Consider the following 72,089-nt stretch of genomic DNA (forward strand, 5'->3'; position numbering starts at 1 on the left):
GCATGACACCTCAAATACCTCTTGTTGGCATGCGTACGCATGTTAGATGAATACGCATGACATGCCTACATCCCACATTGATGTCTTCATGTCCTATGACTATGCTTCTACGTCTCATGTTGAAGTGGGGGTCATGCGCATGAATGTAGCATACGTACGCATGACTGAGCATATTTTGCAACTTGTGAGTACGCATGGGATATGTGTACGCACGGCTTCCATTTTGGCGTTGGATGCCAATGTTCTCACGTCCCACATTGAAATGGTCTTGCATCCCTAGGAGTGCATAGTTGGTTTGGCGTGGCTGATGAGCGGATAATTTATACGCTTTTTGACATTATTTTTAGTATGTTTTTAGTAGGATCTAGTTACTTTTAGGGATGTTTTCATTAGTTTTTATGTTAAATTCACATTTCTGGACTTTACTATGAGTTTGTGTGTTTTTCTATGATTTTAGGTATTTTCTGGCTGAAATTGAGGGACTTGAGCAAAAATCAGATTCAGAGGTTGAAGAAGGACTGCTGATGCTGTTGGATTCTGACTCCCTGCACTCAAAGTGGATTTTCTGGAGCTACAGAACTCGAAATGGAACGCTTCCAATTGCGTTGGAAAGTAGACATCCAGGGCTTTCCAGCAATATATAATAGTCCATACTTTGGCCAATAATAGACAATGTAAACTGGCGTTCAACGCCAGACTTCTACCCAAACCTGGCGTCCAGCGCCAGAAAAGGAGCCAAAACCAGAGTTGAACGCCCAAACTGGCACAAAAGCTAGCGTTCAACTCCAAGAAAGACCTCTACACGTGAAACACTCAGGCTCAGCCCAAACACACACCAAGTGGGCCCAGGAAGTGGATTTATGCATCAATTACTTACTCATGTAAACCCTAGTAGCTAGTTTATTATAAATAGGACCTTTTACTATTGTATTAGGTATCTTTTGATCAGTTGTATGCTATCTTAGATCACAATAGGGGGCTGGCCATCTCGGCCATGCCTGGACCTTCACTTATGTACTTTTAACGGTAGAGTTTCTACACTCCATAGATTAAGGTGTGGAGCTCTGCTGTTCCTCAAAGATTAATGTAAAGTACTACTGTTTTCTATTCAATTCATCTTATTTCGCTTCTAAGATATCCATTCGCACCCAAGAACGTGATGAAGGTGATGATTATGTGTGACGCTCATCATCCTTCTCCCTTATGAACGCGTGCCTGACAAACACTTCTGTTCTACATGAAAACAAGCTAGAATGAGTATCTCTTAGATCTCTTAACCGGAATCTTCGTGGCGTAAGCTAGAATGATGGCGGCATTCAAGAGAATCCGGAAAGTCTAAACCTTGTCTGTGGTATTCCGAGTAGGATTCAATGATTGAATGACTGTGACGAGCTCCTAACTCACGATTGCAGGGCGTTAGTGACAGACGCAAAAGGATAGTAAATCCTATTCCAGCATGATCGAGAACTGACAGATGAATAGCCGTGCCGTGACAGGGTGCGTGAGCATATTATTCACTGAGAGGATAAGATGAAGCCATTGGCAAGGGTGATGCCTCCAGACGATTAGCCGTGCCGTGACAGGGCATTGGATCATTTTCCCGAGAGATGACCGAAAGTAGCCATTGACAGTGGTGATGTATCACATAAAGCCAACCATGGAAAGGAGTGAGACTGATTGGATGAAGATAGCAGGAAAGCAGAGGTTCAGAGGAACGAAAAGCATCTCCATTCGCTTATCTGAAATTCCTACCAATGATTTACATAAGTATCTCTATCCCTATTTTATTATATAATATTCGAAAACACCATTATCACTTTATATCTGCCTGACTGAGATTTACAAGGTGACCGTAGCTTGCTTCATACCAACAATCTCCGTGGGATTCGACCCTTACTCACGTAAGGTATTACTTGGACAACCCAGTGCACTTGCTGGTTAGTTGTATCGAAGTTGTGAACCATGGTATTGGCACCATGTTCTTGGCGCCATTGCCAGGGAAAGAAAGAGCCAAGAATTTTACATCATTAAAGTGTAATCACGATTACGCGTACCAAGTTACTCCGTTGCCAGGGATTGTTTGAGCCTGGACATCACAATTTCGTGCACCAGTGGCACGCTTGCTCTCCCATATAGCACGTAAAACTTGATTTCAGTACTTTGGGCCCGTTTGGATAGGTTCATAAGTTACTTTTTTCAACTTTTAACTGATGAAAAGTTATAGTATTAAGGTCTGGTACAATTTTCAAAACTAAATTGCAGCTTCTAAAAAGCTATTTTAGTACTTATGAAGAAGTTAAAAAAATAACTTCTCTCATAATAAAAAGCTTTTTATCACTCTTCTCTTAAAATAAGCACTTTTAGAACTAAAAAGCCAAACACAAAATAACTTATTTATAAATTACTTTTAATATAAGCATTTATTATTTAAGCTATTTTTTCAAAAGTAACTTAATTAAGCTATTTATCCAAACTGGACTTTTGTGTCCAGGGAGCTTTTTATTTAGTCCAGAGAGCTCTCTGAGTTACTTCTCCATCTTGATCTTCTTTCTCAAAGTGATTCTTGGCCTCCTTTTCATGTTTAATTTTTGCCAATTCTCTTCCAAATTCTCCTGTAATCAATGAATGCACACTAACTCAAAGTATTGCTCAATTAACCATGAAATTACTACTTATCTTGCAAAAGCTCTTAGTTTATTGAATGAAATTCTAAGAGAAAAATACTAAAGATGCAAACGTATCAAATATCTTAGAAGTTGTTCGAGAGGTGAATTTAGGATTACTTAGTGGAACATAGATTTGTAGGATCAGGATACGAGACTACAACGGATCTCCTTGTTTTGATATAGGATCTTTATTTTGGCATCTCCACAGAGGTGGGTTACTTGAAAATGGACTCTAATACTCAAGTCAGAAGAGTCTTCGAGGTAAAATAATAAGATGAATGTCTGTGAGTGTGAGAATTGTACCTTGGAAAGTTAATAGATCCCAATTTATATTGTTTGCTTGTTAGATAAGGTGATGAATTTAGTTAATCATTCTTCATATTTTTAGGAAATTTTAGATAAGATAAAATATGATTGAAATATAAAAATATGATTTCATATGATTTGAAATATAAGAAGTCATTATTCAAGGTCCCGAAATCATGTTTGGTTTGGGCCACAGTTAAGTGATTTTATTAGGTCCAAGGGGAATGTCATGAGTAGATTCCCAAATATCGGAGATTGGATACTAAATTCTCATGTTTTCTAAGCTCTAGCTTTCTCTTTTAAGTTGTTTTACCAAAGTTACATTGTGTGTTTGGACGATTCTGACTTTACACGATGAAGTTATATATTTTTGCTCGCTTCAAGGTAGTGCTATGCATCTATAAATGCTGGTTATCTGAGATAAAACTGTATATTGTAAATGATGGCTCTTTGAGATAAAGTTGTGTATTGTAAATTATGGCCTTCTAAGGGAGAGCAATGTATTATAAATGAGGACATTTTGAGGTAAAGTCATGTAAGTGTTGGCTCTCCAAAGTAGAGCTGCATATTGTAAATGTTAACTCTTTGGGTTATATTCATACAAAGTAGATGTTGGCTCTAAGGTAGTGTCATGCAGTGTGATGACTCTTTGAGATAGAGCCCTGCATTGTAGTTGATGGCTCTCTAAGATAGATTCATGTGTTGTTGGTGATGGCTCTCCGATGTAAAGTCGTTCATTTTAGATGATGGCTCTCTGAGGTAGAGTCGTGTATTTTAAATGATGGCCCTTCGAGGTAAAGACGTGCATTGTAGGCGATAGATTTTTAAGGTAGAGTCGTTCATTTAGATGATGGCTCTTCGAGGTAGAGCCATATATTTGGCTCTCTGAGATAGAGTCATGTAATTTAGATGATGGCTCTCTGAGATAGAATCATGCATGATCGTTGGTGGCTCTTTGACATAGAGCTGTGCAATATAGTTAATGGCTCTTCGAGGTAGAATCATGTATGTGACGCTCATTTTCGATATTTTTGAGTCTGTCCTTCCATGGTGGAAGTTAGCTTTCTGTGTGTTGGAAGCTAGCTTTCTATGATAGAAGCCCCCAAAACTAAATTTCACACTTAAAGTCCTTTATTGTGGATGATGAAAGATTTCCTACATTCATACAAGGGATATTTGTAACGGCCCAACTTCTAGTACGTCATGATCGTACCAAAAGTAAGGCGTTACTAACCTGTTTTCTTTTATTATTTATTTAATATTGAGCCGTTACGTCGTTATTTCGTTTTAGTTTTTAAGAAAATTCTAGAAAATTTTGTTTTTTATTAACGAAAACCACATATAAAAGATCTTCAAGTAATAATAATCACATAATTACAAATAATAATAAATGCTATATGAATACATTCAGTATAAAACTCGTATACAATACCTATCCCTCTGGATAAATAAAAACTTAAACAACAAGGGCGAGGGAACTCTATAAAGGCAACAGAAATCATAAGTAAATCTACTAATCATCCACAGCTTTATACTGAGTCTTCGAACCTGTGTCACTAAAAGAGTGGAAGATTTTGGGGTGAGAACAAACCACACATTCTCAGTAGGGAATGGGAATGCCATAAAAGTAATGGATATAATACAAATAGTTAACTTAATAAAACTATTTTGTTAAACCTTTGAAAATATTTTTCTTTATTTTTACTTTATTAATTAGTTACCTTCTTTAAATTTCTAAACTTAAAGCAAATCTCACAGTTCCTAATCACAGAGAAATAATAGCACAAGAAACAGATCAAGACACAAACAAATTGCAATAAGACAAACAGCACAATCACAAAGAAACAAGATAAGCAAACACAATCAAATGTAAATGCACAAATAAGGATGATGCATGTCTAGTCCTAGTGCAGGCCATGAGCTCATGTGTTGGTTGCCTACCCGCTCCCGACATTACCCGGGCACAAGTCCCAGATATGGCTTTCCAGATGCATACAGTGTGCTTATAAGTCTTACAGCTAGGCCACATACAGTGTGACTTTCAAATCAATGAGCTTACATCTGGAAAACAGTTATCAGTGTGTGGGCATCCCCACTATACATTTGGCACTAAGGCCCAAACAAAGTCGCATCTGCTCCTGTGGCAGACATTCCTTTAATTAATATATCCCTTTAATCTTTGTTCTCTGCTTTCCTGTGGCAGAGATTCCTTTAATTAATATATTCCTTTAATCTTTATTCTCTACTCTCCTGTGGCAGAGGTTCCTTTAATTATCTCTCTTTCCTTTACTTTTTCTTCTTCTTTTCTTTCTTATCATACCGAACTCAAAACATAACTTAAAGCAAAATTCCTTCTCAAAAGATTGAGTTTAAAACATTATACTTTTCTTAATAAATCGAATTGAAAGCAAAACTCTTTTCGTAATAAATAGAAATCAAATAATATTCTTAAATTAGATTTGCTTTTAAATAACACTTTAAATAAAGTCTTAGAGTTTTATAAAAATTTTGGTAGCATTTCCTCTAAAATTCAGACTATACCACCCTTCCAGAGTCCCAACCAAATTATTTTCAATTCTCAAAGATCATCCTTTATAAATCAGACATTCCAAATCCAATGCCAAATCATTTACAAATCTAAAAGCTAACTAGGTTCAATGTCAAAATCATTTCTCAAAATAAGCTTGTAAATCAGATTTTTAATACAAAGTTCGCTTCTTAATGTCAATACATATTTAAATCAGGTTTTCAAAACAAAATCATTTTTTCGTATGCTTTTACAAAAATTCGGACAAATTATTCTCTTAAAAATTAGACTTCAACACCCCTCTGAGCTCCCTCATTTTCTCAACAATTCATTAGTCTGATTCCACAAACATCAATACAGTATATTTCTCAATAATCAACCTACTTTATTTCAGTTTAGTAACCAACCGTTCACGTTAACATTCAATACAACAATATCCAATCAAGCTAGCATATTCAATTAACAACAATTTCCAAACTCTAATCTTTTCATCATTCAACAGACTTCCATTTCATTAATTACTCATTAGAATTTGATTCAATAACCAATTACAACGTTATTAAGTAGAATGCAAAACTTCCGACAAGCAATCAATCTCAAATAACCTTATAAGCAATAAACGAATTTTCAATTCACAGGCCCATAATCATCATCATACTAACACCAAAATCAATTATCGTTCACTTTCACAACCAAAAACTCAATTAGAACCATAGCCAACCATTCACAACCAAGAATCCAAATTCAATAACATTAAAATTGTTAACATATTTGCAATTATCTACTATATTTTTGGCATTCTTAAATTAAAAATTTTAATTTTAGAAATGAACCCCCTACCTTGATTGTCAAAACCCAAAAGCTATGAAACATGCAAAACACCTTTTTACTGGCCCACAGTAGCTCCGACAACTTCCATCGTATGCAAGCTCAATAAATTAACCAGTCATGAATAAGAATGACGAAATGGACATGCATCTCTGACAGCAACCTCCGGCAACCATTGGCACCGACAACGCTGTTATTCGACAGCTAGAGGCTCAACAACCACATCCCCAACAGCAGCGGCGGAGCATGCAAACGGTGGCAATGCATAAAGCGGCAGTGACTCAATAGTGGATCGACGGCTACAGGCTTCCTCGCAGCTCCCAGATGTGGCAGCTCCCTAGACGACAGCGGTGAAGAAGGTGCGATGACAACGTGCGACTTCCTCCTCCCTCGCGGTTCGGTCTCCTCTTGACGGAACAGTGGCGACGACGGCGTTTGGCGATGGTGGTGGCGACAGGCTCCGCGACAGTTCCCTCTCTCTTTTCCCTCCTTCCCTGCTTCTGATTTTCCCTTCGTTTCTTTCTTTCTTTGATAGGTAAGGGTTCTTGAAGGGGTGAATAGCAGCTATTAGGGTTAAATTAGGGTTAGGATTTCAATTTGGGATTTTTGAATAGTTTAAGTAATTTTTAATAAAATTAGGAATAATAGAGTAATTAAAAATCTATCTTAATTCAATAATAATATCTATAAAAGTACTATTTAATTATCAACTTTACTTTCAAATAAATACTCTAATTCAGTTATTAAAAATAATAAAGACCAATTTCCTTTATAATCATAAAATAAAGTTAAAAATCTAATTATTTAACTTAAAGTATATAAAATCCTTATTATTATTCAATTATTAAAGCTTTAAATCATAAATAAAAAATTAGTTAATTTATATGTAAAATCTCTTAAATATATAATTTTAATTAAATATAATAAATTACAAATAAATTTATTATTTAATTTTTTTTAGAAAAACGGGGTCTTACAATATTAGCATGTCTAGTCTATATGGAGGATATGAATGTTAGCAAAGAGAAGTCCTTATTTGATTCTCACAAAAGATTTTTAAAAATCTTCCATATAGATCCAATAGAAATACATTTATGAGAAACATTAAGAAGTATAAGGATTCTTCTATTAAATTGACTAATTAGAAAGTATGATCCAAGATGATGAGTGGTTAACCAAGAATAGTCGATCACTACAAGAAAATTACCTATTCAGCAATACTTTTTTAAGCTACATTTAAAAATTACGCTTTTCTCTGTGTTACCTTTTTATAGGATAAAAGGAAACACAGTTTATGACATCACTTAAAAAGTGTCTCCTTAGATATTAAAGATATCACTTATAAAACGTAGCCTTATCTTAATATCTATTGATACAATTTTCTTACCAAAGATAGCGCTTTTGAAGAGTAGTCTAATTGTTAAGTGTTAGGTGCGCTTCATAAGCGTTTCTTAATAAACACATTCACTTAATGAAACTTTTTTTTCCTTTTCAGAAACCCGCACCTCCTTCTCCTTCAGAAACCTTAATCCATGCCTCATTTTCCTTCATAAAGCTTCACGCCGTTTTCGCTCATTACCACCACTCATCATCGCCTTTCTCCTTTATCTTCACCTTCCCACACCACTCATCGTTGCTCACCACTCACCGTGCCACTCCTCATCTTCTTCATCTTCACTCAAGACTCACTGTCGCTGCTCCACATCCTCTTCACCTTCGCTCACTACTCACCGAGACATTGAAATTCTTCCCTCTCTCAAAGAAAAATCCTAGCCTCCATGGCTGCTCTCTTCTTTAAGATGTGCCGCCATTGTCAAATCTAGTCCAACCACCGTCCCCTAGCCCACTGCTCCAGTGTTATCGCAGCTCATCTTTGTCGTCGCGTTATGTTGCCACTGTTCCCCGGCCGTCGTCTATTCTAGTTTCGTCGTCTGTGCTTCACTACTCCCTCTCCCTCATCTCGGTTTGAGTTTTGACCCACATATGAGTTAAAATTCCATATGTTAATTTTGTTGTTGTTTTATCGTGTTATTATGATTTAATTGTTAGTGTTGTTGCTGTGTAACTTTTAATTGTTCCTGTTGTTGCTATGAAGCTAAATAACAGAAAGTGATTAAGAGAAAAGCAATAATTAGAGGACATGTATTGAAAAAATTATGTTAAATCTAAATGGTATTTATTCTAAATCTGAATAGTATTGATTCTAAATTTATGTAAATTTAGTCTAATTGAGTGCAAAATGTGAAGCTAGATATAACTTTCCTTTTATGTGTATATAACTATGTTACATTACTGAATATTTTTTGTTACTTGCTTACTTATGTCACACTCATGCTTATTTTAGTTTGCGTTTTGTAGCTTATATTTGCCAGTACGTCTTTTATTTTCTCTATTCTTGTAGGTCAATATTCATTATTTTCTCTATGCTAGCCCCACTTCTTGGTGTTCTGATTTGAGGTAATGCTCATTTTAGTCCTTGAAATTGGTTAGATGAGTAAATTTGATCTCGAACTTGTTTAAATGACCTACTACGTCATTAGCAAATGTTGCAAAGCTTCTTAATTCTTGACTATAAGTTATTATTGAAACTATGTAAGAGTAGCAGAGAGATAATATTATCTGCATTTATTCCAGTTTTAATTTTTATATGCTTGCTTGAATTTAATATTTTTGGTTTCAGTATTTAAGTATTAGACTTTGATATCATTTTGAAAAAAATTATATGTTTTGTTTCTAAATAAGTTTTAGATTCTGTCATTGTTTGTGTGCGTACTAAGGATGCCTGCTACCAAGGGCTTCTTCCAAACACGGAAGCTTATTGTTCAGTGCCTTTGTGCTTCTATCTTCAATGCCAAGCTAGACATTGTTTTTATATGTCTCTTCAAAATCTTTCAAATCTTACATTTTGTTTGTGATTTGTTAGTTGGCATTGATGCTTATATTTGCAAGTTACTCCAAAAAAGAAGGGTTAAGTTAACTATGAGGAGCATATCTATATTGTTATCAACAATTACTTTAACAAATAAAACTATATAATTGAGATTGGATTATTCAAAATTTACTTGTATTTGTATATCATCATTTTAAGGTGAGTGAGTTTTTTGCAAATGTCCACAAAAATCTTTTATATAAACTTCTATGCAATATTTTGATCCAATTAAGCATGTTCTAAAGCACACTACAGCTGAAGATATTGAGCTTACATATTAAAAAAAATAGGTATAGTTCATGTTTTCCAATCTTGTTATTGTGGGGTATGTTTTAACTCTTTCTTATCCTTAAGGGGGGAATAATTTTATGGGTTCTGTGCTAAGTCATTCTTTTGCTCAACAAAAAGTCAAGGCATCCATCATATAATTATCAACTCTGATGTATGAACATCTTATGTACTTTTTTTGGGTGTTTCTTAGGTGAAATTAATGACTTTTTGCTTGATAACTATGTGCTTTTATATGATATTCTATTAGTACTTTGATTGCTTGAATTTATTGTTAATTGTAGGTAAATGATAGTAAACAAAGAGAAAAGCATAAGAAAAGGAACACAACTAGAAAAGTACTCCCAAGAAAGCAAAGGAGAGGGCTTACAACACGCCAAAAGGGAGGCATGCCACATGCCCCAAGGAGCCAAAGCAGAGCCTTGACGTGCCACACGCCAATATGTGGGCGTGGCACGGTGGGTCAAAGGTTCATGGGTGATTTTTGTGCACAATTAAAGTACAACCTTGACCTCTTCATACTCTAATAAGGATAACTTGGGCTACAGAGGCAAATGAAGTGCTTCTGGAAGCATTGAAAAGCTAACATTCAGAGCTTTCCAACGATATATAATAGTTCATGGTGTTTGTGTAAAACAGTGGGCGTGCAACACGCCAAAGGGAGGGCGTGTCACACGCTAAAAAAGTGGGATCCAAGAGGCCAACAAATGTTGCAGTTTACATGCTAAGGTGAATGGGCATGTGAAAGTGGCACGCCGTTGAAAGGGCTATCATGCGTACGCATCACCCATGCATATGCACAACACTTGAAGAATTGCTGAATCCTGTGTATGCATCCCCCATGCGTACGCACAAAACCTGCAAAATTGAGGAATCGTGCATACGCATGCCCTAAGTGTACGCACAAATGGAGATTTTTTCACGTCATACGTACGCATGACCCCACCCCCAGAATAGTTTTCGTTTTAGATGCCAAAGATTATGGGCGTGCAAAGTTTACATGCCTCCGAGACTTCATTTTAGTTCATTTCAATGGCATTTTACACGCCACATATGTGATTTGTGTAACACCCTAATATTCAAATCCTTATGCTCGAGTCATAAGTCAATGATATTATGGTGGTACGACCCTCAAGGTGGATTTTTATTACATAATTATAGTATAATTGAAAGGAGTATTAGTCAAGAAGCCAGAAAAGAGTAAAAATAAAATCCCAAAGTTGTATCGCTCACGTATCGATAACTAAAAGATAAAGCGTGAAGTCAAAAGTGATATAAGGAATAAGCCATAAAGGAGAACAAGAGAAGGACAGTATATATATATATATAACATAAGTAAATAGCCACTAGTCGCGACCCACGAAGTTTAGGCCGGCTAAGTTACGATATAATAGTAGTTGGCAACAGTATCTCCAAATCTCTCCCAAAAGAAACATAAGAGCCTCTATAGGCAAGTTTAAAAGAGTTCAATACATAATATAAGCTTTTCAAAATAAAGGTGGAGAGAATTCTAAGCAAAATATAAAGTAGAGAATATGAAGATCTTCGCCATCTCTCAGATGAACCACAGCTCACTTCTGAGCACCTGGACCTGTATCTGAAAAGCAAGAGATATATACGGAATGAGAACCCCCAACCCATAGGTTCCCAGTGCGGTAAAAGTGCCAAATAAATACAATGCATTGCAATAAAAACTCACTAAGTATCCTAAACTTCCTTTCACCAAATATTCACCCTATGTTCTCGCTAATCCATAAACAGGCAACTGTCATAAGGGAATGCTAAATCTAATTAATATTCCTCATGCTTCCCAACTTTCTGACTCTCCAACAAAATAGGATCAGAATCATAAGCCAAAACATCACCAGTTATTTTTGTCTCAACAATTCTATATCAACATTTCATACTCTCATCTTGAGCAAGTGAAATCACTTCACTGCGTCTACCCAGGGAACCCATATGATCTCATTATCAACCTGGAGCAAATGAAATCACTTGACTACATCTACCCAGGGAACTCAATTTATCTCATTCAATAACCATCATTTTAAATTAATCATATCATTATTCTATTTCAACAAGAACAACCCTCAGCATCCACCGACACCAGCATGAGGGACCTCTCAATTGTACAAACACAATCAATACAGACAAGTAATACACAATTAAGGTACAAGTAGACTAGATAGCATATAGTCAGGTAACATAGCATATATGATATAGCAATCTAAACAAATAGGCAAACCCAAACAATTCAAATATATGCAAATGATGTATGTCTGCCCTATGGCTGATGAGTCTCATCTGTCGGTTATAAAGCCAACCCGACAAGTCTTGGTAGCTAACCATTGGACTGTCCCTCTGTCGTGCATCTGCGACTCGAGTTATTCACAATCATAATCATAATCACACAACACCCGCACTGGTGTTTATTCACGGGGGCGAGCTCATCCGGAACTTTCATAGTGTCCGGCCACACTTACGATATAGGATCAACAGAATCTCGAATCTCAACTTGGAGCAAGTGGAGCCGACCTAATGCATCTACCCAAGGAAATTGGAGACTTAGATAGTTTCAATCTCAAATCATACTCGACTGGGAGCAAGTGGGGGCCAACCACTGCATTTACCCCAGGAGTCTCAAAACCAAACCCAGAGCAAGTGGAATCACTCGACTGCATCTACCCAGGCAGGTATGTCTCACCACATCCCAGAGCAAGTGGATCAATGCCACTGCATCTACCCAGGCAGGTATATTTTACCACATCCCGGAGCAAGTGGGGCGAAACCACAACCCTTGCGTCTACCCGGGGAGCCGCTATACTAACCAACTTGGAGCAAGTGGGGCGCAACCACAACCCTTGTATCTACCCAGGAGGTACGTTCTCATATGCCCACGAGGAACCAAGGAGGGGATCCTAACCTCCCACCATCTCGCTGGGAGCGATTTTACAATACCAGGAGGAACAGGGAAGGGGATCTTCACCTTCCTTCGTCTCTCTGGGGTTTCACTTTCGAGAAAGAGAGCTCAAGATAAAACAATCATTCAAAGCCATATTTTCATTTCCAGCCATAACTCAATATTTATCATAGCCATCTGGCTCATAACATAACCTATAACCAGCCAATAATCATTATTAAATACAGCCCTTCGGCTCACGGCATACGCCGCACTTCCATCATCACCCTTAGTAACTCATACAATCATCATTACTCATCATTCATCATTGATTCTCACTTTACTTCATCCACAAGTTACCACATATCCTAGCTTCTTTTTATTACTAGGCATACTATAAAGATTTAAGACTTAGAGGATGAGAATGGAGGGTTAAAAGTCTGAAATTCGGCTTTAAAGACTCAAAAATCAACCTTTGCTGGAAACAGGGTCACGCGTGCGCGTCGCCCACGCGCACGCGTGGAAGGCTGAAAAGTAGAGTGACGTGTGAGAGCCGCCCATGTGCATGTGTGTGAGGCAGAAAAGCAGAGTGACGCGTGTGCGTCAGCCATGCGTACGGGTGGGTGCGTTTTGTGCGTCTCGCACAAAACCAGCACAATACCCACACAACTCTCTGGATTTTCTATGAGGCATTCGCATCTATGCAGTGATGTGTACGCGTCAGCCAGGCGCACACGTGGGTGATTAAAAATCGAGACTGACGCGTGCGCGTCGGCCACGCGTGCCCGTGGAAGCATAATTTTCCAAAATTTTTACTAAGTTAAAGAGCTGCAGAATTATATTTTCAAACCCCAAACTTCCAACACACATAACTTCTAAAATTCCTTTTTCAACCATTTCTGAACCGTTGGAAAGATTGTTGAATAAAATTCCATAAAAATCTAATTTTGAAGAATTCTAGACTCCGTGGACCGAGTTACGGACCGCCAAAGTTGGTCAAAAATTAGTTTTTACCCAAAACTAGAAATCACCAATTTTTCCAATTTTCTCAAGCCAAATTCGTTTCCACTCATCCAAATAACCACGACCCAACCACATTCATATAATTACACTCAACTAAAACCAAACCTACCTCATCTACACAATTTCATCAAAAACTATCAAATTCTTCAAACCCTATTATTCAATAATTAAACCAATTATTCACACATTCAATATCTAAAATCTATCCAATCTCTTATATCATCACACAATACACACATCAACTTACCTTACTTACCTCTTTCCAGCCTCCGTCCTAAAATCCACGGCCTCCGGCCCAAATTCACAATTTAATCGCATATTCCACAACCAATATTCATTATCTAATTCATCGAATTCTCAACACACCAAACATACAAATCCACACAATTCTCAACTCAATCATTAATTCACATTACATATCAACTATGCATATTAGCACTAACCATTTACACAATCCAAACTTAATCATAGGGGCATCTAGCCTAGAAATTCTCATCACACCACACGGTACTTACATGAAACTTAAACCGTACCTCTTGTAGCCAAAATAATTGAGTTTCTTCTTGAGAGTCTCCACCAACCTTTAGCTCCAAGTCTCACCAAGGCTCCACAAGCAACACCAACCTCCCAATTGTGCACCAAAATCACCAAATACACTAACATAATTAATTTCACATACATACATCAACCTAGGGTTCATAAAAATGATAAATCACAAGGGTTAGAGGGTTTCTTACCTTAACCCACAAAATTTTGTGATGAATATCACCAATGGCTCATACTAGAGCACTCCTAAACAAGCAAAATCACAAGATTTCCTCAAAACCCAAACCAAATTTGAAATATAAGAAGAAAATCGAAACTAGGAAGAGTGGAATTTGATACTCACCATAAAACTTAGATGGACTCGAAGAGGAAGAGAAGAGCGACGCGTGGCCGTAAACAGCTCGTCAATCGGAGCTCCAGAGAGAAAGTTATGATGATTTGAAGATCTAAGAGAGTTAGGGTTTCTCTCTTTTCATTTCAGCAACAATCACACTAAATGAGGGTTGTGGTGGCTGAATGGCTTTAAGTTAAGGCTTATATATGCTGGGCTTTGATCCACTTGGGCCCCATTCACTTGGTTTAGTCCGTTGGCCCAACTTTGGGCCAAAACATTTAAGATTAGCGCTTTAAATCGCATTTTAAATATTTTTACCTTTCCTAATTATAAATCCTAACTTCTTAAACTTATTTACTTATAATCATTTTTCTCAGCTGCAGTACCAGACAGATCTTAGCCGGTACTGTCGGTTAAAATTCCAGTGCACATTTTTACGCAGAAAACTATCTTTTCGGACTCCGAAAAATTCACTGAATCCAAATATCACATTTAAATTATTCCAATTGCTAAATTTTCTAACCATATTCGCTCCTATTTAATTTATTATCTAATTAATTATGATTTGATTGGGTTTTACAATTTGGGGGCAAGTATTAATTTGATGTTTTTCTCTGTGATGAGAAAACTTAAAATTTAAGAGATGAAGCCCACACAAATAGCTCTACAAATGACAGACAAATCAATCAAGCATGCACATGGAATGGTTGAAAATGTCTTTATCAAAATGGAAAAGTTTTTCATCCCAATGAATTTTGTTATTCTTGACATGGAGAAAGATGAGAATGCCTCTATCATTCTTAAAAGACCTTTCCTAGCCACTGGGAGGGCCCTTATTGATGTGAAAAGAGTGAATTAATGTTGAGGGTGCATGATGAGCACTTGGTTTTTCATGTTTTTAAGACCCTGCATCATTAAAGTGATCAAGAAGTTTGTAAGAAGGTTCAAGCCAGGGATCCAAGCTTGAAGGAAGCACCTAATAAAGCACCTCCAGAAACTCCACCTCCGTGCTTGGAAAGAAAATAAGAGAAAGAGAAGATGCAGCAAGTTGAAAACACAAATGAGGCATACAAGAGTTTGCAACTAAAGTCCCCCTTTGTGATCAATGAAGAACCTCCTGATATCAAACCTAAGTTTGGTATTGGGTGTACAACATCAAATAAGAAGGAGGCTTCCAAGAAGAAAGTGCCTAGAGGGTGGAGAAACAAAAAAAAAATCCTTACTAAAGACTTTTCTCCGGGGAAGAAAGTGGTGTTATCTCACCTTCATTGTTGCCGTATACAGTGAACAAAATTCTCGCTCTTGAGTATATTGAGCTAATATATGAAGACACAGGGAGGAGAGTCACAGTGAGAGAGGAGGAGTTGAAGTATTATGATCAACCTCCACCGTAGTAAGAAACAACCGTTAAGCTAATGATGTTAAAGAAGTGCTTGTTGGAAGGCAACCCAACGTTCGGTATTCTCTTTTCATTCTTGTTTTTGCTTTATTTAAAGTTGTGTATGTGTTTTATGGATTAACTTTGGTATTTCTACACCAACAGGATACTTGTATTTCAGTATGTACTTGGCCCAGTTTCACATTGATTGTGTCACATTAAGTTTGAGGTATCCACACCTCACCCATGCAAGATCCAACCCCTATGCAAATACATTAGCAACTCATTTATGTTATATTATTTTGGCTTTATTTTCGTTTAGTTCTTAATTTGTTTGTTTTACTTGGATAAGCTTTCTCATTACTCAATTGCTTTTTCAAGATAATCATGATTATTCCTTAGTCCATCACCACTATTTTTCTTTGTTGCTTAAGGACAAGTAACCATTCTAAGTTTGGTGTTGGAGGCTATGATCTACAAAGCCTAAAAGGTGATGAAGAGAACGATGAGGAAGATAAGGAAGAGGATAGAAATGATAACTACGGTTGTTGAATTCTATTTGCCTCCTTTCTTTTTAATTATGTGCATGTATGTTATCTTGTTCTATCTTATATAATGCATTTGTGATTCCTTGAAGGTGCCTATCATAACTTTTTCATCAAAATCCACAATTAAAATTGTGCTTGCTTCATAAAGCAAGAAAGGATCATGTGCTAAGAAAGAAACAAAAAGAAACAAGGTGTTGAATATAGGGAGTATGACAGCGTGAGTTTGGAAGGCCAAACTAACTAAGAATGTTCAACACTTACTGAGCCAAATTGCTTAAGGCCTTAATCTAGAGGACTATTATGGGATCCTTATCATTGAGAAAGCCTTGGAGAAGCAAAATATAATCAATATAATTAACAAAAAGGGGGTTGAAAGAGAAGCCAAAGGCTCTGAGTACCTCTAACTAAGAAAATTGAAAAAAAAGTAAGCTCAAAGAGCCCTCCCAAGTCAAGTGCTTGTGGTGCTTATGTATCAAGCAAAAGCTTGAAAACAAAGCATTTAGCATCACAAATAAGCTCAAAGGTGCAAAGCACCCCCTAAAGAAAGAGAAGTTAGAGGCTCTGAGCACCAATGATGGGTGATGTCAAAAGAATATTGTAAGCTCAAAGAACTCCCCAATCAAGTGCTTGTGGTGTTTCAGTTTCGAGCAAAGTTTGAGACAATACATTTAGAGTCACAGCTAGGCTCAAGGTACGAAGCACCCAACAAAAATAATATTTGAAAAGAAAGTAAATTAGCTTGCTTCAAGGTGATGAATCAAGGAAGCGTTCCATAATCTATTCTGGATAGAGGCTTTGAAAGATTATAACCATTTGTGTTGAATTGTGCATAAGTGAAACAGCTAACCAAGACCACATGAATTTTTACCATTCACCCTTGCATTTTAAGCTTTAATATTTTGATGAGTAAGGCATGATTCTTTGCTTGCTTGAGGATAAGTAAGAGCTTAAGTTTGGTGTTGAGATTCATGAGCATCTTATGTACATTTCTTGGGTGTTTCTTAGGTGAAATTGATGACTTTTTTCTTGATAACTATGTACTTTTATATTATATTCTATTAGTACTTTGAGTGCTTGGATTATCTTGTTAATTGTAGGTAAATGATAGCAAAAGAAGAGCAAAGCATAAGCAAAGGATCACAACTAGGAAAGCACTCCCAAGGAAGCAGAGGAGAGGGCGTGCAACACACCAAAAGGGAGGCATGCCACACGTCCCAAGGAGCTAAAGCAGAGCCTTGGCATGCCACACGCCAATATGTGGGCGTGGCACGCTGGACTAAAAGTCGAAGCGTGATTTTTATGCATAATTGACGTGCCACCTGACCTCTTCATTCTCCAATAAAAATAACTTGAGCTACGGATGTAACACCCTAATTTTTAGCACCTCATGATCGTACTAAAAGCCTAGGTGTAACGTACCTCTAAACCTTTTTATTCTATACTATCTTCATTTAATATTGAGCCTTCATAAATACGACTGATACTTTAATTAAGAAATCCAAAGGAGACTTTATTTTAAATTACTTAACCACAAAAGTATAAATTCAGATAGCTTCTTATACATAGACTTATTTCAAGATTTTCAAAAATAAATCCTACCCCTCTAAAAACTAAAAACAATAAACGATGAGGGAAAAATAAATTCGAACAACTCAAATCATGAATATAATCTTCTATGCTTCTGTAGCTCCGCACTAAACCTTCGTACCTGTAGCTGAAAGGGGTGAAATAGGGGTAAGAATTGGGGAGTTCTTAGTAGGATCGAGGTTAGAAGTTTAGTTCATTTTAGATATACTTGCTTAGCAATAACAGTCAACAAGGGACAATCCAATTCAACAATTATAGAACACAGAATTTGAATAGCCATTTAGCACACCCACAATCACAGGAAACACACCCACAAATAAATATGCACAAACAAGCATGATGCATGTCTATTCCTATTGCAAGCCATGAGCTCATGTGTCGGTTGGCTACCCGCTGCCAACATTACCCTGGTAAAAGTCCCAGATATAGCTTTCCAAATACATACAGTGTGCATATAAGTCTTATGGCCAAGCCGCATACAGTGTGACTTTTAAGTGTATTTCAATATGCTTACATCTGGAAAACAGTTCTCAGTGTGTGGGCGTCCCTACTATACATTTGGCACTAAGGCCCAAACAAGGTTGCATATGCTCTCCCGTGGCAGACAGTCTTTTAAAGCTTTTTCTTTATCTTTGCCTTCTGCTCTCCTGTGGCAGATATCCCTTTAGTTAATACATTCTTTTACTCCCGTTTTCTTCTTTCTTATGGCAGAGGTTCTTTAGATTCTTTTAATATTTGCTCTCTGTTCTCCTATGGCAGAGGTTCTTTAATATTTTTTTCCTTTTCTTTTCTTTCCTATAATTCTATAATATAATTTATCTTCATATTATTACCTCACATTTTCCTAAGTGTCATATGGAAAAGAATTATAAAGTATTTTAATTAAGTCTGTGTTCTCTAAAGCTTTTACAATCACCCTGTTTACTCTTCTCTGACTTATAATAATATTAATAATATCTCTACTAATTAATATTTGTAATAAAATATTAACAATAATATAAATAGAATAATTTAAATGATAAACAAATAATATTTATATCTTTTCTTAAAAACTTAGCTTCGTAAAGCTTTTAGTCCTAAACTCTTATTACCTATGTTTTAAACTTCAAACTTTTAAATAATTCACTTCTAACCCAATATTTTTATAAAATTATATTTGAAACCTCACTTATCTCAGTGTTTATAAAAGTAACCCTGAACATTTATAAAAGTATCCATGTTGCCCCTGTACTTTATTTATTACCCAAAATACCACAAAACGTATATAATTACAAAACTAACTTCAATTTTTGTTAAATTACTATTTTAATTTCAAATATAAATTTTATTTTCCTGATTAAAACTTTACCAAAATATTGAACCCCATTTTCAAAATTCTTCAAGTTTTCAGCTTGAGTTTTAAGTCCGTTTTCAAGCTTTACTATTACCGATTTTTCACTGCTTTTCATTTAATCTCTCGGCCATCAAACCTCATTAATTTTAATGAATAATTCTTGCTCTCAACAGCCCGAAAATCATCAAAATAACTCCAGCTGGGCTGTTCTTCTTGGTCGAACCACAATTCACAAGCAACAACAATAATTCAACAAAATTTAACATAAACTTAATCAAACACAAACAATAATCAATGCAACCAACATTCATTTGTCAAATTCATATTTAATTATTATAAAATTATCAAACCTACCTCCGTATGAAATCAAAACAATAGAAGCTCCGAAGAAGCTTTCTGACCGAGCTGCTGAAGAAGAAAATGTCAGAAATCATCCGTGCCTCCTAGAACTCCAATCGGCCGAACTTGAGGAGAAGGGAAGCTATGTCACCATCAACTTCTACCGAACAAAAGTAACGTCAATGTGAAAAAGAAGAAGATACGAATACTTTTATCAGATTAGATTTTTTATTAGAATTACAGATCTCAAAAAATCGAATGCCGAAAGTTTATGTTTCCATGAAAATCTCTCTCGGTCTTTCTCTTTTTTTTCCTTTCATGGCTTCTTTGAAAATGAAGAAGATTAATGGTTAATGATGATAATGTATATTAAGGAGGGTTCAATGTCACTAAAGGGCCAAGTGTTGCATTCTTAAGTTGCTGAGCCAGCGATTCAAGTTATAAATATCTTAAACAGATAATTATAAAAGCTGCATATATTAAAACACAACTAATAATATATATGAGTTACTAATAAATTATATTAGCAACATAACAATAAAAGATATATGGTGAAGCATTAGCAAAGCTACATTCACCGAGAAGTATCGATATTTACTCATATCGGTGGATATCGAACTCGATAATAATATTATTAATTAAACTTTGTTTTTAAATTAAAAATATCAATTACTTAAATTAATATATATATATATATATATATATATAATTTTTATTATTTATAAATTAATAAAATTATAATTTTAATTATGTAAAATATTTTATCATAATAAAAATATATATAAGAATTTAAATTTAATTGAACTCAAATAGTTATAAAATTAATTTAATTACTTATAATAAAATAATTTTTAAAATAAGAAACACCAACTTATAAAATAAATTATAACTTATTTATATTTATATTTTTAAAATTATGGGCTATTACAACAGAAGTCCAAATGAAGTGATTTTGGCAGTGTTAGAAAACCAACATCTAGATTTTTCCAATGATATATAATAGTCCATGATGTTCGTGCAAAACAGTGGGCATGCAATACACAAAATGCAGGGCATGTCTAAGGGTGTGCTTGGCCCGGCCCGGCCCCGAACACTTTAGGGGCTATTTTGGTGTGATTTCACCGGGTCTAGGGTCAGGTAAAGGTCTCAAAAATAGATCCGGTCATTATTTCGGGTCGGGTCCAGGCCATGGCTCGGGTCACCCGAAGTCGGCCTAGTGGCCCGGTCATCATACATAATTAATATTTTGTGTTATTAGTGATGGATGATGACTATTTTTATGTGGAATTTAAGTATTGTAAATCTTAATATTTTATGTTATTAGTTATTATAAGACTATAAGTCATAAGATTTTAGACTAATGCATAATATTGTGTTATTTATATTGATTTAAATATTTGGTGTTATTAGACAATATTAATATTGATTATGGTTATGCTTTAATTTTAGAGAAGAGTTGGTTCTTGTTATATTTTTCTAAGTGAATTTTACCATGTCAAACAATGGTTGGAGTCTTGGAAATTTAGATATTTTCACATACTAGCTTATAAGAAGGTATCAAGGTAATGTAATGTTATCGGCCCGGTTTTCACCTGGTATAATCGTGGCCCGAAAATGTATAGGTTTCATCGGGTCTAGGGCCAAAAAGCATGCTCCAGGAGGCCAAAAAATGTGGCATTTTACACGCCAAATGAGAGCTGCCCCCAGGGGAAGAACGTTTACGTTTTACATGGAATGAAGTCGTATTTCACAAGCCAAAGGCCCAGCATCCACAAGTCACTTTTTGCAACACTCCAAGCCTTGAACCGGAAGACGCAAAGTTAAAGATTTAATGCAGAAGATTTGATTTGATTTTGAATTAGTTTGAATTTAATGATTAGGTTTTGTTTTAAGTTTAGTATATAAGGTTCTTAAAGAACTTGGGAAAGGATCATCCGGGATCAGACCTTTGGCCATTTTATACCTATGTTTTGTTTTAAAGTTTAGCATGAGGCACTAATCTCCTTGGTTAAGGTTAGGAGCAAGGTAGCAAAAATCGCGTCTTTACTCGTATGAACGGACGATGTTACGAGTTCGCAGGTCATCCCCGTTCTCATTTCTACTTCCGCGCCTGGTGAAGCTGGAATTCATGGAATCGCCGTGGAAGATCGTGAAATCGTGCAATTGTGCCGTCTCTACCGCGTCAAAGGAAAGGAAATCCAGAAGAAGAGGATTTGCGGGTTTGAGACGACCCGGCTGTCCCAACCCGAATCCCACTAAAAACTCTTCGATTTCTGTTGCACTTCCTAAACGGTTACTTATCTCTGCCCTTCTTTTTGAATTCTGACTCTCTAGTCTCTCCCACTCTTCCACTACTCTCAATCTCTCATTGACCCATGGTATTCTGTATTTTTTTGAGGTTTTTATTCAACGATTTTACACTTTTCTTCTACTATTGTTAGCTTGTTGTCTTCTCAGTTCTTGTCAACACAGCTTTATGAGACTGACTCCATGAGTGTGGTGGCCTCTGCATGATTCATCTCTGTTCTGTGCTTGTGCGCTGCGGACCTGCGGTACCTTGTGCAATCTTATCCGGTAAGTACATAATAAATTAATAACATATTTAGTGATTTATCATCATTACAAATTTACAATTAGTGATTGTTATGCCTTTTGTTTTGTTAATAGTTTAAGGATAAAATAAAAACATGACAGTGATTAATGAACGTGAGTAGTGATATATCTTACCAAAATCTCTCTCATTCTAAATTTTGTATTTCAAAGATTCCAATATAAATAAGGAGTACCAATATAATACATATGTCATATATAGTACTGTGCTCAAATATAAGAAAAGTAGAAAATGTTAACATCTCTCTCATTCTTAATTTTGTATTTCAAAGATTCCAATATAAATAAGGAGTACCAATATAATACATATATAGTACTGTGCTCAAATATAATAAAAGTAGAAAATGTCAACGAAACATAATTGGATTGGGATTTAGGAACCTTATTTTTCATTTAATTTTTTGGTTCTTAAAGCTTTGCTAGTTAAGTTTTTTAATTGCTACCTACAACCTAAATGCTTACATAGTTAATTATATATTTGTTTATAAGTTTATTTATTTTAGTGTAGTGAAGTTGATATGGACTACAGAATTTTCTTTTAAAAATAATGTGAATCTATTACTACTGTGTTCTCATTTTAGATTCCATAGATTATAAATTATGTACTTCTATTTGTTTAGGTTTAATATGGCTTCAAATGCGGATAATGGTGAAAATAATACTGGAGTTGAAACTGATCGTGGTTGTGCATCCAAGAAGATCGCTAAAAATACTGCAGGAAATAGGAGTGACAAAGCTTGGAAGCATGGAATTTCGGTTGATGGAGATGCCAAAAAAATAAAATACAAGTATTGTGATAAGGTGGTGACAGGAGGAGTGTATAGGTTGAAACATCATTTGGCAGGAACAAAAAAAGATGTTGAACCTTGCATGGGTGTTTCTGATGAGGTTAAAAAGGATATGTTTGATATTGTTGTTGGTTTACAAAAAAATTTAGTTAAGAAGACAAGAGAATTTGAAGAAAAGATACAAAGTAAAGATGAAGGAGTAGAAGAAGAAGAGGATGCCTTACTTGGTGAGAAGAGAAGGGGAAAAGAAATACAGACACCAGCAAGTCTCTTTAAGAAAAGGGGTGTGAGCACTCAAACAACAATCAACTCAATTTTTAAGAAGGGTTTAAGGGAAGAGGCGTGTGATGAAATTGCTTCGTTCATCTACAATAATGCTATTCCCTTTAATGTTGCAAGGTCTGAAGAATACCATAACATGTTTGAGAAGGTTGCCCGCCATGGATTAGGATTCAAGCCACCTTCTTATGATGAGTTAAGAGGAAAATTATTGAAGAAGAAGGTAGAGTCAACCAAACTAACATTAGAAGAACATAAAGCTGAATGGAAGAAAACTGGATGCACTATTATGACAGATGGTTGGACAGATAAAAGAAGGAGAACTATTCTCAACTTTCTTGTGAATAGTCCTAAGGGAACTGTTTTCTTGAAATCCATTAATGCTTCTGATATATGCAAAACAGCTGAAAAGATATTCAAGATGATTGATGAAGTTGTAGAGGAAGTGGGAGAAGAGAATGTGGTTCAAGTTGTAACTGATAATGCAGCTAACTACAAAAAGGCAGGACAAATGTTGATGGAAAAGAGAAAGAATCTTTATTGAACTCCTTGTGCCACTCATTGCATTGATTTGATGCTTGAAGATTTTGAGAAGAAGCTAGATCTTCACAAAGACACCATTGCCAAAGGAAGAAAGCTAACTACTTACATATATTCTAGGACTTCTCTAATTTCCCTTTTACAACAGCACACCAAAGGAAGAGATTTGGTGAGACCAGGTATGACGTGGTTTGCTACGTCCTACCTTACTTTGGGTAGTCTTAATGAGAAGAAGAATCCAATAATTAGAATGTTCATCTCGGATGAATGGAAGGAAAGCAAGTGCTCAAAGACAAGAGATGGGAAAAACATTGAAAATATTGTTTTGGATAAAACATTTTGGGGAAAAATTATCCATTGCTTGAGAGGTGCTTATCCTCTTCTTCATGTGCTTCGTATAGTGGATTCAGAGGGTAAGGCAGCTATGGGATATATGTATTCTGAAATTGATCGTGCTAAAGAAAAGATTAAAGATGCTTTTCAAAGTGTTGAACTAAAGTAATAAAACTAGTAATAAGTAAACATTTTTCTCTCAGTTTTATCATTTAATTATTTACTAATTAACTAATTGTCTAATTCATTATTTGTATGTTTTTCTTTAGTTATAAACTTTTGTGGGATATTATTGATGCAAGATGGGACAAGCAACTCTTTAGGCCTTTGCATGCTGCAGGCTATTATTTGAATCCACAAATTCATTATAGTCCTAATTTTAAGGTTGAGTATGATGTTAAAAAAGGACTTTATGATTGTTTGGATATACTTGTGGGAGATCCTGCACTCATTACAATTATTGATAGTCAACTTGAAGATTTCAAGAGTAAGGCTAAATTTTTTGGTAGAGATGTAGCCAAGAATGCTCTCAAAACCAAAACACCCTCACAATGGTGGGATTCTTATGGGGATGAACATCCAGAACTTCAAAAGTTTGCTATCCATGTCATGAGTTTGACTTGTAGTTCATCAGGATGTGAGCGCAATTAGAGTGCTTTTGAGATGGTAAACTTTTAATTTGATATTAACTTAGGAATTTATTTTCTAAACTATAGAATTAGTTAATTATTCAATTCTATTTTTTAATTAGCATATGTTAATATATTAAATAAATACTTGTAAATTTTGATATTATTAGGTTCACACGAAAAGAAGAAATCGTTTGAAGACAAGCACAATGAATGATGTTGTTTTTGTGATGACCAATTCAAGATTGGCAAGAAAGAAGCCATCAAGAAATACTGCTGATTATAGCCTTGAAGACTTGGATTCAGATGAAGAATGGATTGTGGAAGATGAAAATATGATGGAAAATATGGAAGAATTTGACACACAAAATGGTGTAAACTTAGCCCCTCAAGAACATAGAGGTAAAGATGGGGGTCCTTTGATTGATTTGGAGATTCCTCTTCTTGATGATGATGCTTTCAATGAGCTTCTCAACTTTTCTCCTAATGAAAATCAAAATGTTGGAGAACATGATGATCATAACTTTAATAAACTACTTTAGTCTTTATATTTTTTAGTATGATGTTATGTTATCTATTTTATATTTGTGATGTTACATATTGTTATTTTGAATTTCAGACTTGTGGTTAGTTTATATTTTTATTTTTGAACTTTACAAATGTTACATTTTATTATATATTTATGCTACTTTATCTTTATTTTATCATTATGTTATTATTTATGATACATTTGACAAATTTAAATTCTCATTTTTATTTAAATTATTTAATTTTATCATATTATATTACTCTTATAATTGATATTGATAAATTTCTATAATTGGTAGAATCTTACGTTCCGTTTTACGATTTTACGTTCTACAATTTTTAATTAATTTTCCGATTCTATATAAAATCTCGATTTTTGCTACCTTGGTTAGGAGTTCTGTTCATTTTTTTATGGATTATTAATCTAAGTGTTCTATTTTATATGAGGGTTATGCTTTGATTTCTTTCATGATTGAGTTTTCGTTCTTCATTCCTAAAGTCTAAAGATTTAAAATTGTTGGGAAACATTCTAACTCCTCCTTGGATTCTAAATATTGTTTTGGAAAAAATTAATATTTGAATTAACTTGAAAACTCTTTCTCACTACTTTTTAATTTCACTAGGAATAGTTTCAAAGAATGTACAACACTTTATGAGTTTCATTTGTTTAGGACTAGCTTGAATATGTGATATATAATTCAACCTACGGACTACTTTTGAATCTTACTTGAAATTGAATCAGAATTGTCCCTCGTTTTCTTAAGTGATTGACTAAGGAAATTAATTAGATTAAAGAGAAATTAAATTGCCAAAGAATTGGAATTTGATTATTTATGATTCGTCGTGATGGATCTTTGCATATCTCATCTAAATAGACATAAGGATTATTTTCCTAAAGAATGAATATCTCTGACACCTTAACTATCTTTATCATCTTATTTTCTTAACCAATTTTAGTTTGCTTCTGTTCAAATTTTCTGTTTTTATGCTATTCACTATTGAAACTCTTAATTTTGATTGTCTGGCTAGAATAATCAATTGACCATTACTTGCTTAATCCGTTAATCCTCATAGGAATAATAACCCACTCCTGTGGTATTACTTGATACGACAGTAGTTTGTAGGTTGTAAAATTTCCATCAAGTTTTTGGCATCATTGCCGAAGATTAATAGTGGTTAACAAACTACCAATCATTTGATTATCCAGAATAGACTTTTTTTAGCTTTTAGTTATTTACTGTTATTTGTTTATTCTCCCTCTTCCCCTCTTGGGTATTTTCCTTCATCACTGTGAAGGAGGGAATTTTAATTTGATATTCTTATTGTTTTTGTCTATGCAAAATAACAGGGATAAAGAACCTCTTCACTATGATCCTAAGATTGAAAGAACTCTTTAACGACAAAGAAAACAAGTTAGAGATCAAAGAGTTGAAGAAGAAATTAAAAAAATAGTTGAAGAATTTGAATACAATATGACAGAAAATACAAATAATATTGCTAATGCTCCTCAAATTACATACTTGTAGTACATCAACCATGTATGACATAAATATTGTTTTATATTTCTCTTCTATTGTCCACTCACATATCTTATTTTGGATTTATCGGTTGTTAATTTTCCTGGGTATTGGATGATTCTTGTATAAATAAGTGACTAGTTTGTTGGTTGACCAGATAATATTTGAATCCTATTTCTATAATTAATGAGTTTTAAATAAGTAGGTTCTTATATACATTTTAATATGGAGATCGATTGCATATAATTAGTCCCAACTTAGATCAAATGTTTGATCATGGACTTTATCCACCACCTCTGATGTCATTTTTTTTATATTTCATTATTTTATAGGCATTTCAAGTTCTCTCTGAGTATTCACAACTTTTGGATAGTTTGTCAGAGCTTTCAGTAATACAAAAGATGAGTCAGAGCGTGGAAGTGAATTTTAAATAACTATTAAAAAGAATTTAGCAAAGATATATAAATTCAGTAGTGATTTGTCTAAATATTACATATGTATATTTTGATATGAATATGTTTAATTTAGTGTGAGATATATGAATATTTAAAAATATGATCAATTTAATACTTTTAGTTCATTATAAATATATTTTGTTTAAAAACAATTTTTATTATTTAAAGAATATTGTATGATATTATTATGTATTTATTTTTATTTGGTTTAATTACTTTGCAGGTCCCTTTAGTTTTACCGAATTTTCAATTAGGTCCCTATACTTTTTTCTTTTCAATTGGGTCCTTGTACTTTAACTTTTTTTAATTAAGTCCCTGTTAACGTTGAACGTTAAAAAATGTTAGTAAATTGTGAAATTACTTGTATACCCTTAGGGACCCAATTGAAAAGGAAAAAAATATAGGGACTGATGCCAGGGCATCTTAGGCTAGTTTCACTATCCTTTTTCCTTGTTTTTAATAGGTTTTATGCACTTTCTTGAGCTATAAGTAAGCAAATTGGGTAGAAATTCATGTATGCCTAGATTCATTCAACCATGAGTAATTTGACACAATTTCATGATGATTTATGCTATGATTACTTGTATGCTAAGAATGATAAGAATTCTCATGACTTTAGCAAGGCTTTGATGCATTTATTGGTTGATGATAGGTGAAGGAAGGCATGGAGGAAGGTTGAAGAAGGAGCATGGAAAGGATGAAGAGGAAGCAACGTTGGAAGAGAAACAGAGAACTTCTCTTTAAACATTGCTGATGCTCACGTTGGAAGTAGCATTGGGGGTCCAACGTTAACCCCAATATTGGGAGAAAATGATCAATTCTGGGGCTGAAGGATTTTTGAGTGACGCGTACGCGTCAATGGCGCATACACGTGAAAAAGCAAAATTTTCATACCCGCGCGCAAGCGTGAATCACGCGCACACGTGGAATGGCAAAATCGACCATCCACGTGTACGCGTGCGTCACGCGTACGCGTCATTACACGAACGTTGGAGTCCAATGTTGCCTCAAACGCTAGCCTCCAACGTCCGTGATGCTCAGCCCAGAATTCATATTTGAAAAAAGTAAATCGACGTGTACGCGTTAATGACGCGTACGCGTGGATGGAAAAAAAGGCAATGCACGCGTAAGCGTGGAGTACGCGCACGCACGAAAATGCCAATGTTAGAGGGAACGTTGGAGGTCCAACCCTGAAGCCAACGTCCCCTGCTTGGTTTTGAAACTGCAAAATGAAATCTCTATATCCACGTGCACGCACAAAGCACGCATACGCGTGGATGAGCAATTTTGACCCTTTTGCGCGGACGCGCAAAGCACTCATACGCTTGAATAAGCGGAACGTTGGCCTTCCAACGTTGAGTCAAACGCCATTGAAAGCAAAATATATGGCTTTCTCTGGTTTTCTTCTGAAAGGCGTTTGAGTCAACGTTGGCCCTCAAACGTGGAGCATCAGGATTCAAAATTCACACAGATATCTTCTCAACACCAAAGGAAACCAATTGGAGCCATTTTCAACCCAATTCCATCAAGGCCAAAAGCCCAATTGAGAGCTTGAAGATCAATGGAAGAAAGTGTATAAATAGCTTAGAATTTAAGTTAGAAGGGGTTTTTGGTTACTTTACTGGGCACTTTTACATTTTATTTTTTGATTCTCTGTTTGTTAATTTCTAGAATGTATCTTTCAATTCCAATTTGCATTGTGAGAGCTATGAACAACTAAACCCCTTTCATTGGGTTAGGGAGCTTTGTGTAAATTCAATGGATCAATACTAGTTTTCATTCATCTTCTTCTTTCTTTTCTCTTGATTTTACTAGAAAGCTTTCATTCTTTATTTAATTGGATAGTTATCTTGGGAAAGAAGCTATTCATAATTGGATCTCCTCAGAACCTTGGAAGAGGAATGAGGAGATCATGCTAGAATTGCTTTTTCACATTGGATTAGATTGGGGTTTGGATGGATATAGTGACATGTAATCCTACCAATACTTTGATCTATGAATTTCTGTGGTATAATTAGTGACCAAACTTCATCTCTTCTCATGAGCACTTAAATCAAGGAATTGGGCAATTGTTCATGCTTAGAGAGATTGATGAGCCAAGGAATTAGGATCCAATCACTTAAGATTGCCAAGGAGATCAATGAATGCATTGATTGCGGAAGAGATGAAAACGAATTTGATCCGGAGAATTATACATCTCCTGAACCCAATGAATTTCCCATCTTTGATCTTACCCATTCTGTTTACTTTCTGTAATCTTTAATTTCATGCTTAATTCCCCATTCCCCTTTTTAATTTCTTGCAATTTAAGCTTCTGTCATTTAATTTCTAGCCATTTAATTTTCTGTTCCTTTAATTTCTTGCAATTTAAGTTTCCCACTAATTTTACTTTCTGTAATCCCAACCCAAATTTGGATTTAGTTCAACTAGTATAATTCTCCAATTATAATTGCTCGATCTACCAATCCCTGTGAGATTCGACCTCACTCTATAGTGAGTTTTTACTTGACGACAATCCGGTGCACTTGCCAAAAGGAAATTTGTTGAGAGGCAATTTCCCGCGTATCAGGGACCTAATTGAAAATTCGGTGAAACTATAAATATTCAATGAAAGATATTCCTATAATTCCTATTTAATGATTTTACGACATGAAGGTATTCCTATAGTCCTTTTTATTTTGTCACTATCATTCTTTTGCTTATTTATATACAAATTGTACCAAAAATACCTTCTTTTTTTTATTTTCAAAATACCTTATCTTAAGAACATACAACAAAAAGGAAAGGATAAAATGAAACAGAAATAGTAGTAATCAGTATATGTAAAATTCAGTTTCCATCATTCAAGTATTCATTATGATCATGTAACATTTTACATTTATGTGGATTTATGGAATATAGTTTGTGTCTTTATCATATCATGGTACACCATAAAAAATCACAAGACTATGTAATTTGTATTATTGAAATTTAAAGTCTAAAAATGAAAATCATAGAAAATGTAGTTTTCAGTGCAATACAGATGATATAGAAATCAGTTCTTGTGTTGTAGCCTCCCACACTCTGAACTAGTATAAGATTAACAATAACATTGATAACGGCCGATTTCCAAGCCAAGAAAGATTCTGAAAGAGCAGACTTGAGTTCATTAGGTGTCCCAACAAGATAGTCCTTTTCACCAAAAACTTTAATCAAAGCATGGTATCCTGCTTTCAAAACAAAAGAAGTTGGAGTAAAATCATCTTTGTGAGATCCATTCATCTCTTTGGAGTTCTTCGAGTACTTCCATATACACCTCCATATACCCATCATTAAAAATAAGGAATGCATAACTATATTTAACACATTTCTATTTGCAGCTTTTACATGTAACACCTATATAACATATAATCTCAGATATACAGCATTTCAATAACCATGGATGTATTGAAACCATTATGATAAAATAATGAATAATCTTACCTCAATGAAGTTAACAATGGCATTCAAGTGCGCTTTTAAAACCATTACATTGTACCAGGGGAGAAGATAAACAAAAGCAACCAAGTCTTAGAACAATTCAAAAGTAACAAAATATCTTTATCTAATTGAGGCATACAAAAGTTTTAACCACAACTACAATCCTAATCCACATCATTTAATTGTAATAATCTATATAGAATTAGTGACATGAATTCGCATACCCAGGAGGATTCTTGGCATCTTCATCATTTTGAGAGGAATCACCAATGGCATCTTTCCCAAAAACAACAATTGCATTACCAGCAGCAACTGGGGTAGAACCAGCAGGGAAATTACCACAAAAGAACAAAAATTGAAAATCCTAAACCCTTGATTCAGTTTTTCATGCTCAAATTTCACCATTTATCCAGAAAATAGAATACACGAAAGAGAATTAGGCACATTGCAGTGAAATTTAAAACCCTAAAGATGCAAAATTGAAAAGGTTACTTAAGAGAATTTTGTAACGTGAAGTGAGAAAGGGTGCGAATTGGGAGCATAGACTGATAAACATCAAGTTTTAAAGCTGAAAAAAGAGGCTTTTTTTGTCACTTGTTTACAAACACTTCGAGTACAGGGAGATCGAGCATAAGCACAATGTGGGGATGGGAGGCCAGGCACTACAAGGCTCGGCTCTATGCGGCGCAGTGACGTCAGGCGAGGCGAAGCACCGCGAGGGACGGCGACGGCTTGGACGAACAAATGGCACAGAAGACCTCCAAACAGAACAAAGAAGAGCAGACCAACACAGAGAAGGAGGTGAAGGACAGTAGACACCAAGCATTCATTGCAGATGATGCCAGGGATGGATGACGACGATGGACCGACGCAGGAGACGGCAGTGGACGCGATCTCTGATCCACTCGAAAACTGTCTCTCAACAATTTCCTACTGGCAAGTGTACCGGATTGTCGTCAAGTAAAAACTCACTGTAGAGTGAGGTCGAATCCCAAAGGGATTGGTTGGTTGATCAATGTTAATTGGAGAATTATTCTAGTTGAGAGAAATCAGAATTGAATTGAGATTGTAGAAAGTAAAATTGGTGGAAAACTTAAATTGTAAGAAATTAAATGACAGAAGCTTAAATTGCATGAAATTAAATGGGAATGGGGATTAAGCATGAAATTAAAAAGTAGAATGTAAGAGAATGGGTAAGATCAGAGTAGGGGATTCATTGGGGTCAGGAGATGTGATAATTCTCCGGATCAAGTTCATTTTCATCTCTTCCTCAATCAATGCATTCATTGATCTCCTTGGCAATATTAGGTGATTAGATCCCAATTCCTTCGCAATCTAATCTCTCTAAGCATGAAAAATTACCCAATTCCTTGATTTAAGTGCTCATGGGAAGAGATGAAGATCGGTCACTGATTTTACCACACAAATTCATAGATCAAAGTATTGGTAGGATTACATGTCACTATATCCATCCAAACCCCAACCTAATCCAATGTGAGAAAGCAATTCTAGCATAATCTCCTCATTCTTCTTCCAAGGTTCAGAGGACATCCAATTATGAATAGCTTCTTTCCCAAGACAACTATCCAATAGGATGAAGAACGAAAGCTTTCTAGCAAAATTAAGAGAAAAGAAAGAAGAAGATGAATGAAAACTAATATTGAGCCATTGAATTACACATAGCTCTCTAACCCAATGAAAGGGGTTTAGTTGTTCATAGCTCTTAAAAAGGAAATTGGAATTGAAAGATACATTGGAGAAAATCAAAACTGGCCGAAAAGTAAAAAGTAAAGTCCAAAAGTTCTCCCTATCTTAAATTCTAAGCTATTTATACACTTTCTTCCATTGATCTTCAATCTCTGAATTGGGCTTTTGGCCTTGATGGAATTGGGTTGAAGTTGCTCCAATTGGTTTCCCTTACTATTGAGAAGAGTTCTGTTTGAATTGCAAAGTTCTGGTGCTCAAGTTGGAGTCAATGTTTGATGGCCAACGTTGACTCAAACGCCTTTCTTAAAAACCAGATATACTTGCTGTCATTAGTGTTTGACTCAACGTTGGAGTGCCAATGTTCTCCTACCCACGCATACGCGTGCCTTGCGCGTTTGCGCCCTTGGGGTCAGAATGCGCATCCACGCGTGCCCACGGCAACGTTCTCTCCAACGTTGGCCTATCAACGCGTGCGCGTGCCGTACGCGTGCGCGTGGATTCTCAAAAGTTAGGCCCATGCATACGCGCCATAGATGCGTATGCGTCGCTGAGCTTTGTCAAATTCAGAAGTTTAGGATCAAATTCACGCATGTTGGCCACCAACGTTTGAGGTAGCGTTTGGGGTTCAACGTTATCCATCCATGCGTGCGCGTGGATTGTCAGAATTTCCAATCCACGCGTAGCATACAGCACGCGTGCGCGTCGCTATAGATTTTCAAAATCTCCAGAAAGCTTATTTATTCACATCGTTGGGGGTAACGTTGGGTTGCCAACATTCCCTCCAACGTGGGCACCAGCAAATTATGCAGAACCTTGCTCTGCTTCTCTCTCAACGTTTGAAGCATCGTTGGTGGTCCAACTTGGCCACCAACGTTGCTTCTCCTTCATCTTCTCCATGTTCCTTCTTCAACTTCCTCCCATGCTTTCCTTCACCTATCATCAACCAATACATGCATCAAAGCATTGCTAAAGTAATGAGAATTCTCGTCATTCTTAGCATACAAGTAATTATAGCATAATTCTTATAAAATTGCATCAAATTAACCATGGTTAGATGAATCTAGACATACATGAATTTCTAACCCAATTGCTTACTTATAACTCAAGAAAGTGCATAGTACCTATTAAAAACAAAGAAAAAGGCTAGTAAAACTCAGCGAAGTATCCGTGCTTCATAGATGAGTACTCTAGCAGTGGCTAGAAATGGTCTCCCCAGAATAATGAGGTGGATGTAACTTTCTTCCATGTCCAGGACAACAAAGTCAGTGGGAAGGAAGTAGTTTCCCACTTTGACCAATACATTCTCGACCACTCCTTCGGCTTGCTTCTGAGTTTTATCAGCCAGTTGGATGATTACATCTGTGGATCTTAGCTCATTGATTTGCAACTTCTTCATAAGAGATAGAGGCATCACATTTATGCTAGCTCCTAGATCACAAAATCCTCTGTCAATTTTTGTGTCTCCTATAGAACAGGGAATATGAAAGCTCCCTGAATCGTTTTTCTTCAGGAGTACATCCTTCTTGATGAGGGCACTACATTCCTTGTTCATTATCACTGTTTGTCCCCCTTTTAAGGTTTCTTTCTTGGTCAGCAGCTCTATCATGCACTTGATGTATGTAGGCATCTATTGGAGAGTTTTGATAAAGGGGATGTTAACACTGAGAGATGCAAACATATCTAGAAATCTTGAATATGACCTTTCTTTCTCACCTCCCCTGAGTCTCTGAGAAAATGGTGCCTTTGGCACATAAGGTTTCGGAATTTCCTTCCTTGTTGATTCTTTTCTTTGTATAGATCCAGTTCCTTGTTCCTTTTTCTCTAAGTTGCTCTGGGAACTTCCTTGGCTGTGCTCTGTTGGTTTGCTGGTATCTTCTTCCAGGATTTCTTCATTTGCAAGAGTAACTGCCTTACACTCTTCCCATCTCACCTTCTTCAGTTTCCCTCTTGGATTTTTCTCAGTATCACTTGGGAAACTATCAGTGGACTTCGGAGTTTGCTGTGAAAGATGTCCTACCTGATATTCAAGATTCTTAATAACCTCCCCTCGGCTTTTTATACTACCTCTCACTTCTTTCCTAAATTTTTTTAAGTCTTCAGACTCCTTGCAAAGATTTGCAAGCATAGCTTCCATTTTGGCCATTCTGTCATCATCATGTGGTGATGGTTGGTTGAAATTGGGGTGTTGAGAGTGGTTATTGTGGCTTTGGTATGGTGGCTGTGAATAAGTGTTTTGTGTGGTCTGGTATGGTTTTTGGTTAGAGTGTTGGTGAGTAGAGTTGTTATACTGGTTTGGATTATGGGGTCTGTGGTCTTGGCCTTGGTTTTGTTGGTTCCCCACCTAAAGTTTGGGTGGTTCCTCCAACCAGAGTTATAAGTTTTGGAATATGGATCATGAGCTTGCCTAGATGAATTTCCAAGGTAATTAGCTTCCTCCCAGTTAACTCCTTCTTCTGTTTCCAACTCTCCTTGAGGTGATGGTTGAGTGTGGATGGCTGCAGCCTAATTCTTCTCTATTTGCTTGGTCAATTCAGCCAGTTGCTTGGCGATCATTTTATTCCGGGCTAGGATTGCATCCATATGGTTTAATTCCAGGACTCCCCTGTTGTTGCTTCTGTCTGAGGTATAAAAATACTCATTGTCAGCCACTGTCTCTATAACATCAATGGCTTCTTCAATGGTTTTCTTCTTGTTAAGGGAACCTCCAGATGAGTGGTCTATAGCTTTCTTTGATTCACAATTCAACTCTTCATAAAAGATATGAAGTTACACCCACTCATTAAACATATCAGGGGGCATGTCCTTGTCAAATCCTTGAATCTCTCCCAGGCTTCATAAATAGTCTCACCATCCTAGTGTCTGAATGTCTGCACTTCAGTTCTAAGCCTATTTACTTTTTGTGGAGGGTAGAATCTTGTTAAGACTCTATTCACTACATCCTCCCAGGTTGTCAAGCTTTCCTTGGGAAATGATTCTAGCCACTTTGATTCTTTGTCTCTTAAAGAGAATGGAAACAGTAGCAATCTATAGGTGTCAGGATGAACACCATTAGATTTAACGGTGTCACATATCCTTTGGAATTTAGTGAGATGCTCATTAGGGTCATCTTGGGCACTTCCTCCAAAAGAACAGTTGTTTTGCACAAGAGTTATGAGCTGAGGCTTCAATTCAAATTATTAGCATGGATAGTTGGCTTTTGAGTGCTACTACCACAGTTTCCTGCGTTTGGATTGATGTATGATCCCAGAACTCTCCTCTCTTGTCCAGCAGGGTTGGCTACACCTCTTCTGGCATGATTGTTCACCTTTTCTTCATGATGGTTTTCCATATCTTTCTCCATGATTATATCCAAGTCTTCCTCCTCTTCTTCTGCACCAACAGCCTTCTTTCCTCTTGCTTCCCTCCTAAATTGCAGGAAGGTTCTTTCCGGTTCACTGTCAAAAGAGGTTGAAACCTCTCTTCTACCTGTGATACAAGTAGCACAACAAGTAGCAACAAGCAAGTGAAAGATTCACAATTAATGAAAAAGTGTGGTTAGAGCAATTGAGGTAATTAATCAAATAGTTAATGAGTTAGTGGGTTAGTTTTGCTGGAAAGTAAAGAAGTAAAGAGAAATTCAAGAGAAATAACTAAAAATTGCAGAGAACAAAAATGAACAACTGAAATTAAAATTCAATTAATCAAACGAAAAGAAAAGTGCTCAATCTAGTTAACCTCCAATTTAATAATTGTCAATACAAAACCAATCCCCGGCAACGGCGCCATAAACATGATTCACTCGAAAACTGTCTCTCAACAATTTTCTGCCGGCAAGTGTACCGGATTGTCATCAAGTAAAAACTCACTGTAGAGTGAGGTTAAATCCCACAGGGATTGGTTGGTTGATCAATGTTAATTGGAGAGTTGTTCTAGTTGAGCAAAATCATAATTGAATTGAGATTGCAGAAAGTAAAATTGGTGGGAAACTTAAATTGCAAGAAATTAAATGACAGAAGCTTAAATTACATGAAATTAAATGGGAATGGGGATTAAGCATGAAATTAAAGAGCAGAATGTAAGAGAATGGGTAAGATCAGAGTAGGAGATTCATTGGGGTCAGGAGATGTGATAATTCTCCGGATCAAGTTCATTTTCATCTCTTCCTCAATCAATGCATTCATTGATCTCCTTGGCAATCTTAGGTGATTAGATCCCAATTCCTTGGCAATCTAATCTTTCTAAGTATGAACAATTGCCCAATTTCTTGATTTAAGTGCTCATGGAAAGCGATGAAGATCGGTCACTGATTCTACCACACAAATTCATAGATCAAAGTATTGGTAGGATTACATGTCACTATATCCATCCAAACCCCAACCTAATCCAATGTGAGAAAGCAATTCTAGCATGATCTCCTCATTCCTCTTCCAAGGTTCAGAGGAGATCCAATTATGAATAGCTTCTTTCCCAAGACAATTATCCAATAGGATGAAGAACGAAAGCTTTCTAGCAAAATCAAGAGGAAAGAAAGAAGAAGATGAATGAAAACTAATATTGATCCATTGAATTACACAGAGCTCCCTAACCCAATGAAAGGGGTTTAGTTGTTCATAGCTCTTAAAATGGAAATTGGAATTGAAAGATACATTGGAGAAAATTAAAACTGGCCAAAAAGTAAAAAGTAAAGTCCAAAAGTTCTCCCTATCTTAAATTATAAGCTATTTATACACTTTCTTCCATTGATCTTCAATCTCTGAATTGGGCTTTTGGCCTTGATGGAATTGGGTTGAAGTTGCTCCAATTGGTTTTCCTTGCTGTTGAGAAAAGTTCTGTTTGAATTGCAAAGTTCTGGTGCTCAAGTTGGAGTCAACGTTTGATGGCCAACGTTGACTCAAACGCCTTTTTTAAAAACCAGATATACTTGCTGTCATTGGCGTTTGACTCAACATTGGAGTGCCAACGTTCTCCTACCCACGCGTACGCGTGCCTTGCGCGTTTGCGCCCTTGGGGTCAGAATGCGCATCCACACGTGCGCGTGCTGCACGCGTGCGCGTGGATGCAAAAATCCCATTTCTAGTTTTAAAACATGTAGAAGAGCATTGTCCTCAGCGTTGGACTGGCAACGTTCTCTCCAACGTTGGCCTATCCACGCGTGCGTGTGGATTCTCAAAAATTAGGCCCACGCGTACGCGCCATAGACGCGTATGCGTCGCTGCGCTTTGTCAAATTCAGAAGTTTGGGATTAAATTCACGCACGTTGTCCACCAACGTTTGAGGTAGCGTTTGGGGTCCAACGTTACCCATCCACGCGTGCGCGTCAGCAACGCGTGCGCATGGATTGTCAGAATTTCCAATCCTCGCGTACGCGTACAACACGCGTGCGCGTCATTATAGATTTTCAAAATCTCCAGAAAGCTTATTTATTCATAACGTTGGGGGTAACGTTGGATTGACAACGTTTTCTCCAACATGGGCACCAGAAAATTATGCAGAACCTTGCTCTGCTTCCCTCTCAAAGTTTGAAGCAGCATTGGTGGTCCAACTTGGCCACCAACGTTGCTTCTCTTTCATCTTCTCCATGTTCCTTCTTCAACTTCCTCCCATGCTTTCCTTCACCTATCATCAACCAATACATGCATTAAAGCCTTGCTAAAGTCATGAGAATTCTCATCATTCTTAGCATACAAGTAATTATAGGATAATTCTCATGAAATTACATCAAATTAACCATGGTTAGATGAATGGTGCACGAAATCGTGATCGTTCATTCCTTGATAATGGCGCCAAAAGCTTTATGCGCACGTTCATAAATTTAGTTCTTTGTCACAACCTCGCACAACTAACCAGCAAGTGCACTGGGTCATCCAAGTAATAAATCTTACGTGAGTAAGGGTCGATCCCACGGAGATTGTCGGCTTGAAGTAAGCTATGGTCACCTTGTACATCTCAGTCAGGCGGATTCAATTGGTTATAGAGATTTGATAATTAAAAGATAAATAAAATATAAAATAAAGATAGAGATACTTATGTAATTCATTGGTGAGAATTTCAGATAAGCGTATGGAGATGCTTAGTTCCTTCTGAATCTCTGCTTTCCTACTACTTTCATCCAATCCTTTATACTCCTTTCTATGGAAAGCTGTATGTTGGGCATCACCGTTGTCAATGGCTACATCCCGTCCTTTCAGTGAAAATGGTCCAAATGCGCTGTCACTGCATGGCTAATCATCTGTCGGTTCTCGATCATGCTGGAATAGGATCTAGTGATCCTTTTGCGTCTGTACTACGCGAGTTTGAAGCTCGTCACAGCCATCCCTTCCCAGATCCTACTCGGAATACCACAGATAAGGTTTAGACTTTCCGGATCTCAAGAATGGCCGCCAATAGTTCTAGCTTATACCACGAAGACTCTAATATCTCGGACTCGGTCCCCTGTATTAGATACCTAAGTGATACTCATTCTATCTCGTCTTCATGTAGAATGGAAGTGGTTGTCAGGCACGCGTTCATAAGTGAGAATGGTGATGAGCGTCACATAATCATCACATTCATCATGTTCTTGGGTGTGAATGAATATCTTAGAATAGGAATAAGCTTGAATTGAATAGAAAAACAATAGTACTTTGCATTAATTCATGAGGAACAACAGAGCTCCACACCTTAATCTATGGTGTGTAGAAACTCTACCATTGAAAATACATAAGTGAAAATAGGGTAGACATGGCGGAGTGGCCAGCCTCCCATGGAGGTCTTAGAATGTAAAAGTTACATAATGTGTTCCAGAGATGTGAAATAAATCACTAAAAGTAGTTTTTATACTAAACTAGTAACTAGGGTTTACAGAAATGAGTAAATGATGCAGAAATCCACTTCCGGGCCCACTTGGTGTGTACTTGGGCTGAGCATTGAAGCTTTCACGTGTAGAGGTCTTCCTTGGAGTTGAACGCCAGTTTGTAACATGTTTCTGGCGTTTAACTCTACTTTACAACCTGTTTCTGGCGTTTGACTCCAGAATAGGGCAGAGAGCTGGCGTTGAACGCCAGTTTGCATCATCTAAACTCGGTCAAACTATGGACTATTATATATTGCTAGAAAGTCCTGGATGTCTACTTTTCAACGCAATTGAGAGCATGCCATTTGGACTCCTTTAGCTCAAGAAAATCCACTTCGAGTGCAGGGAGGTCAGAATCCAACAGCATCTGCAGTCCTTCTTCAGCCTCTGAATCTGATTTTTGCTCAAGTCCCTCAATTTCAGCTAGAAATTACCTGAAATCACAGAAAAATACACAAATTCATAGTAAAGTCCAGAAATGTAATTTTTATTTAAAAACTAATAAAAATATACTAAAAACTAACTAAATCATACTAAAAACATACTAAAAACAATGCCAAAAAGCGTATAAATTATCCGCTCATCACAACACCAAACTTAAATTGTTGCTTGTCACCAAGCAACTGAAAATCAAATAGGATAAAAAGAAGAGAATATGCTATAAATTCCAAAATATCAATGAAACTTAGCTCCAATCAGATGAGCGGGACTAGTAGCTTTTTGCCTCTGAACAGTTTTGGCATCTCACTTTATCCCTTGAAGTTCAGAATGATTGGCATCTATAGGAACTCAGAATTCAGATAGTGTTATTGATTCTCCTAGTTCAGTATGTTGATTCTTGAACACAGCTACTTTATGAGTCTTGGCCGTGGCCCTAAGCACTTTGTTTTCCAGTATTACCACCGGATACATAAATGCCACAGACACATAACTGGGTGAACCTTTTTAGATTGTGACTCAGCTTTGCTAGAGTCCCCAATTAGAGGTGTCTAGGGTTCTTAAGCACACTCTTCTTTTTTTGCTTTGGACCTCGACTTTAACCGCTCAGTCTCAAGTTTTCACTTGACACCTTCACGCCACAAGCACATGGTTAGGGACAGCTTGGTTTAGCCGCTTAGGTGAGGATTTTATTCCTTTGGGCCCTCCTATCCACTGATGCTCAAAGCCTTGGATCCTTTTTATTTTACCCTTGCCTTTTGGTTTAAAGGGTTATTGGCTTTTTGCTCTTACCTTTTGGTTTAAAGAGCTTTTGGCTTTTTCTGCTTGCTTTCTCTTTCTCTTTCTATTTTTTTTGCCATTTTTCTTTTCTCTCTTTTTTTTCGCAAGCTTCTGTATTCACTGCTTTTTCTTGCTTCAAGAATCAATTTTATGATTTTTCAGATTATCAATAACATTTCTCCTTTTCATAATTTTTTCAAGAGCCAACATATTTAACATTCATAAACAACAATTTCAAAAGACATATGCACTGTTCAAGCATTCATTCAGAAAACAAAAAGTATTGTCACCACATCAAAATAATTAAACTAGTTTCAAGGATGAATTTGAAATCATGTACTTCTTGTTCTTTTGTGATTAAAACATTTTTCATTTAAGAAAGGTGATGGATTCATAGGACATTCATAGCTTTAAGACATAAACACTTAAATACTAATGATCAGGTAATAAGACACAAACATAAACATAAAGCATAGTAAACGAAAAACAGAAAAATAATAGCAAGGAGATTAAGGAACGGGTCCACCTTAGTGATGGTGGCTAGTTCTTCCTCTTGAAGATCCTATGGAGTGCTTGAGCTCCTCTATGTCTCTTTCTTGTCTTTGTTGCTCCTTCCTCATAGCTCTTGTTGAGGTCCATGATCTCTTGTTTGCTCAATCCTTTTCTTAGTGATGAGCTTTTGTGATGAATCTCTCCATCTCCCATGACTCAGAGGTGGAAGCTTTTGCCTTTCCTTTCCTCTTTCTAGAGGTTTCTCTGGCCTTAGGTGTCATAAATGGTTATGGAAAAACAAAAAGCAACGCTTTTACCACACTAAACTTAGAAGGTTTGCTCGTCCTCGAGCAAAAGAAGAGAAGAGGGAGTAGAAGAAGAAGAAAATAGACGAGATGGAGAGGTATGAGTGGTTCGGCCAAGGGGAGTTGTAGGGGGTTATGATGTGTGAAAAGAAAGGAGTGATGGTTTGAATTTGAGTGGGTGGGTGTAGGTGGGTTGTATGATGGTTTTGGAGGAGTAATGGAGGTGATTGGTTGAGGTGATTTTGGGGAAGAGTGTTATAAAAGGGTGTGAAGAGGAGAGAAGAAGAGGTGGGGTAAGTGGGGATCCTGTGGGGTCCACAGATCCAGAGGGGTCAAGGACTTAGCATCCCTGCTCCTATTAGGCGTGAAAAATGCCCTTTGTATGCAATACTGTTTCTGGCGTTTAACGCCAGGTTGATGCTTGTTTCTGGCGTTAAACGCCAGCTTGGTGCTTGTTTCTGGCGTTAAACGCCAGCTTGATGCTTCTTTCTGGCATTAAACACCAGTTTGATACTTCTTATTGGCGTTTAAACGCCAGCAAGTTCTTCCTCCAGGGTGAGCTATTTTTAATGCTATTTTTCATTATGTTTTTGATTTTTCAGTTGTTTTTGTGACTTCTCATTATCATCAACCTAAAGAAAACATAAAATAGCAATGGAAAATAAATAGATATAATTAGATAACATTGGGTTGCCTCCCAACAAGTGCTTCTTTAATGTCAATAGCTTGACAGTGAGCTCTCTTGGAGCCTCACAGATGTTCAGAGCATTGTTGGGACCTCCCAACACCAAACTTCGAGTTTGAATGTGGGGGTTCAACACCAAACTTAGAGTTTGGTTGTGGCCTCCCAACACCAAACTTAGAGTTTGACTGTGGGGGCTTTGGTTGACTCTGCAGTGAGAGAATCTTTTCATGCTTCCTCTCCATGGTTACAGAAGGAGATCCTTGAGTTTTAAACACAAGGTTGTCCTCATTTAGTTGAAGGACCAACTCTCCTCTGTCCACATCAATCACAGCTTTTGCTGTGGCTAGGAAGGGTCTTCCAAGGATGATGAATTCATCCTCATCCTTCCTAGTGTCTAAGATTATGAAATCAGCAGGGATGTAAAGTCCTTCAACCTTTACTAACACGTCCTCTACTAGTCCATAAGCCTATTTTCTTGAGTTGTCTGCCATCTCTAATGAGATTCTTGCAGCTTGTACCTCAAAGATTCCCAGTTTCTCCATTACAGAGAGTGGCATTAAGTTTATGCCTGACCCCAGGTCACACAGAGCCTTCTCAAAGGTCATGGTGCCTATGGTATAGGGAATTAGGAATTTACCAGGATCCTGTTTCTTCTGAGGTAGAGTTTGCTGACCCAAGGCATTTAGTTCCTTGATGAGAAATGGAGGTTCATCCTCCCAAGTCTCATTACCAAATAATTTGGCATTCAGCTTCATGATTGCTCCTAAATACTAGGCAACTTGCCCTTGAACAATATCTTCATCTTCTTCGGAAGATGAATAGTCATCAGAGCTCATGAATGGTAAAAGGAGGTTCAATGGAATCTTTATGGTCTCTAGATGAGCCTTAGATTCCTTTGGTTCCTCAAAGAAAAACTCCTTATTGGTCAGTGAATGTCCCAGGAGGTCTTCCTCACTAGGATTCACGTCCTCCTCCTCCTCTATGGGTTCGGCCACACCAAGTAAGGTAATGGCCTTGCACTCTCTTTTTGGATTCTCTTCTGTATTGCTTGGGAGAGTACTAGGAGGAGTTTCAGTGTCCCTGTTACTCAGCTGGCCCACTTGTGCCTCCAAATTTCTAATGGAGGACCTTGTTTCATTCATGAAACTTAGAGTGGCCTTAGATAGATCAGAGACTATGTTTGCTAAGCTAGATGGATTTTGCTCAGAATTCTCTGTCTGTTGCTGAGTGGATGATGGAAAAGGCTTACTATTGCTAAACCTGTTTCTTCCACCATTATTAAAGCCTTGTTGAGGCTTTTGTTGATCCTTCCATGAGAAATTTGGATGATTTCTCTATGAGGGATTATAGGTGTTTCCATAGGGTTCACCCATGTAATTCACCTCTACTATTGCAGGGTTCTCAGGATCATAAGCTTCTTCTTCAGAAGATGCTTCTTTAGTACTGTTGGATGCAGCTTGCAATCCATTCAGACTCTGAGAAATCATATTGACTTGCTGAGTCAATATTTTATTCTGAGCCAATATGGCATTCAGTGTATCAATTTCAAGAACTCCCTTCTTCTGAGGCGTCCCATTACTCACAGAATTACTTTCAGAAGTGTACATGAACTGGTTATTTACAACCATGTCAATGAGTTCCTGAGCTTCTGTAGGTGTTTTCTTTAGGTGAATGGATCCACCTGCAGAATGGTCCAATGACATCTTTGATAATTCAGATAGACCATCATAGAATATATCTAGAATGGTCCATTCTGAAAGCATGTCAGAAGGACACTTTTTGGTCAGTTGCTTGTATCTCTCCCAAGCTTCATAGAGGGATTTACCTTCTTTCTGTTTGAAGGTTTGAACATCCACTCTAAGCTTGCTAAGCTTTTGAGGAGGAAAGAACTTGGCTAAGAAATCTGTGACCAGCTTATCCCAAGAGTTCAGGCTATCTTTAGGTTGAGAGTCCAACCATATTCTAGCTCTGTCTCTTACAGCAAACGGGAAAAGCATAAGCCTGTTGACCTCGCGATCAACCCCATTAGTTTTAACAGTATCACAGATCTGCAAGAATTCAGTTAAGAACTGAAAAGGATCTTCTGATGGAAGTCCATGAAACTTTGTTTTCTGTTGCATCAGAGAAACTAATTGAGGCTTTAGCTCAAAATTGTTTGCTCCAATGGCAGGGATTGAGATGCTTCTTCCATGTAAATTGGAATTTGGTGCAGTAAAGTCACCAAGCATCTTCCTTGCATTGTTATTATTTTTGGCCATGTTTCCTTCCTTTTCGAAAATTTCTGTCAGTATTTCTCCAGAGAGTTGTGCTTTAGCTTCCCTTAGCTTCCTCTTCAGAGTCCTTTCAGGTTCAGGATCAGCTTCAATAAGAATGTTCTTATCCTTGTTCCTGCTCATATGAAAAAGAAGGGAACAAAAAATAATAGGATCCTCTTTGCCACAGTAGAGAGGTTCCTTTATGTGAGTAGAAGAGAAGAAAAAGAATTTGAACACAGAAAGAGGGAGAGGGTTCGAATTTTTAAGAAGAAGAGAAGTGTTAGTAATTAAATAAATAATTAAAAGGAGATGAGAGATGGAGGAATTCGAAAATATAAAATAAAAAATATTTTTGTTTTTAATTTAAAATTAAAGTTAAAATTCAAAAATTAAGAAGAAAAATAAAATTTAATCAAATTAAAATTTAAAACAAATAGTTAATTAAAAAGTAATTTTGAAAAAGAGGGGAGGGGTTTTCGAAAATAAGAGAGAGAAAATTAGTTAGGTAGTTTTAAAAAGATAAGAATCAAACAAAAAATAGGATTAATTTGAAAAAGATTTGAAAATCAATTTGAAAAGATAAGAGGTTAGAAAAGGAGTTAGAAAAGATTTTGAAATTGATTTTGAAAAAGATGTGATTGAAATTTATTTTGAAAAAGATTTGAAAAGGAAATAAGAAAGATTTTATTTTGAAAATTAAAGTTGATTACTTGACTAACAAGAAACAAAAAGATATGATTTTAAACTTTAAAGATTGAACCTTTCTTAATAGGCAAGTAACAAACTTAAAATTTTTGAATAAATCATATTAATTGTAGCATTAATTTCGAAAATTTGAAATAGAAATAAGAAAAAGATTTTGAAAATTTCGAAATTATGAAAGAAAAATGAAAAAGATTTGATTTTTGAAAAAGTTTTGAAAAGATAGGATTTTTAAATTGAAAATTTGATTTGACTCATGAGAAACACTAGATTTTAAAAATTTTTGAAAAAGTCAACTCAAATTTTCGAATTTGATGAGAAGAAAAAGGAAAAGATAATTTTTTTAATTTTTGAATTTTTAATGAAGAAAGAGAAAAACAACAAAAAGACCCAAAACATGAAAATTATGAATCAAAACACACAATGCATGCAAGAACACTTTGAATGTCAAGATGAACACCAAGAACACTTTGAATGTCAAGATGAACATCAAGAACTTATTTTTGAAGATTTTTAAGAAAATAAAAACATGCAAGACACCAAACTTAGAAATTTTCAGACTTTAGATACTAATAATTCAAAAATGCATATGAGAAACAAAGAAAAGATGCAAGTCATGAAGATGCAAAGATCAAACAAAGGAGATCATCAAGAACAACTTGAAGATCATGAAGAACATATGATGAATTTTCGAAAATTATTGAAAATTATAAAAGCATGCAATTGACACCAAACTTAAAAATTGACACTAGACTCAAACAAGAAACACAAAATTATTTTTGGTTTTATGATTTTATTAAATTTTTTTTGGGTTTTTCGAAAATTAATTGGAAAAAGAAAAATAAGGATTTCAAAATTTCTAATGAGAATTCCAGGAATCATGCAGTGTTAGTCTAAAACTCCGGTCCAGGAATTAGACATGGCTTACTAGCCAGCCATGCTTTCATTGAAAGCTCCGGTCCAAAACACTAGACATGGCCAATGGCCAGCCAAGCTTCAGCAGATACAAATCAGGCATGCAACTGAAGAAGACAAAGAAGCTCTTCTCTTAAGGATAAGTGAAACCTCGGTCCAAAAGATTAGACATGGCTTAACAGCCAGCCAGGATTCAACATATCTCTTGAAACTCTAGAATTCATTCTTAAAAATTCTGAAGCCATAGAATAATTTATTTTTTTGAAAATATTTTTTTTCAAAAATAAAAATAATAAAAAATAAAAAATAAAAAGATTAAAATTAAAATAAAATTACCTAATCTGAGTAACAAGATGAACCATCAGTTGTCCAAACTCGAACAATCCCCGGCAACGGCGCCAAAAACTTGGTGCACGAAATCGTGATCGTTCATTCCTTGATAACGGCGCCAAAAGCTTCATGCGCACATTCATAAATTTAGTTCTTTGTCACAACTTCGCACAACTAACCAGCAAGTGCACTGGGTCGTCCAAGTAATAAATCTTACGTGAGTAAGGGTCGATCCCACGGAGATCGTCGGCTTGAAGCAAGCTATGGTCACCTTGTACATCTCAGTCAGGCGGATTCAATTGGTTATAGAGATTTGATAATTAAAAGATAAATAAAATATAAAATAAAGATAGAGATACTTATGTAATTCATTGGTGAGAATTTCAGATAAGCGTATGGAGATGTTTAGTTCCTTCTGGTATCTCTACTTTCCTACTGCTTTCATCCAATCCTTCATACTCCTTTCTATGGCAAGCTGTATGTTGGGCATCACCGTTGTCAATGGCTACATCCCGTCCTCTCAGTGAAAATGGTCCAAATGCGCTGTCACTGCATGGCTAATCATCTGTCGGTTCTCGATCATGCTGGAATAGGATCCAGTAATCCTTTTGCGTCTGTCACTACGCCCAGCACTCGCGAGTTTGAAGCTCGTCACAGCCATCCCTTCCCAGATCCTACTCGGAATATCACAGACAAGGTTTAGACTTTTCGGATCTCAAGAATGGCCGCCAATAGTTCTAGCTTATACCACGAAGACTCTAATATCTTGGACTTGGTCCCCTGTATTAGATACCTAAGAGATACTCATTCTATCTCGTCTTCATGTAGAACGAAAGTGGTTGTCAGGCACGCGTTCATAAGTGAAAATGGTGATGAGCGTCACATAATCATCACATTCATCATGTTCTTGGGTGCGAATGAATATCTTAGAATAGGAATAAGCTTGAATTGAATAGAAAAACAATAGTACTTTGCATTAATTCATGAGGAACAGAAGAGCTCCACACCTTAATCTATGGTGTGTAGAAACTTTACCGTTGAAAATACATAAGTGAAAATAGGGTAGACATGGCCGAGTGGCCAGCCTCCCATGGAGGTCTCAAAATGTAAAAGTTACATAATGTGTTCCAGAGATGTGAAATAAATCACTAAAAGTAGTTTTTATACTAAACTAGTAACTAGGGTTTACAGAAATGAGTAAATGATGCAGAAATCCACTTCCGGGCCCACTTGGTGTGTGCTTGGGCTGAGCATTGAAGCTTTCATGTGTAGAGGTCTTCCTTGGAGTTGAACGGCAGTTTGTAACATGTTTCTGGCGTTTAACTCTGCTTTGCAACCTGTTTCTGGCGTTTGACTCCAGAATAGGGCAGAGAGCTGGCGTTGAACGCCAGTTTGCGTCATCTAAACTCGAGAAAAGTATGGACTATTATATATTTCTGGAAAGCCCTGGATGTCTACTTTCCAACGCAATTGAAAGCACGCCATTTGGACTCCTGTAGCTCCAGAAAATCTACTTCGAGTGCAGGGATGTCAGAATCCAACAGCATCTGCAGTCCTTCTTCAGCCTCTGAATCTGATTTTTGCTCAAGTCTCTCAATTTCAGCCAGAAATTATCTGAAATCACAGAAAAACACACAAACTCATAGTAAAGTCCATAAATGTGATTTTTATTTAAAAAATAATAAAAATATATACTAAAAACAATGCCAAAAAGCGTATAAATTATCCTATCATCAATGAATCTAGGCATACATGAATTTCTAACCCAATCGCTTACTTATAACTCAAGAAAGTGCATAAAACCTATTAAAAACAAAGAGAAAGGCTAGTGAAACTAGCCTAAGATGCCCTGGCATCAATATATAGAGAGCAACTTAGGGTATTTTTCCCTTTGGGATAAAATGCAAGGGGTGCTTTTGGTATTTTGGAAAAATTAATGTTTTTTCAGCTAGCTACTCCAACCAAATGATAAGAATATTCATTTTTTACCTAGAATATTCTGTTATCTTAAACGTTATTCTCACGGCTAGGACTTAATTGAAAAAAAAATTAACATATAGGAACGCAATTGAAAAGAAAAAAAGTATAGGGACCTAATTAAAAATTCGGTGGACTTGCAGAGTAATTAAACCTTTTTATTTTATAATATTTTACTAATTTAATTAAAAATATAGGATTATATATATAATCATATTACTAAATATTAGGTTTTACAAAAAAAATATTAGAATATTATATATATTAAAAAAAGTGAGGCGTATAAGGCTACGCTTATATAAATTAACTATAAGTATACAATGTAACTATGTTTCTAAGGTGATGCAGTAACAAAGATAAATGTAACATATTCTTTGGAATTCTGGTAAATATGAGTGATGAAAAGCGTAGTTTTTGGTTCTCAAGCACATCACTTGAAAAGTGCACCCTATTCTAAATACCAAAAGCGTAGCTGCTTTTGATATAGAAAAGCGTAGCCTTTGAAAATAAACAACGGTCGAATAGGTATTTTTCACTAAAGCATCTCCAAATCCAAAAAGGCATAGCCTTTGCCAAAAACATAATTTTTTTTTATTTTTAGTTATACTTTTTAAGAGTAGCTAAATGAGAGATTTTCTTGTAATAGATATTGAATATCAACAGAACATTCAATCAGGATAATGGATTAGATAAAAGATAAACAATTAACTTAAAGGCATATAAAGACTCAAAAGAATCATACACAAAGTGATAAAAAAAATTTGTGTAGATTTTCTCACTATAAATATAATATATAATATGGTATAATGATATTATTTGACATGTGTAATCAATTTTATTTAATGGAATACGATTTTTTATTGATGTTAAGACTTAGTAAAAATAATTTTATAAATTAACTGAATAAACAAAAGAAACACTTGTTAAAAGTCATAATTAAATCCTTAAAAAATAGGTGGTCAAGTAAACAATTATTTTTTTTCTCTGTCTCAATTTAAATCTCAACTAAATAATAAACAATAACGACTTTATCTATGTCAAAGGAAAAATAAGGAAACAAAATTGTACCTTAGTCACTTTCTTATTTTATTTTATATTCTTATTGTAAGAACCGGCATAACCGTTTTAATAAAATAATAATTTTTAAGTGTTCGGATTAGATTCAAAATTTAGAAGTTTTAATTTAAAAATTTAAAAGTGAAATTTGATTTCATTGAATTTTTCTGAGTTGAAAAATGTATCTTTTGCGAAAGATTTTTGTAAAAATGTGTACCAGTACTTAAGCCGGCAGTACCGACTTTAGACTGTCTGGTACTGTGTTTTGAAAGAAATAAGATTTTGAAAATTGAATTTATTATTTTGAAAGGTTTTGGCCCAAAGTGGGCCAAACAGACCAAAAATACTAACGGGTTGGACCGAGCCCAAACCGGACCCAAGGCCCAACATATATAAGACCAACTAATGAGCTTTCAGCTCATTTTTCACCACAAAGAGAGAGGGAAACGCGGTTTGAGAGAGGAGGGAGAAGAAAGGGGGTCACACTATTCATTGTCACCTTTCGGGAGCCATAACTTGAGCTACGAAACTCTGATTGATGAGCCATTTACAGCCACACGAAGCTCTTGTCGAGTTCTTCGTTTCTATTTAGGTTTTGCTAGTAAGATTTTGAAACTCAAGCTCCAGTTTTCTGCCCTAGAGTTCTACATTTTTGGGTTTGATTTTTGAGTAGATTTTGTGATTTTGCTTGTTTAGGTGATCTCTAGTAGCGGGTAATTGTTAGACTTTGCCCCAATCACCATTGGATAAGGTAAGAAACCTCTATATCCTTGTGGTTTAGTGTAGTGTGAGCTTTAGTTGTTAATGCATGGTTATGTTGTATGTATGAAGCTTGTTTTTGGAGTTGGTTGTGGCTTTTGGTTTGGCTTTGGTGGTTTGGAGCTTAGTAGAAGTTGTTGGAATCAAGTTTGGTGGTTGAACATATTGGAAATCGATCAAGGTATGGTTTCGATTTTCTTTATGTAATATGTAATATTTCTGGACACTTAGGTTAGTTGACCTTAAGATAGGTTAGAATGATGTAATGGTATGATTAATTATATATAAATGCTATGCTTGATGATAGTTTGGATGGAGGTTGAATGAGTTTGAATGTGATGACATATATGTTGTTAAATGATGATTATTGATGAGTTATGTTGGTGGGTGTTGAGGTTTGAAAATGGATGTTGATAGTAAATGAGTGAGGAGGTTTAATGAATTGAATGGATTTGTGAGAATTGTGAATAATGATTATGAGTATTGATGATGATGAATTGATGATAATGTGTCTGTTTGGATGGAAGTTTGCAAAGATGTGACATTAATGATTGATGGGAATGGTGAGTGGTAATATTGATGTTAATAAGGTTAATGGAAATTGGGAAATGTGAATTTGGTTGGATTTAGAATTGTTGAATGGTTTAGAAGGTTATGTGATTGAGAAAATGGTTAAAGTAGTGTTGGGTATGAATTTTAGGTTGTTTTAGTATGGTTGAAATGTGATTGAGTTGGTTTTGAATTGAGTGTTGGTTAAAATTGAGGTTTAGAGGTTTTTAGTAAAAATAGATTTTTGGTGAACTTTGACAGATCATATCTTGAGATATGATTTTTGAAAGTGAATGATTTTTATATAAAATTAAAGATAATTTAAAGAGTTTTAAAATGGTATAGATTTTGTAGAAATCAGAATTTTGTAGAGAAAGATATGATCGTTGGAAGTTTGGGTCAGAAATCTAAATTCTGTGAAGTTGCAGAATTTGTGATTTCTGATTTGTGTGCACACGCACGCTACTGTGTGCGTGCTCTAATTAGTGGCAATTTTTGACTTGGGCGTACGCACAGACCTGTGCGTACGCACACCCTGTGTGCTTTTGAAAACGTGCGCATGCAAACCCGGGGAGGTGCTTACTGTTGGGAGCGCTAGAACACTCTGTGCATACACTCACTCCCCTGCAAAATTTGCAAGCTATGCGTACGCACAACCTCGTGCGCATGCACACGCTGGGATTGGAAATCTGTTCAGGGCAATCACACGTATCCGTGCATGTGTTAAAATGAAAAATTTTACCTTTTATGCGTACGCACACTTCTATGCGTACGCACACTTCTTGAAAATTCTTCTGTGCGTGCGTACGCACAACCCTATGCATACACACACTGTCCTGTTTTTCAATAAAAATCTTATTTTTAACCGTTTTACCTTTCCAGCAAGCTTGCAAACTTCCATAATACTTGTTTAAAACCTTTTTTCAAATTTCAGGATCTTGAATCAAGGGAGAAATAATAAAGGAATAAAAAGGGTATTTTAGTTATGAGTTTAGAGTCAGTGACCTAGGTTTGGAAGGTTTGTGTAATTTTTCTAATTTGAGTGGTGAGAGTTGAATTGTGAAGTATATGGTTGAAGAGATTTTTGAGAAGTTGGAAACTAGTGATGGTTATGATGAGTTGAGGGCTTGGAAATGAATGAGAAAATTATTGGATTATCTGGAAGTATGCGGAGCCTATATATCCGGCGTGGCAGATTTTTCTGCTGTATGAGTAGTTGTTGTTGAGAGTGTGCAGGGCCTATATCCCTGGCGTGGTAGATTTCTCTGCTGCATGAGTGTGTGGGGCTTATATCCCTGGCATGGCAGATTTTTCTGCTGCATGAGTAGTTATGGTTGTTTCCTTCTCTGCTGCATGAAGTGTGCGGGGCACTATATCTCTGGTATAACAGATTTACTGCTGCATGAGTGTGCAGGGCACTATATCTCTGCCATGGCAGAAAAGGCTACATCTGGAAGGATGTGTCGGGTTGGCATTTACGGACCGACAAGTGATATCACGAGCCAATAGGACAGGCATTCATCATATGCATCTCTTATGTGTTTGTTTGCTTTGATTACTTGAGTTTGCCTAATTGTATAATATGCCTCCTTGAATCTTGAATTACTTGTTATATATCAATACTACCTGTGTTTTACTTGCATTATCTGTGATTGTCTGGTGCTGAGGAGGTTAGGTAGGCGGTGGCGATGGAATCGCACGGAGGGTAGGTTGGTGAAGGCTGTGGGACAGCGGTGGCTAGTTTTAGTTAGAAATCTCCTAAATTTAGATAACTCTATTTATGGTTTATGGTTTAAATTATTTATTTTGCTAAGCTTGGATACTCTATTTGGTGTGAAGTTCTAGGATTGTCTTCGGCGTCCGGGAACCTTATATCTTACATTATTGGGCACTGTTATCATACTGAGAACCTCCGGTTCTCATTCCATACTTTGTTCTTATTTTTCAGATGCAGGTGGTAATTCACCTCGGTGAATTTGTGGACATGGTGACAAAGCGGAGTATGGTTCCTTCCTTGTTTATTTCTGTTTTACTTTTGTCGTAGTATTCTCTCATCTTTTGTATTTAACTTTGTTGCCTTAGAGGCTTTATTTTCTGAAATCTTTGGGAGATAGGTTGTTGCTGTTTTAAACTTCAGACTCTCACTACAAGATTTTTAATAATTAGTGGAGGTTTTCTAGTGGGAATTTTTAAAAATCTACACAAAATATTTTATTTGTGACAAAATTATAAAACTCCCCTGCATAATTATAAAAAATCCCCCTAGGCCCTCACTGTTACATATAATTAAAATTCCCAAACCCTCTCCAAACAAACCCTAAAGCTAGTAGCTGCCGCCGTGTGAGAGAGAAGATCTCGTTGAAACATGGAAGAGGTTAGCTTCAACCCTAAAGGTCACAGCCATCGCCATCTCCATCACCACCGCCATCACCACTATTATATCTATTCGTGTCTTTGCCGCCACCGCATGCTTCGATAATCTCTTTTCCCGTTGCCTCCTCCGTTGATGCATCATCTCCTTTGGTCGTCAGAGAGAAATGGATCCAGATCGAGAAGGCTAATATCCGCATCGAAGGCTTTAACCACCTTCAGAAATTCTGCCACCTCATTCAGCAGTACCTTGATTCCACCTGCGGCATTGGTTGGGGCAAGGACGGTTGCCACCCTTCTCTCCATGGTACCCTTTCCCTTCCCCTTCTACCTTTCTCTTTGTTTAGGTCATTAATTATAGAGTCCTGAATTCAAAATTACGTTAAGACTTGTTCGTTATTATTGATTTCTCATTATCAATATGCACGGGGTTTTGCCAATTATTGAATGCGATGAACGTCATTTCTACCGAGGTTTACTATTTAACTTTTATCTGGGTTGTTTGTTTGCCAAAGGGTGTATTTGGGGTTTGGGGTATTGGAATTTGTGCAAGAGAAACTTACTTTGAGGAATTGGATATTTGACATTCATGGAAGATAATTTGGCACAGAGAAGTTCAGTGTATATTGGGTAACATGATAACCACATTGGTGAAATGACTGTTAGAGAAACCACATTGGCTATTCTCTTTAATTTCTTGTAATCACTTCTTTTTTAATTATTTCTCAGCTCATGGTCAAATGATAGAGAAGAAATTAATCTCCATGGCTCGTGAGATTTAAAAGCTTTGTGCTGAGATTGCAAGTGCAGAAAAAAGGCAATGTGCACCTACCAATCCAGGTATATGCTTAAAATGTGTCTTGTTTTCTGCCATATAACTATCTATGTTAATTCATAGTTAAGATAGATATATAAAAATGATTGGTTTCAAGTTGCAACTTGCATTTAACACATTGAAAGGGATGTGAAGATAATGTAGCTACTAACTTGCATTTAATACTTTGGCCCTTCTATACTTCCCATGTATGTATATTTTCACTCATTGTGCTTGTAGCTTGTTTGAAAGTTATTGACTAGCATGTTTTATGAGATAGAACTAGATGCCTAGTATTTAGTTGGTGTAATTAATACTGATAACATTGCTGTAAATTATTAGTATGCCATTTGAGTATCTATCTAGATTCTTAGTTAGTATGCCATCAATACTGCAATGCAATTCATGAAAAAGAAAGCACCTTCATTACTCACTCAACAAAATCTCTTCTAACCATGAGATTTGTTCAAGCCAAAAGAAAATTGACTAATTTCTTGATTCATTATATCATAATAATAAAATTGTATAAAGCAAGCAAGTTACTGACCAATAATTAAGGAAAGTTGCAAAGACAGAAAATTTGTAGGAATCCCTGGCTTAAGGTAAAAGGGGAGATTGAGTGAGATGATGTTATATATAAAGGTACACAGTAGCCATCTCTTTTAACTAATTAAGAGCATATATTAACAATTATCAATATATATAATATTATATAGTTGAGGGTAAAGTTACATGGTTAATATTATGCTTTGTTTACTTCTTACTTTTCTCTCCATTTTGACAGTTGGGGGATGATTTAATGACAATGCTTATTGCTGGTCATAAGACAACATCTGCAGTTCTTACTTGAGCAGCTTTCCTTCTATATCAAGTATGTTAATCTCAAAGTTGATATAATTGCCTGTTCGTGAAAAACAATTCTGGATCTTTGGTTATTGTAGCTTCTCTTCAGATTCTTCTCTTTGGCTAATACCATCTTACTGATTATTGAACTTACTGCAGAACCCAGACAAAATGAGGAAGGCTCAAGCAGAGGTAGATTCAGTGCTGGGTACAGGAACACCAACTTACGAATCATTTAAAAAACTACAGTAGGTGCTCATTTCATGTCAGATTTTTACTTGCTTCCACCTGTTTGATAGCCAATATTTTATTAAAAAATACAAGATATATAAATTTATCATAAATGGTCAATAATCTTATTTTCTAGGGAAAGAAAGAGAGGGGGTATGCAATGTCAAGATGAAAAACTGGCAGTATTATGCATCTAATTTCAGTCATTATTTCATCAAGTGAACCTTATATTCATTTAGTTCTTGCAAAATGGGATCTGGTTTAACTTTGAGCGTTGAAGTTGGTATTTTACACTTGAAATTTATTGCATGCATAATGTGTCAGGTAAATTTATTGCTGAGGTTTCGTGCTCCGAAGAATGTAACAAGAAAAAGGGGATTTATGCTTAAGCTAATAAGCTTGCATCTTCTAATGATGAAGATATGGACCCCACTGTAAGTTCCATTGCAGCACTGCAATGCTTTTCAATAGTGATTTGATTTTCTGAAATATTCCATATCTTTTTGGGTGCAGCAATACCTTGAAAACAGGCTCAAGTACCTTGCGGATCAGAAGGCTGAAGGGATTAACCCATACCCGCACAAGTTCTCTGTGACCATGTTAATTAGTCAATACATTAACAAATATGAATCATTGAAATGCTATTTTTGTAGTCAATACATCTTTTTGTAGTCAATACATTGACAAATATGCTTGGTTTGTAGTCTAATTATTTACATCTTTTAGGCCGTCAGTGTGGCTGTTTTTGTAGAAGGGGCAGAAGCAGAAGAAGCTAAAAATGCTGGAGCTAATATAGTTGGTTGCAAAGAACTTATTGAGGAGATTGCTAGTAATAAATTGATCTCTCTCTCTCTTCTCTGTGTGTATGTGTAATGTTCATCATATGAATTATTGGTATTATAGCTTTTTCCCATTATAGTTTTTTCCCTTGAGATTCAGATTTTCATAGTTTTTGACATGTCAAACTCGGGCGTGCTGATCTAGGAAAATGTGTTTTGTTAATCACATGCTTATGTTAGTTATGAGATATTTGTGTGCCATTAGTTATGCAGAGGAGATATTAAGCTTATCTTCCATGCTTTAGCAATGATAACTTTTTAGTTTTAATGCCAATAATATAAAACCCTAAGCCATGTGTTAGGCTTTTTTTTGTGCTTATTTTATTCATATCTAATAGAATTTGTATTTGTATTAATTACTACAGGTGGTAATAATAAATTTAAAGTTGACTAGTGCTTCTCAACTCCTGGAATGGCACCTCATCTTGGAAAGGTATTTTGAATTTGTCATCTAAATGATTGGTTGGTTTTTCTTCTTTTTTAAATTTTAGTCCTCCTAAATTTTGGAATTTGGAAAGTGAAGTAAGCCTGAGATTTAATATGATGCATTGAACATGAACAGGTATTGTTGTTTAGAGTAATGGCTATAGAGATTAAAAGAAATACTCCTCATTGTAAAAGAAATTCCTAAATATTCTTGTTTTAGCTTTAATAGCTACCGCAACAGTTAGTGTAAGCATTAGGACTTATTAACTGCATTGTTAGTTTGTCATTACTTTTGGATGATAATGGTATGGCTAGAAGTCAATATCTATTTGCATTGTTTGCAAATACATTTATCTAGTTATGTTTATTGTTCAAGAGTTTGGACATAAGTCTGTATTTTATCATGTTATTTTTAATATTTTATAGTTGTAATTAATGTGTTTGAAAAATGATGCTAGTGATACACCACTATTTTATGATATATTTTGGACTGAATTGAGTGGGTTTTGTCAACTTCTCTCACACTTATTCATGTAAATTGCATGTTTTTCATTTCCTTCCTAATTTTGTGCTATGATTGAAAACATGATTCCTAAGCCTTAAATTATTAATTTTTAATTCTCCTTTGTACCATTCGATGCCGTGATGTGTTTGTTAAGTGTTTTCAGCTTTACAGGGCATGAATGGCTCAAAGGATGAAGAGAAAGCATGCTAAAGTGGAAGGAACACAAGAAACTAAGGAGCTGAGAAGCGAGGAGCAACGCGCACACATAGCTGACGCGTGCGCGTGATATGGAGCAGCTTACAGCGACGCGTATGCGTGAATGACGCATACGCATGACTAGCGTAGGAGTTCAACGACGCGTATGCGTGGCCGACGCATATGCGTGACAGAGCGTCACGTGCTGCACTTAACAGAACTCGCTGGGGGCAATTTTTGGGCTGATTTGGACCCAGTTTCAAGCCCAAAAACACAGACTAGAGGCAGGGGCAAGCTGAGACTGAACACACTTTCACTTTCACTTTAATTTTAGTTTTAGTTTGAATTCTAGAGAAAAAACACTTTCTCTAGGGTTTGATGTTCTTATTTTTACTTTGAATTGGATCTAGAGAGAGCTGTTATTACCTTCCATTGAAGTCAATTTCCTTCTAGTTTGCTTTTCTAATTTCCTTATTACTCTTTTCTATTTGATTATTTTGCTTCATGTTTAGATCTCGTCACCCTTCAATTCAATTAATGCATTGAATTATTTTTATGTTTAATTTTATTGCTTGTTTAATCCTTGTTAATTAATTGTCAGTGCCAATTTTAATTTTATTAATTTATTATAATCACCATGTCTTTTAATTACTCCTGTTATATGTTATTGAAAATGGCATTCATGTTAATGACTTAAAACTCTCAACTTGGCTTAGGGGTTGATTAATTGGGGTCCCTTGAGTTGTGACCCCCCAAGTATGAATCCGTAATTAGACATTGCTGGCTAACTCAGCTTTCACTAACTCTAGTCCTTCCCCATGAAGTGACTAGGACTTGTGAGTCAGAGTTAGTGATAGCCACTTGACTTCCCTTCAATTGTTAGAGGGTAACTAAGTGGAAGCATGGTAGCACGAAATTGTTACTTGGTGCACAAAATTGTTACTTTCTTACAATTTAGCATACATTACTCTCTTACAATTTCGCACACATGACCAGCAAGTGCACTGGGTCGTCCAAGTAATACCTTACGTGAGTAAGGGTCGAATCCCACAGAGATTGTTGGTTTGAAGCAATCTATGGTTATCTTGTAAATCTTAGTCAGGAAGTCAATTATGTTTATCAGTTGAATTATGAATAACCAGTAGAGCATAAATTAAAAGTTACTTGTTTTGTAGTAATGGAGAATATGTTGGAGTTTTGGAGATGCTTTGTCTTCTGAATCTCTGCTTTTCTCTGTCTTCTGATTCACGCACGCATGTCCTCCTATGGCAAGTTGTGTGTTGGTGGATCACCGTTGTCAATGGCTACCTTCCATCCTTCCAGTGAAAACTACGCTCACGCGCTCTGTCACAGCACGGCTAATCACCGGTTGGTTCTCGATCCGGTTGGAATAGGATTTACTATCCTTTTGCATCTGTCACTAACGCCCAGCCTTCAGGAGTTTGAAGCTCGTCACAGTCATTCAATCCTTGAATCCTACTCGGAATATCACAGACAAGGTTTATACTTTCCGGATTCTCATGAATGCTGCCATCAGTTCTAGCTTATACCACGGAGATTCTGACTAAAGAATCTAAGAGATACTCATTCAATCGGATATAGAACGGAGGTGGTTGTCAGGCACACGTTCATGGTTTGAGGAAGGTGATGAACGTCACAAATCATCACCTTCATCACAGTTAAGCGCGAATGAACATCTTAGATAGGAACACGCATGTTTGAATGGAAAACAGAAATACTTGCATTAATTCATCGAGACACAGCAGAGCTCCTCACCCCCAACACTGGGGTTTAGAGACTCATGCCGTCAGAGAATACAAAGTTTAGATCTGAAATGTCATGAGATACAGAATAAGTCTCTAAAAGTTGTTTAAATACTAAACTAGTAGCCTAGGGTTACAAAATATGAGTGGACTATGATGGATGATGCAGAGATCCACTTCTGGGGCCCACTTGGTGTGTGCTGGGGCTGAGATTTCGTGCAGAGGCCATTTGTGGAGTTGAACGCCAGTTTTTATGCCAGTTTGGGCGTTCAACTCCAGTTTTTTATCCTTTTCTGGCGCTGGACGCCAGAATTGGGCAGAGAACTGGCGTTGAACGCCAGTTTACGTCGTCTATCCTTGTGAAAAGTATGGACTATTATATATTGCTGGAAAGCCCTGGATGTCTACTTTCCAACGCAATTGGAAGCATGCCATTTCGAGTTCTGTAGCTCCAGAAAATTCACTTTGAGTGCAGGGAGGTCAGAATCCAACAGCATCAGCAGTCCTTTTTCAGCCTGAATCAGATTTTTGCTCAGCTCCTTCAATTTCAGCCAGAAAAATACCTGAAATTACAGAAAAACACACAACTCATAGTAAAGTCCAGAAATATGAATTTTTCCTAAAAACTACTAGAATTAGACTAAAAACTAACTAAAACATACTCTAAACTATATGAAATTATCCCCAAAAAGCGTATAAAATATCCGCTCATCACAACACCAAACTTAAACTGTTGCTTATCCTCAAGCAACTAGACAAATAAAATAGAAGACTAATATGTTGAGAAGCAATAATATCTCAGAGTTTTTGATTGAAGCTCAGATCCTAATTAGATGAGCGGGACTAGTAGCTTTTGCTTCTGAACAGTTTTGGCATCTCACTTTATCCATTGAAGCTCAGAGTGATTGGCATCTATAGGAACTCAGAATTCAGATAGTGTTATTGATTCTCTTAGTTCAGTGTGATGATTCTTGAACACAGCTTCTTTATGAGTCCTGGCCGTGGCCCTAAGCACTTTGTTTTCCAGTATTACCACCGGATACATAAATGCCACAGACACATAATTGGGTGAACCTTTTCAGATTGTGACTCAGCTTTGCTAAAGTCCCCAATTAGAGGTGTCCAGAGTTCTTAAGCACACTCTTCTTTTTGCTCTGGACCTTGACTTTAACCGCTCAGTCTCAAGTTTTCACTTGACACCTTCACGCCACAAGCACATGGTTAGGGACAGCTTGGTTTAGCCGCTTAGACCAGGATTTTATTCCTTTAGGCCCTCCTATCCACTGATGCTCAAAGCCTTGGGATCCTTTTTATTTGCCCTTGCCTTTTGGTTTTAAGGGTTACTGGCTTTTTCTGCTTGCTTTTTTTTTTTGCAAGCTTTGTTTTTTTTTTTTTTTGCTGCTTTTTCTTGCTTCAAGAATCATTTTTATGATTTTTCAGATTATCAATAACATGTCTCATGTTCATTATTCTTTCAAGAGCCAACATATTTAACAGTCTTAAACAACAAATTCAAAAGACATATGCACTGTTCAAGCATTCATTCAGAAGACAGAAAGCATTGCCACCACATTTAACCAATTAGAATTTGTTTTATTTAAACTCGAAATTTTATTGCTTCTTATTCAAAAGATCTACTACTTTATTCATGTTTGCTGATGATGAGAAAAATAAACTATAGCTTAATTGGAGATAAAATCAAAATAGATACTAATTACTACTATATGACTCCTAAGGTAAAATTAAAATAAGAACAGTTATCACAGAGTTAAGGCTAAGATTAGAACTCAACAACCTTGAGGTTTGGGAAGTGGATGTTCCTCTAGTCTGTGAGGTGCTTGGTCCTTCAAGAGAGAATTTCTGGCGCTTCAGTTCCTTTAAATCACGGATAAGCACACCAAACTTAGAGCTTTGCTTGTCCTCAAGCAAAAGAAAGAGAAGGAGATGGGTAGAAGGAGAGCTCCTCCCCACCATCCTGGCGTTTGAACGCCCAAACACTGCCTGTTTTGGGCGTTCAACGCCCAAATGCTGCTATCCTGGGCGTTCAACGCCCAGTTGTTGCCCTTTTCTGGCGTTGAACGCCAGATAGCTATCCTTACTGGCGTTCAGCGCCCACTGGATGCCCATTTTGGGCGCTGAATGCCCAAAATGGCCTTCACTGGCGTTTTCTTGCCAGTAAGCTTCCTATCTCTGTTTTGTGTGTAGATTCCTTCTGTAACCCTGTAAACTTATGCAAATGATTCTTTACCTTAGTGTCAGTGAACTTTATATAAACAAATAAAAATAAAAATAGGGCAAAATGCTTAGAGGATTGTTGCCCCATGGCTGGGTTGCCTCCCAGCAAGCGCTTCTTTATTGTCTTTAGCTGGACCTTGCTGAGCTTTTAATCTAGCTTCAGCCTTGAGCATTCTTGCTCAATGTTACCTTCAAGATAATGCTTGATTCTCTGTCCATTGACAATGAACTTCTTATCAGAATCAATATCTTGAAGCTCCACATAACCATATGGTGACACACTTGTAATCACGTATGGTCCTCTCCACCGGGATTTCAGTTTCCCGGGGAATAGCCTGAGTCTAGAGTTAAACAACAGGACCTTCTGTCTTGGTTCAAAGATTCTAGATGACAGCTTTCTGTCATGCCATTTTTTTGATTTTTCTTTATAAAGTTTGGCATTTTCGAAAGCTGTGAATCTGAATTCCTCTAGCTCATTTAGCTGGAGCAATCGTTTTTCTCCTGCTAATATGGCATCTAAGTTTAGGAATCTGGTTGCCCAATAAGCTTTATGTTCCAGTTCCACGGGCAGGTGACATGCCTTACCATACACAAGTTGGTATGGAGAGGTCCCTATAGGGGTCTTGAATGCTGTTCTGTAAGCCCACAGAGCATCATCCAAGCTCCTTGCCCAATCCTTTCTACGGGTATTTACTGTCCGTTCCAGGATTCTCTTTAATTCTCTATTAGAGACTTCAGCTTGCCCATTGGTTTGTGGATGATATGGAGTGGCCACTTTGTGGCGAATTCCATACCGAACCATGGCAGAGTAAAGCTGTTTGTTGCAGAAGTGAGTGCCCCCATCACTGATTAACACTCTAGGGACACCAAACCTGCTAAAGATATGTTTCTGGAGGAACTTCAGCACTGTTTTAGTATCATTGGTGGGTGTGGCAATAGCCTCAACCCATTTTGATACATAGTCAACTGCCACCAGAATATAAGTGTTTGAGTATGATGGTGGAAAAGGTCCCATGAAGTCAATTCCCCATACATCAAATAACTCTATTTCCAAGATTCCTTGTTGAGGCATGGCGTAACCATGAGGCAGATTACCAGCTCTTTGGCAACTGTCACAAGTACGTACAAACTCTCGGGAATCTTTATAGAGTGTAGGCCAATAGAAGCCACATTGGAGGACCTTGGTGGCTGTTCGCTCACCTCCGAAATGGCCTCCATATTGAGATCCATGGCAATGCCATAAGATTCTCTGTGCTTCCTCTCTGGGGACACACCTACGGATAATTCCGTCTGCACATCTCTTAAAGAGATAGGGCTCATCCCACAAGTAGTACTTTGCATCAGTAATTAGTTTCTTTTTTTGTATTCTATTGTACTCCTTGGGTATGAACCTTGCAGCTTTATAGTTTGCAATATCGGCAAACCATGGTGCTTCCTGAATGGCAAATAGATGCTCATCAGGGAACGTCTCAGAGATCTCAAGGAAGGGGAGGGACGTCCCTTCCACTGGCTCTATCCGGGACAGATGATCAGCCACTTGGTTCTCTGTCCCTTTTCTGTCTCTTATTTCTATATCAAACTCTTGCAGAAGCAATACCCATCTGATGAGCCTGGGTTTTGAATCCTTCTTTGTGAGTAGATATTTAAGAGCAGCATGGTCAGTATACACAATCACTTTTGATCCTACTAAGTATGATCTGAACTTGTCAATGGCGTAAACCACTGCAAGTAGTTCTTTTTCTGTGGTTGTGTAATTTTTCTGGGCATCATTTAGAACGCGACTGGCATAATAAATGACATGCAGAAGCTTGTCATGCCTCTGTCCCAATACTGCACCAATGGCATGATCACTGGCATCACACATTAACTCAAATGGCAATGTCCAGTCTGGTGTAGAAATGACTGGTGATGTGACCAGCTTAGCTTTCAGCGTTTCAAACGCCTGCAGGCATGCTGTGTCAAACACAAATGGCGTGTCAGCAGCTAGCAGGTTGCTTAGAGGTTTTGCGATTTCTGAAAAATCCTTTATAAACCTCCTATAGAATCCTGCATGCCCCAGAAAGCTTCTGATTGCCTTAACATTGGCAGGTGGTGGTAATTTTTCAATTACCTCTATTTTTGCTTGATCCACCTCTATTCCCTTGTTTGAGATTTTATGCCCAAGAACAATTCCTTCAGTCACCATGAAGTGACACTTTTCCCAGTTTAAAACTAGGTTGGTTTCTTGGCATCTTTTCAGAACAAGTTTCAGGTGATCAAGACAGGAGCTGAATGAGTCTCCATATACTGAGAAGTCATCCATGAAGACTTCCAGAAATTTTTCCACCATATCAGAGAAAATAGAGAGCATGCATCTCTGGAAGGTTGCAGGTGCATTGCATAGCCCAAAGGGCATCCTTCTGTAAGCAAACACTCCGGATGGACATGTGAATGCTGTTTTCTCTTGATCCTGGGGATCTACTGCAATCTGGTTATAGCCTGAGTAGCCATCCAAAAAGCAGTAATAATCATGACCTGCTAGTCTCTCTAGCATCTGGTCTATGAATGGTAAAGGAAAATGATCCTTTCTGGTGGCTGTATTGAGCCTTCTGTAGTCAATACACATGCGCCACCCTGTAACTGTTCTTGTAGGAACCAGTTCATTTTTTTCATTATGAATCACTGTCATGCCTCCCTTTTTTGGGACGACTTGAACAGGGCTCACCCAGGGGCTATCAGAAATGGGATAAATAATCCCAGCCTCTAGTAATTTGGTGACCTCTTTCTGCACCACTTCCTTCATGGCTGGATTTAGCCGCCTCTGTGGTTGAACCACTGGTTTGGCATTATCCTCCAATAGGATTTTGTGCATGCATCTAGCTGGGCTTATGCCCTTAAGGTCACCTATGGACTACCCAAGAGCTGTCTTGTGTGTCCTTAGCACTTGAATAAGTGCTTCCTCTTCCTGTGAATTTAAAGCAGAGCTTATGATCACTGGAAAAGTGTCACCTTCTCCTAGAAATACATATTTTAAGGATGGTGGCAGTGGCTTGAGCTCTGGTTTAGGAGGTTTTTCCTCTTTCAGAAGAAAGTTCAGAGGCTCTTCCATGTCCCCTGAATCCTCCAAATCAGGCTGAACATCTTTAAAGATGTCTTCCAACTCTGATTCGAGACTCTCAGCCATGTTGATCTCTTCTACCAAAGAGTCAATAAGGTCAACTTTCATGCAGTCTGTTGATGTGTCTAGATGATGCATGGCTTTGACAGCGTTCAACTTGAACTCGTCATCGTTGACTCTCAGGGTTATTTCCCCCTGTTGGACGTCAATGAGGGATCGTCTAGTTGCTAGGAAGGGTCTTCCTAGAATGAGAGTAGCACTCTTGTGCTCCTCCATTTCCAGCACAACAAAGTCAGTGGGAAAGGCGAATGGCCCAACTCTGACAATCATGTCCTCAATCACGCCTGATGGGTATTTAGTGGAACCATCAGCAAGTTGGAGACATATCCGGGTTGGTTTAACTTCATCAGTTAAGCCAAGCTTCCTGATAGTGGATGCAGGTATCAGGTTGATGCTTGCCCCAAGATCGCATAAAGCTGTCTTGGTGTAATCACCTTCTAATATGCATGGTATCAGAAAACTCCCAGGGTCTTTAAGCTTTTCAGGAAAGCTTTTAAGAATGACTGCACTGCATTCTTCAGTGAGGAGAACTCTTTCTGTTTCTCTCCACTCCTTTTTATGACTCAAGATCTCTTTCATGAACTTGGCATAAGAAGGTATTTGCTCAAGTGCCTCTGCAAATGGAATCTTTATTTCAAGAGTCCTTAGATAATCTGCAAAGCGAGCAAATTGCTTATCCTGCTCCTCTTTCCGGAGTTTTTGAGGATAAGGTATTTTGGCTTTATATTCCTCAACCTTAGTGGTTAGAGAAGCCTTTTTAGAGGGGTTGTTATCAGCACTTGTGTGTGTCTGATCCCTCACTGGCAATTGCGTACCAGAGTCAGAAACTGGAGTGACGTTAGACGCCAACTCACTGTCTGTTCCTGGCGCTTGAACGCCAGAAATCTGCCCCTGTTGGGCATTCAACGCCAGATTCTTGCCCATTTCTGGTGTTGAACGCCAATCCTGCCTTGTTTCTGGCGCTGAACGCCAGTTTTGGGCATGGTCTGGGCGTTCAGCGCCAGCCTTCCACCCATTTTCTGGCGTTTTAGTGCCAGAATTATTTTTCCCTGGGCTCTTACTGTCCTCAGGGGAATCTTTGGTGGGTTGCTTGTTTCTTGAATTTTTGATGCCTTGAGGTGGGGTATTTAATGTTTTCCCACTTCTTAATTGCACTGCTTGGCATTCTTCTGCTATTTGCTTTGATAGCTGCTGCTTTGTTTGCTTAAACTGTTCTTCCATATGTATATTAGCTATCCTTGTCTCCTGTAACCTGTCTTTGACTTCAGCTAGCTGCTTTGTTAGAAAATCTAATTGCTGATTGAATTCAGCAGCTTGTTTTACAGTACTGAATTCAGCAGTTACTGTTTTAACCTCTTCATTCATGGAAGGGTTGCTGCTTAGATACAGATGCTGATTCCTGGCAACTGTATCAATGAGCTCTTGAGCTTCTTCAATTGTCTTTCTCATATGGATAGATCCACCAGCTGAGTAATCTAAAGACATCTGAGCTCCTTCTGCAAGCCCATAGTAGAAGATGTCTAATTGAACCCACTCTGAAAACATTTCAGAGGGGCATTTTCGTAGCATCTCTCTGTATCTCTCCCAGGCATCATAAAGAGATTCATTATCTCCTTGTTTAAAGCCTTGGATGTCCAGCCTTAGCTGTGTCATCCTTTTTGGAGGGAAATATTGATTCAGGAATTTTTCTGTCAGCTGTTTCCATGTCCTTATGCTGGCCTTAGGTTGGTTATTCAACCACCTCTTAGCTTGATCTTTTACAGCAAATGGAAACAGTAATAGTCTGTAGACATCCTGATCTATTTCCTTATCATGTACTGTGTCAGCAATTTGTAAAAATTGTGCCAGAAACTCTGTAGGTTCTTCCTGTGGAAGACCAGAATACTGGCAACTTTGCTGCACCATGATAATGAGCTGAGGATTCAACTCAAAGCTACTAACTCCAATGGAGGGTATGCATATGCTACTCCCATACGAAGCAGTAGAGGGGTTAGAATATGACCCCAAAGTCCTCCTGGACTGTCCATCTCCACTTATGTCCATGATGGATATATGGATATAACTTGGACTGATTTATCTTTTTATTTATTTTATTTTATAAGAAGTAAATACTTAAATAAAATAAAATAACTAAAAAGAATTTGAATTTTTTTTTTTAAAAATATTTTTTTTTTCGTAAAAAAAATAGAAATTAATTAGTTAAAAAAAAACGAAATTTTAAAAAAAAAGGGAAGATATTTTCGAAAATTAGAGAGAGAGAGTTAGTTAGGTAGTTTTGAAAAAGTTAAGAAACAAACAAAAAGTTAGTTAGTTAGTTGAAACAAATTTTGAAAAGATAAGAGGTTAGGAAGTTAGAAGAGATATTTTTGAATTTAGTGAGGAGAGAGAAAAACAATAAGATAGTACAAGATTTAAAATTTTTAGATCTAATGCTCCTTGTTTTCGAAAAATTTGGAGGGAAAACACCAAGGAACACCAAACTTAAAAATTTTAAGATCAAGACACAAGGAAACTCAAGAACACTTTGAAGACTCACAAGAACACAAGAACATGAAGGAAGAACACCAAACTTAAAATTTTTAGAAAACCAAACCAAAATTTTCGAAAATCAAAGGGGAATTAACAAGAAAACACCAAACTTAAAGTTTGGCACAAGATTTAATAGAAAAAAATATTTTTGAAAAAGAAGGTTTTGAAAAGAGTATAAAAGAGTCTAACCCAATCAAATTAATGTTGTAGCCAAATGAGTTATGGGACCTTCAAAGATTTTGAGAAAGATTATTTTTGAAAACACCAAACTTAAAGTTTGGCACAGGATTTAATAGAAAAATTATTTTTGAAAAAGGTTTTTAAAAAATATGATAGCCAATTATCATGAACATAAACACCACGTTCTAAATAACTGAGCTATAAGTTTAAAGTATTTTAACAAGGGATAAATAACAAAAGACTCTAAACCAAAAAAAGAAAGATTTTTCCTAATCTAAGCAACAAAATAATCCGTCAGTTGTTCAAACACGAACAATCCCCGGCAACGGCGCCAAAAACTTGGTAGCACGAAATTGTTACTTGGTGCACAAAATTGTTACTTTCTTACAATTTAGCACACATTACTCTCTTACAATTTCGCACACATGACCAGCAAGTGCACTGGGTCGTCCAAGTAATACCTTACGTGAGTAAGGGTCGAATCCCACAGAGATTGTTGGTTTGAAGCAATCTATGGTTATCTTGTAAATCTTAGTTAGGAAGTCAATTATGTTTATCAGTTGAATTATGAATAACCAGTAGAGCATAAATTAAAAGTTACTTGTTTTGTAGTAATGGAGAATATGTTGGAGTTTTGGAGATGCTTTGTCTTCTGAATCTCTGCTTTCCTCTGTCTTCTGATTCACGCACGCATGTCCTCCTATGGCAAGCTGTGTGTTGGTGCATCACCGTTGTCAATGGCTACCTTCCATCCTTCCAGTGAAAACTACGCTCACGCGCTCTGTCACAGCACGGCTAATCACCGGTTGGTTCTCGATCCGGTTGGAATAGGATTTACTATCCTTTTGCATCTGTCACTAACGCCCAGCCTTCAGGAGTTTGAAGCTCGTCACAGTCATTCAATCCTTGAATCCTACTCGGAATATCACAGACAAGATTTAGACTTTCCGGATTCTCATGAATGCTGCCATCAGTTCTAGCTTATACCACGGAGATTCTGACTAAAGAATCTAAGAGATACTCATTCAATCGGATATAGAACGGAGGTGGTTGTCAGGCACACGTTCATGGTTTGAGGAAGGTGATGAACGTCACAAATCATCACCTTCATCACAGTTAAGCGCGAATGAACATCTTAGATAGGAACACGCATGTTTGAATGGAAAACAGAAATACTTGCATTAATTCATCGAGACACAGCAGAGCTCCTCACCCCCAACACTGGGGTTTAGAGACTCATGCCGTCAGAGAATACAAAGTTTAGATCTGAAATGTCATGAGATACAGAATAAGTCTCTAAAAGTTGTTTAAATACTAAACTAGTAGCCTAGGGTTACAAAATATGAGTGGACTATGATGGATGATGCAGAGATCCACTTCTGGGGCCCACTTGGTGTGCTGGGGCCCACTTGGTGTGTGCTGGGGCTGAGATTTCGTGCAGAGGCCATTTGTGGAGTTGAACGCCAGTTTTTATGCCAGTTTGGGCGTTCAACTCCAGTTTTTGATCCTTTTCTGGCGCTGGACGCCAGAATTGGGCAGAGAACTGGCGTTGAACGCCAGTTTACGTCGTCTATCCTTGTGCAAAGTATGAACTATTATATATTGCTGGAAAGCCCTGGATGTCTACTCTCCAACGCAATTCGAAGCATGCCATTTCGAGTTTTGTAGCTCCAGAAAATCCACTTTGAGTGCAGGGAGGTCAGAATCCAACAGCATCAGCAGTCCTTTTTCAGCCTGAATCAGATTTTTGCTCAGCTCCTTCAATTTCAGCCAGAAAAATACCTGAAATTACAGAAAAACACACAACTCATAGTAAAGTCCAGAAATATGAATTTTTCCTAAAAACTACTAGAATTAGACTAAAAACTAACTAAAACATACTCTAAACTATATGAAATTATCCCCAAAAAGCGTATAAAATATCCGCTCATCAAAGCAATGAACATTTACCATTCTACTTGGGAAAGACAATAAGGATAGAAACTCCAATTCACTCCCCTAACCAAGGCTTCTTATTTTAATTACATAACACCTCTTGTTATTATTCATTCGCTACTTTAATTTCTGGTTATTTATTTTCCCGCTCCCAACATCACAAACTTTCAGAAAAATCCTGACCAATAATTTACATCATTGTGTCAACTCTTTGGGAAATGACCCAGGATTCTACTCCTGGTTGATTATTTTTAATTGTGACACACTTTTAATTTGATAGTGGACTTTTCGTCGGTTAAGACTGTACTTGCAACGCTACTTTTATCAGAATTTGTTAACCCGCATTTTTTCACCTATCAATTTTTGGCGCTGCTGCCGGGGAGTTGCATATATGTGTTAAATTATTGGTTGGTGTAAATATTTTTATATTTACATAATTGAATTTTTTTATTTTTATTGGTGTGTTTTTTGTTTATTAGTAGTAATTATTATTTATTTTTTCTTAGTATATTTTATTACCATGAGCTCTATGTTTCTTTCATTGAATGACGCATTCATTACCAGAACCAAGCTTAGCCGTATTTGATCCTGAGATTGAAAAGACTATTTCACGTATTAGGAGAGCTCGGCATTGGTTAGCCTCTGAGGGTGGTGAAGGGGTTTAGCCCAATTCACCAGTCTTATATGAGGTTGAGCCTGAAGTGTCATTTGAGGAAGAAACTAGTTCTTCTCCTACTAATTCCATTGACGTCTCTTCTGTTGATTTAAGTGCAGATACTATGGAAGCTCCTAGAAGAATTACTCTTAAGGAAGCGGGAGCTCCGGATTTTACACAGCGGCCATATCAAGCGCGTCATCCAAATTTGACTGCGGATTTTGAACTGAGGACCGCATTCATCAATCTGCTGCCTAAATTTCATGGTTTACCTGTTCAAGAGCCTATCAAGCACCTTAGAGATTTTCAGACAACCTGCTCAACTACTAGGCAGCATTGTGCGGATGAGACTGCCTTCTGGCTTATGCCTTCCCATTTTCTCTTGAGGGAAAGGCAAAAGAGTGGTTCTACACTCAACCTGAAGTTGTTGCTACTAACTGGGATTTGCTCAGAAGGGAATTCCTAGACATGTTCTTTCCTGCGGAGGTTACAGATAGATTGAGAAAGGAGATTTCCTGTATCATTCAAGGTGAATCAGAAACTCTCTGAGTATTGGGAATACTTTAGGAATCTCCTTGACTCATGTCCCCATCACATGATTGACCAGTTGGTGTTGATTAGCTATTTCTGCCAAGGCATGAAGCCCCAAGACAAGACCCTCTTAGATGCAGCGAGTAATGGCTCTCTGACGAAGTACAAGACGGTGATAGAAGTGTGGCAACTGATCACCGATCTAGCTGAGTCTACTCAAAATGCAAGGTAAAGAAACAATCATCCCAAGGCTATTGCGGAAGTTTTCTCTAGTAGTGAGACCGCTGCTATCACCAAGACTTTGGGAGAGATGACCAATATACTCAAGCAACTCCAGCTCAATCAACAACAACTTCCGCCTCCTCCACAGCAATAATGTCAACAGTTGGTCCCTCAGAGTGTGTGTGGAATATGCGCTTGCTATTCTCATTACACTGATGAATGTCCACAACTCCAAGAGGACAAGACCTTGGCGGCTACCAATGCTTATTACAACCATCCGAATCAAGGGTACTATCAACAAGGTGGTAATTATAATCAAGGTGGTAACTACAATCAAGGCTGGTAGGACAATCCCAACTAAGGATGGAGAGAAAATTCCAACCAAGGATGGAGGGACAACTACAACTAAGGAGGCAGAGACAATGGTGGAAATCAAAGGTAGAATAACAACTACCAACAAAATAGGTATCAACAAAACCATCCGTACTAACAGCAAAACCAAGGCCAAAGTTATCGACCACCTCACCAAAGGCAAGCCCAAGCACCTTAACACAACCAACCACAAGCCCCCCAAATTACCTACCCTCCTTCTTCCTCCAACCAAGATGAAACACTCCATTCTATCCTTCAAGGACAAAAAGAGCTTCAAAATTCACTTACCTCTAGCCTTACCGGTCTTAGCTCCACTCTACAAGCTCTTATATCCTGTATGGACCCACCCTATACCTCTAACAATCAATCTTCAAGCTCTAGTGCACTTTTCTCTCAACCTTTATCTAACCCCAATGGTGGAATTAACGCCAGTACTTTGAGGTCCGGCACTACATTGCAAGAGAGGAGTCCCAAGGAGCCAAGCTCAAAAGAAGACATTCAAGTTGAAGATGTTGTTAAGGTAGAAGATATTGAAGAAGAGGAAGAGGTACAGGATGCGGTTAAAGAATAAGTTGCTCAACCAAGGAATGTAGTATCTAAGGAAGATGATGTTGTGAGAGAAGCCATTCCCATTCCTTTTCCACATCTTGCTAGGAGGACTAAAAAGCAAGTGGAGCTAGATCCCAAGATGGTGGAGATCTTCAAAAAGGTTGAGGTAACTATTCCCATTTTTGATGCTATTCACCAGGTTCCTAAGTATGCTAAGTTTCTAAAAGATTTGTGCATGAATAAGGAAAAGATCCATGATTTAGAAACTATTCCTTTGGGTAGCTCAATTTCTGCTCTTATGGGTGCTTTATCAGAGAAATGTGGTGATCCCGGTCCTTGTATGGTTACGTGCACTATAGGGGGTGTACAGTTTGTTGACTGCATGTATGATTTTGGTGCATGTGTTAGTATTATGCCATTGTGTGTATACGATACTTTGAGGCTTCCACCCTAGAAAAGGTCGGCAGCACGTTTTGTTTTGGCAGATAAGAGCATAATTTTAGTGATTGGTATTGCGGAAGACGTCTTAGTGAGCATTAAGGGGTTAACTTTTCCTATTGACTTTTACATTCTAGAGATGCCCCCAAATGACTCAGGAAGACATTCATCCATCTTGCTTGGAAGGCATTTTTGAAGACTTTGTGATTTAAATTGGATGCCTTCTCGGGCACATATTCATTTGAGATTGATGGAAGAGCAGTGAGCTTCAACCTTGATGAAGCTATGAAGCACCCACCGGAAGACTACTCTATCTTCCAGTGTGACATTATTGATGAGACTGTGGCTGAAGTTCACCAAGAGACAGTTGATTAGAAGAACATGGCTCAAGGTGCAAGTGTGGGAAAGCCCTCTGAGTGTACTGAAGACACCTTGCCACCTCCAGTGATTCTGAATGATCAAGTGCCAAGCCATGAGCTGAAGATGGAGTTGAAGCCCCTTCCACCTCACCTAAATTATGCTTATCTTGAAGATAATTGGTGCACGAAATTGTGATCTCAACTGCGCCAACAACTTGGTACGCACAATCGTAATCTCAACTCTTTTTCACAACTCCGCACAACTAACCATCAAGTGCACTGGGTCGTCCAAGTAATACCTTACGTGAGTAAGGGTCGATCCCACGGAGATTGTCGGCTTGAAGCAAGCTATGGTCATCCTTGTAAATCTCAGTCAGGCGGATTCAAATGGTTATAAGGTTTTGATAATTAAAAGATAAATAAAATATAAAATATGATAAAGTTACTTATGTAATTCATTGGTGGAAATTTCAGATAAGCGTTTGGAGATGCTTTGTTGCTTCAGAACCTC

The 72,089-nt window shown here is 37.0% G+C and overlaps 1 protein-coding gene and 2 non-coding genes across 3 annotated transcripts; all 3 read left to right on the forward strand.

The window, feature by feature from the left end:
* The first annotated feature begins 23,929 nt into the window (after positions 1-23,929).
* On the forward strand, positions 23,930-24,732 carry LOC112778666 (uncharacterized). Its single transcript, XM_029295765.1, has 2 exons — positions 23,930-24,246; positions 24,351-24,732. The coding sequence occupies exons 1-2, from the start codon at positions 23,930-23,932 to the stop codon at positions 24,730-24,732; spliced, it is 699 nt and encodes a 232-aa protein (XP_029151598.1).
* Positions 24,733-35,161: 10,429 nt separating this feature from the next.
* On the forward strand, positions 35,162-35,264 carry LOC112780432 (small nucleolar RNA R71). Its single transcript, XR_003191270.1, has one exon. It is a non-coding gene; the product is annotated as a small nucleolar RNA R71 (small nucleolar RNA).
* An 8,380-nt stretch (positions 35,265-43,644) lies between these two features.
* Positions 43,645-43,752, forward strand: LOC112781319 (small nucleolar RNA R71). The gene has a single exon (XR_003192103.1). It is a non-coding gene; the product is annotated as a small nucleolar RNA R71 (small nucleolar RNA).
* Positions 43,753-72,089: the final 28,337 nt, after the last annotated feature.

The sequence above is a fragment of the Arachis hypogaea genome, chromosome 19, assembly GCF_003086295.3.
Source record: "Arachis hypogaea cultivar Tifrunner chromosome 19, arahy.Tifrunner.gnm2.J5K5, whole genome shotgun sequence".
Classification (NCBI taxonomy): domain Eukaryota; kingdom Viridiplantae; phylum Streptophyta; class Magnoliopsida; order Fabales; family Fabaceae; genus Arachis; species Arachis hypogaea.

What these genes read in the sequence shown, in the direction of transcription:
- LOC112778666 (XM_029295765.1), top strand. Translation starts at nt 23,930, where the DNA reads ATGACGTGGTTTGCTACGTCCTACCTTACTTTGGGTAGTCTTAATGAG. An exon ending in TTTCAAAGTGTTGAACTAAA is followed by an intron (nt 24,247 to 24,350) that starts GTAATAAAACTA and finishes GTTTTTCTTTAG; the next exon opens with TTATAAACTTTTGTGGGATA.